Source organism: Arachis hypogaea, chromosome 5 (genome assembly GCF_003086295.3).
Source record: "Arachis hypogaea cultivar Tifrunner chromosome 5, arahy.Tifrunner.gnm2.J5K5, whole genome shotgun sequence".
In the NCBI taxonomy this organism is placed as follows: domain Eukaryota; kingdom Viridiplantae; phylum Streptophyta; class Magnoliopsida; order Fabales; family Fabaceae; genus Arachis; species Arachis hypogaea.
Genome location: NC_092040.1, coordinates 9,556,782 through 9,628,870, shown reverse-complemented (window position 1 = coordinate 9,628,870; position 72,089 = coordinate 9,556,782). Strand labels below are relative to the sequence as shown.

At 30.1% G+C, this 72,089-nt stretch overlaps 7 protein-coding genes across 7 annotated transcripts; 3 read left to right on the top strand and 4 right to left on the bottom strand.

Moving 5' to 3' along the window:
• The first annotated feature begins 8,489 nt into the window (after positions 1-8,489).
• On the top strand, positions 8,490-9,383 carry LOC112800652 (probable calcium-binding protein CML41). Its single transcript, XM_025843005.3, has one exon. The coding sequence runs from the start codon at positions 8,791-8,793 to the stop codon at positions 9,361-9,363; it is 573 nt and encodes a 190-aa protein (XP_025698790.1). The 5' UTR covers positions 8,490-8,790; the 3' UTR covers positions 9,364-9,383.
• A 1,146-nt stretch (positions 9,384-10,529) lies between these two features.
• Positions 10,530-12,533, top strand: LOC114927717 (probable pectate lyase 4). Its single transcript, XM_029298639.2, has 4 exons — positions 10,530-11,306; positions 11,391-11,746; positions 11,841-11,976; positions 12,057-12,533. The coding sequence occupies exons 1-4, from the start codon at positions 10,770-10,772 to the stop codon at positions 12,282-12,284; spliced, it is 1,257 nt and encodes a 418-aa protein (XP_029154472.2). The 5' UTR covers positions 10,530-10,769; the 3' UTR covers positions 12,285-12,533.
• A 24,128-nt stretch (positions 12,534-36,661) lies between these two features.
• Positions 36,662-39,070, top strand: LOC112800651 (lysM domain receptor-like kinase 4). Its single transcript, XM_025843004.3, has 2 exons — positions 36,662-38,013; positions 38,117-39,070. The coding sequence occupies exons 1-2, from the start codon at positions 36,800-36,802 to the stop codon at positions 38,814-38,816; spliced, it is 1,914 nt and encodes a 637-aa protein (XP_025698789.1). The 5' UTR covers positions 36,662-36,799; the 3' UTR covers positions 38,817-39,070.
• A 251-nt stretch (positions 39,071-39,321) lies between these two features.
• LOC112800650 (serine/threonine receptor-like kinase NFP) lies at positions 39,322-41,435 on the bottom strand. Its single transcript, XM_025843003.3, has one exon. It carries the CDS (start codon positions 41,215-41,217, stop codon positions 39,430-39,432), a length of 1,788 nt encoding a protein of 595 aa, XP_025698788.1. The 5' UTR covers positions 41,218-41,435; the 3' UTR covers positions 39,322-39,429.
• Positions 41,436-41,983: 548 nt separating this feature from the next.
• On the bottom strand, positions 41,984-44,521 carry LOC112800649 (pentatricopeptide repeat-containing protein At5g66631). The gene has a single exon (XM_025843002.3). It carries the CDS (start codon positions 44,312-44,314, stop codon positions 42,335-42,337), a length of 1,980 nt encoding a protein of 659 aa, XP_025698787.1. The 5' UTR covers positions 44,315-44,521; the 3' UTR covers positions 41,984-42,334.
• Positions 44,522-44,863: 342 nt separating this feature from the next.
• LOC112800648 (cytochrome P450 71D8) lies at positions 44,864-46,814 on the bottom strand. The gene is made up of 2 exons (XM_025843001.2): positions 45,691-46,814; positions 44,864-45,561 (listed from the first exon to the last, which is right to left on the bottom strand). Exons 1-2 carry the CDS (start codon positions 46,603-46,605, stop codon positions 44,950-44,952), a joined length of 1,527 nt encoding a protein of 508 aa, XP_025698786.1. The 5' UTR covers positions 46,606-46,814; the 3' UTR covers positions 44,864-44,949.
• Positions 46,815-50,326: 3,512 nt separating this feature from the next.
• On the bottom strand, positions 50,327-51,169 carry LOC112800647 (premnaspirodiene oxygenase-like; the record flags this gene model as incomplete). Its single annotated transcript, XM_025843000.3, has 1 exon — positions 50,327-51,169. A coding segment is annotated over one exon (642 nt), but the record flags the coding sequence as incomplete, so codon positions are not given.
• Between the last annotated feature and the right edge of the window lie 20,920 nt (positions 51,170-72,089).

Below are 72,089 nucleotides of genomic sequence, written 5' to 3'. Positions count from 1 at the left end.
CACGTGACATTAAATATTAACTACGAGAAACCAAAACCATACCTTCGTACGGAATCAAAATATTCAAAGCTCTGGAGAAGCTTTCTGACCGAACTATCGAAGAAGAAAACGTCCAGAATCGTCTGTGCCTCCTAAATCTTTCATTGGCCAAACTCAAAGAGTAGAGGAGTTACGTCACCGTCAACTTTCACCGATCAAAAATGGTGCCAACGTGTAGAAGAAGACGATACGAATACTTTTATCGGATTAGATTTTTTATTGGAGTTACGGATTGCAAGAAATCGAAGTCAAAAATTTGGTAGGGTTTAAGTTCCTTTTTTTCTCTCTCGGCTACGCTCTTCCTTTTCCTTTTTTTTTTATCGTTCTCTTACGATATTCACACAATATATATATATAGATATGTGTGTATGGCTTAAGGAAGCCTATAAGCCACCGCTTTGACTTTCTTTATTATTATATAAGCCTTATGATAGATATATATATATATATATAAAATCCAATATATAATGATAATAATAATATATATGTAACTTAATGCAAAATATAAATCGCCTTTTATTTTCATGCTTTATAATTAATAATAGTAATAATAATACTAGTAATAGTAGTGATAATCATGTAATAATAATAATAATAATAATAATAATAATAATAATAAACGTAATAATAGTAATAATAATAGTAACGTAGTAAATATAATAACAACAGTAAATTTATAATACTAGAGAGTAAAATCATATAAACTTATAATACATATAATACTTATAAAAATTATATCCAATGTTTATAATAATAATATAGATTTGATTAATTTTAAATTATTATAAAATTAGTTTAATTATTAATAATAAAAATAATTTTTTAAAAATAAAGAATTCTAATTTTATAAAATAAATTATAACTTATTTATATTTATATTTTTAAAATTAAGGATCACTACAAATTTTATCACAAAACATATCCCATTATTTCCTTTTTATTTTTTATTTTTTAACAAGCCAAAGAGAATTAAAGAAGGTGGTGTCATTGGGAATGGCAACCATAACTTCAATCCCAGAACCAGCAAGTGCACTCATGATTCTTCCATCTGCATCAAACAGTTTCACTTTCTCTATTCCATTGTCCTTCATCATCTGCACCACTATGTCTGCTCTCAATTGCTGTGTAGCTTGTGTTCCCCAATTCACTCTAACCCCTTCCACACACCAACTCATCATAATAATTATACTAATCACTTCAACAACTGCTTCTACCATAACCCATTTCTCAAACCATTTTCTCCCCCATTATAATAATAAAACAATAGGTATTTTGTAAATACAAGAAAAAATTAACTGTTTGATATAAGAAGTTAAAATAGGATGCCAAGTATTAAAAACTTTCCTTATATATGTTTAGATATGTAGAAAAAGAGGAAGAAGGAAAAAGAAAATAAAAGTAACCATTTTACTAATGGTATGCGAAACTTTAGCACACTTTACAACCCGACAATGAACTGAATGAGAATTAATAAGGAATTCGTCAAATATGAGTTAAGAATTAAAAAGAAAAGAACTTTTCTTTTGGTAATTTTAATTAATTACTTATTATTTGTTTACTCTATTGCCTATTTCTACTTAATAGCGACAAACGTGGAATGCTCAAGAGACTAATAATAATAATAATAATAATAATAATAATAATAATAATAATAATAACCCAGAAATAAAGATACAATCTTCTCATTTTATTTACTGTTAGTTATAATAGAACCTTATTTTTTGCAGTGGACTAAGGAATGAATGAAGAAGTAAAAGTAGAAATGAGACGATCTGATAAAAGCTGAAACTTATAACAACCAGCTATATATTAGTTTCGCATACAATAGTTTTTCTGTTTTCCAGTTGCTAATCTCAAAATATCAGCACTACAATATATATTTTATATATTTATTTCTATAAAGTACATAGAATGAAAATAAGCTAAAATTTAAAATCATAATAAAAGAATCAAAATAAAATGGTACTGCACAAAACTATGTATGTAAAAACAAGTTTAAGTTCAACTAGAAGATTTAAAATACACATGCAGCTCCATTAAACGCACACAGTGACAGTAGAGTTGCCTCAACACTAATGCACACAGTAACAAGTTTCATGTAACAAAAAATTAGGATTCAAAACACAAAAATAGAAAAGAAAAACAGAGGTAAAATCATGAGTACCTGCAGAACAATGATCAGCGGTGATGAATCCTAGTAGAAGAACGCTGACAAATTGAAAGAGATCATAGATGAACGGCAAGCAAAACTTAAAGACTTTATAGATTTGGTTACAAAATACACAAATATCACAAATATGAATGGCAAGCTCGAAACAGCAATATTATTACCAAAAACCCTATAATAACAACGTCAACATTATTAAAATTAGGATTCAAAATTAAAAAGAAAAAGGAATAGGCAGAATCATAGGTACCCGATGATGAACAAACGAGCAGAAATGATGGAAGCTCGAACTGCTAGCAAAGACGATCGAAGGTCAAACGCGAACAAAGTGGATTGAATCTCGAATGTGAGTAGAGAAGATTGAATTTCGAACTGCAAGCAGAGAGAATCAAATCTCAAACGCGTGTCAAGACCTCCATTACCATCCTCAAAGAGAAGAAGACGAAGATGAAGATGATTTAGAAACACGTCAATGTCTGAGGAAGATGAAGATGAGGATGAATTAGCAAAGAAGAACACACGTCAATGTCTTTTCTATTGCCATCATCGAAGAAAGGAAGATGAAGATAATTTTGTGCTTGTAATTTAAAAAATTAGGATTAGGGTTTTGTTTCAAATTTTCTTTCAGTAAAAGGAGAAGATGATGAATTGAAGGCCCGTGGAGGAAAAGGGTTTTGTTTTTCTTTTTTTAGTTAAAATGGAAAAAAAAATTTTGTTAAAATATTTGGAGAGAAGATTATAATTTTAAAAAAAATATGAATTTATTTTAGACAACATTTATAAGTTGATGTTTATTAAAAATTTTAAAGTAATTTTTATAAAATGTAATATATGAATACAATAAATGTTGTCTATTTAATTTATTAAAGCAATATTTTTGTTATATTTTTTAATTAATTAAAAAAGAACATTTATAACATGTTGATTTAAAAGAGTTGTAATAATCTTATTTTTTCAACAAATATTAAGAGTTATTTTTTATTATTTTAGACAACATTTTTTAAGTATTGTTTAGAATATATGTTACTATAAATCAAAATTGTTGTAGTGAATTATGGACATAATAGAAAAGAATGTAAATGAAGAATTTTTTGGATGTAATCGCACAAAATCTGAAATTTGATATGTAGTGTAATTAATCGAATCAATCATTATAATGAAAGAGAAAATGTATCAAGTTATTTTGGAATGTGATAGTACGCTTTTTTATGGGAGAGTATTATTTAAAATTTTAATTTTGATGTACTGATAATATAAAATATTATTTTATACAAAAATATAATATTTATTTTTTTGAATGATTATTTATACGGTTAATATAAAAAATAATTATTTTTATTTATATAACATTTTATAATTAGATATACGTGTAAAATTATTTTACATTTACAATACTTCCAAATTAAATTCATTATTTAAAATGCATTTTTTTTATTGTTGATGAGTTATTATTTACGTAACACACACTACTGGAAAAAAAAAACACACATTGTTACATGCAACATTTTTCAAGTAGGATTCACCTAACTTTGTTATTTTTTTCCTAATTCCTTTATCTCTCTTGTCAACTAATAGAAGAGTTACATTTAATTATTTTTTTAAAATCAATTATTAACTGAGCAAAAAAATTGAGAAAGTATTGAGAATCAATATTAATTGTGTATAATGTGTACAATGAATTATAAAAAAAAATTAAAATTATAATTAAAAATTAGATCATTAATTAATTATTTAATTTTAAATTTTAAAATTAAAAAATTAGAATTAGTATTTAAATCCATTCACACTACGTACAGTTATTTCTAATCTTACCGTAATCTCTAATATACGTTCAAAATTCACCGTCATCTTCTCCGGTCCTCACCTTGCGTCACTGAATTCCTCGCCGGCCACGCCGACGCTGCCGCATCCTCCCACCAATACCGTCCTCACTTCCGCCAGTCAGCCCAATACGCCTCGCCTTCCGACGCTCAGCCTAACGTTGTTGCTGCTTTTTCGCGCACCTCTCTTCCGAACCACTTCGCTTTCTTCCGTTCCTTCAAGCCTCTTCTCACCAATGATATCACCATACTGTTCTTCTTCTTCAGATCCAAACATGGTTAGCTTCTTTCAGATTTGAGCTCTATGCTTCACAACAGTATCACTTTCGTCATGCCTAGTCTTTCAAAACTATGTTCACCACAATAGTTGTTTCTTCTTTTTATTCATCTTCTTCTTTCATTTTAATGGTCAATTTAGGATGATCATTTTAGTAGGTATGCGGATGGTTATTTTAATTTTTATATAGATGATTATTTTGATTGGATTGAATTTAGTTATATATAATTAAAATATGTTAGATATTCAATTCATTAGATATACGGATGATTATTTTTATCATTAAGTGGATGGTTATTTTTACTAAGGGTGAGTGGCGTGTAACAAGCCAAATAACGATGGTGAAATAAGATGATTATCGATGAAGGTGGGGTGGCCGTCGGTTGAAAAAGAAGAGAGAATTGGAGTGAATGCTTTAGTAAATTAGGATTTCAAATGGTTATTCTTTTGAAATAACTAATTGAATTTTTAAAAATTTAAAATTTAAAATTTAATGTGAAATAATTGAACGAAAATTTTTTATTTTATTATTTATTTTTATTGAGTTAAATAACTAACACATTATACACATTGTCAACATTTCCCATCGTTCTCTAGCGAGATTCAAAAAAATTTGTTCCTTATAATTAGATTGTTACTGGTGCCGTCAGATTTTCCATGACCAAGAAGAGATCATCATGGTCATGCAAAGGAAAGAGAATATGGAAATGAATGATCCCCAATTCCCCATTACCATTGCATGTTGATATTTTACCAAACATGTGAGAATTCAATTGCATCAACTTCATTTTTAAAACACAATTTTGTTTGTCCCTATCTATCTTTTGAATTTTTTACTTTTTGTTGGAAGATGGAAAAAATATGAAAATGGGTACGGGATATGACAAGAAAGTGTCGATATTATAGTATCATTTTTACCTCACTGTTTTCGTCTATGTACGAGCCTAAACGACGATTTAGTGGCAATTCAATTTGGCATGGTGATTTTTGTTTGAAGTTTGAACAACAAATTATCCGTAGAAGCGCATTTTTCTTTCTTAGACACTGAAATTGATTTGATTATTGATATGTAGAAGTAGGGGAGTACCAATTAAATTCATAATATTTTTAAGTATTTAATTTGCAACAATATATTGGCATTTTATATAAATATATAATTGTGTATTGGGTTATATTAACAAAAATAATTAATTTTTAAATTTATTAATTAAAATATATCTAAATATATAAATATAATTAGATGATAGTATAAATATTAATATATTAACATTTAAGTATTTAACTCAGAGTTAAATTCTAAAATGGTTCTTGAGATTGGTGTTATGCACTAAAATCGTCATTGAGATTTTAATTGTATCAATTACGTCTCTGAAATTGACAAAAGTGCACCACATTAGTTCCTGATCCAATTTCCATTAACGACGTGATGACATGGCTTGATGACGTGGGCTGTTAGTGACATGTGTCACTCCATGATTTAGCCACATATAATAGTATGATGATGTGTTGACCAATGATACGTGGCATGCTGACGTGAATGGTTGTGTCATGTGTCACAGTACTATTTGGCCACGTGTCTGTTTGTGCCACATGTTGCAACAATATTCGTCCACGTATCATTCATTATGTCAGCATTGTAAATGCACCAAATTAGTTCCTCACTTTGCGTTAAGTGACTCATTTTAGTCCCTGAAATTGATTATTGTGCACCAAACTAGTTCCTTCACTATTTTTCTCCTTTTTTCTATAAATTCAAAATTCTCAGTATCTTTAAATCCATTAATTTTAATTCTATTTTTCACATATTATTTAAATATAAATACTTTTATAAAATATTTTTTCTCTTGCGGGTACTCTAACCGCCGTCTTGGAGTTGACATAAAGATATTTCAAGCACTTCCATTACCATCTCCAACCTCTTTCATCTAGACTAAAGAGGTCGGAGATGGTAGTGATGATACTTAAAGTGTCTTTAGTTTAACCTATTTACATACAACAAAAATGTGTATTTCATAAGAATCGAAAAAAAATGTATATTTTAATTCTTAATTTTTTGTTAAAAACATATTTTTTTATGAAAAATGTGTCTAATCAATCATATAATTTTTTTTATAATAACATACTTATATATTACAAAATTTATCAATGTTAAATTATTATAAAAAATTATATAATTAAAATTAAAATCTTAACATTTTTTATAAAAGCACTTGTATTTAAACGACATGTAAAAAAATAGAATTGAAACTAGTGCATCCAAGATATTGAAATTTTAAAAAAAATAAAAAAAACTGGTGAATGAACTAGTTTGGTGCACGACATTCAATTTCAGGAACTAAAATGAGTCACTTAATGCAAAGTGAGGGATTAATTTAGTGCATCTACAATGATAACATAATAGATGACATGTGGACGAATATTGTTGCGACACGTAGTACAAACAGACACGTGGCCAAATAGTATTATCACACGTGACATAACTATCTACATCAGCATGCCATATGTCATTGGTCAACACATTATACCATTATATGTGGCCAAATTATAAAGTGATACATATCACTAACAATCTACGTCATCAAATCATGTTATCACGTCGTTAATAAAAAATAGATCAGAAACTAACGTAGTGCATTCTTGTCAATCTCAGTAATATAATTAATATAATTAAAATCTCAAAATAATTTTAGTGTAGGATACCAATCTTAAAGACCATTTTGAATTTAACTGGTTTAACTCATCTAGCACAATTTTATTAAAACAGTTTTTTATTATTTTATTTCACATTATTGATAAACAGTGTGGCAATTCACATGCAGCAGCAACTCTCAATTCTCAAAGTGTCACCGTCCCAGGCCCATTGAGAACTGCTTCGAAACTTCAGCTTGAAATTTTTGGTTACTGACATAAATAAAAACCGTGGGCCAAATATACAGGAAATATATTCAAGATAAATGCTACGGTGTTTTCATATGTGCCTAAATTACTTAAAAAAAAATGGATAATATTTAATAAATTAAATAATTTAAACACCACAATAAAAATATTATAAAATTTATTTATATCCAAAAAAACTCTTAAAAAATATGACGTTTATCCTTTTTGTTTTTAAGAAGATTTATTATATTAAAATTTTTAAATTTTATAAAAATAAAATATAGAGATTCTTTTATAATATTTTTAAAATTTTATTTGTTTAAATAAAAATAATAAATTTGATTAAAATAAAATTTATTTATTTTATTTTTATAAAATGTAAAAATTTTAATATAATAAAAAATTTTTGAAACGAAAACATCCAAGACAAAATTCTTTAAAATTCTATTTGGACGTATACTCTATTTTTAGTATTGGAATTCACAGTAAAATTATTGTTCATCGGAATGACTCTTCCTAAATAAGAGACTATCTTTTTAACCCTTAAATAAAAATCTTGATTCACAGTGAACTAATTTTTAATTTAATCTTCTCATATTAGAAGATATTATAAAGGAAAAAAAGATTCCATGGGCAAACAATTTAAAATTAAAAGAAAAAGTTTTAACAATGGATGATATCATCATGAAACTATTTCAGTAAATTAAAATATTATCTTCCTTATTTTTTCGAAATCTGTTCCATCTCAACTCTTGTTTATCTTGTTCTATTATGTCTGGTAGAAACAAAAACAAAAATGTTGGCTTAAAACTATCAGCATGCAGTGGTAATTGGGTTAGACCAAATACGAAGACTAGTGTAGTATCCTTATCCACATTAAATCTTTTATATATACGTTAAAATTAATTACTAAAATTAATTATTCATATATAATATATATTAAAAAAATTTAATTATATATATTTATATATAAATATATAATAATTATTTTTTAAAATACAAATAACATTTTTAATAGTCAATTTTTATAATTATGATACAGTAATTTTAATGATATTTTAAAAGTATTATTAATATTAAAATAATATATTTTTATTATTAAATAATATTTTTTAAGAATATTATTTAAAAATCACTAAATTATATAAAAAATGACTTTAATTTTAGATAATTACCATAACATATAACATAATTATACTAAATTTCAGAAAATATCCATATATATAATATAAAAAAGATAAAAAATAATCAACTCAAACAATTTAAATTCATCTTATTTAATATTTATTTATTATAAAATATATTAAATAAAATAAAAGTATAAAATTTAATAATTTTTTATTGATATTGTTTTTTTTGTTACCCAACATTTTTCTATCCATATATATCCACCACTTATTTTAATTATTAGTGGGACCTCCGCACGAAGGAACCATGCAGTTTCCTTCGATCCCACTATGTAGCAAAGTTGCGTAATCTTTGTCGAGACATCTATTTTATCTATATATCTATATAGGGACAATTGCTTCTCTGGTCAGGAATGCAATTTGTAGCTAATAGTCTCCCCCAAAGTAAAGCTCTAGTTTAGTTTCTTTAATTCCAAGTTATATATGGCAACAGCCGAGAGTAGTAGAAAAATTCTGAAACCATCCAAGTGGTTCTCCAAGAAAAGTAGTAGTAGCCTCCACCGAACATCATTAACGGCGTTAAACCTAAGCACAACTCCAACTACTACTAGAGACATAGAAAATGAAGCCATGAGGGAGGTTTTCCGTCACTTTGATGCTGACGGAGATGGAAAAATCTCTGCCTTTGAGCTCAGGTCCTATTTCGGATCCATTGGAGACTACTTGTCTCCCGACGAAGCTCAAGGCCTCATCCAAGACCTGGACTCCGATGGCGACCATTTGCTGGACTTCGAGGATTTCATGAAGCTCATGAGCATGAACAACGATGATGATCTGAGGAAAGCTTTTGACATGTTCGTGTGGGAGAAGGAGAACACGGAAGCTTCATCGTCGTCATCGTCAGGTAGTATCACCCCGAAAGGTTTGCAACGAATGCTGCAGCGACTTGGTCTTGAAAGCTCATATGATGACTGCGTCGTTATGATTGCTGCCTTCGACACTGATCATAACGGTGTCCTTGATTTCAACGAGTTTCATCACATGATGATTTCCTAATTAATTACTTTTTCGTCTTACATCATCACTCTTCTGTTCTCATCGCCCTTTTATCGTTATATGTGTGTAAATACTAAATATGGAGGCCGGTGAATAATAATAGCTCAATATATATATATATATATATATATATATATATATATGCGTGTATATATGTCTCTATGTATTTATGTAAAAATTAAATAAACACCTATATATGTCCTTTATTTTGTACAATATAATAATAAATGGAGGCTAGTAGTGGCGTGGCTAATAATAGTTCAATATATATACACCATATGATTCCAATATAGTCAATATTACTGCAATCAAACTATATGTATATGTACGGTAAAACTGTTATAAAAATTAATTATCAAATATAAAATATATATTAAAATATAAATATATATTAAAAATAAAATAAATTATATATATATTTATACATAAATATATTAATAATTGATTTTAATAGATAATTTTAATTTAATGTATAAATAATATTTTTAATATTATTAATAATATATATATATGTAAAAAAGTCAACAAATAACTATATATCTTTTTGTATAATAATTATGATTTTTTGTTTATATATTGCGAGACCAATGCAAATACAAGTGTGGTAGTTATTTGAATTGTTTAATTAAACGTCATATTTTGAGTTTAATATTTAAACGGTCAAAATTTATATACATATAAAGTTAATAGTTAAAAATTATAAGATTATTTAATATATTTAATTATATAAATTATTATTTAATAAATTTTAATTATTAATTTTATATTAAAATAATTATATATAAAATTTTATTTATTTAAAAATAATGTGTATATCATAAATATAACTATGCTATATGTACAATAAAATTAATTATAAATATAAAATATATGTTAGAATATAAAATATATATTAAAAATAAGTTAAATAATACATATTTATATATATAAATATATGATGATTGATTTTAATATGTAAATAATATTTTTGTCATACATTTTATACCTCACTTTTACCTACCAAAAATAAACTCGGACAAATTAGAAATTAATGATTAAATAATTTATTTATTTTTCTGAATTAAAACGAAATGTTTCATAGAGTCTATATTTTCCATTCATATATAACGACAAAAATGTGAAAGTACTATACTACAACTTTCTTCTAGTTAGATAGAAGACCTTGGTCCTTTAATTCCATTAACATAGTTGGTTATTGCTCAAATTTAGCTAACAGTGGTAACTGAAGTTAAGCGTAGCTAATTTACACTATAATACCTAGTTAGGCGAGCCTGACCTTCCCCAATTACTATTCATGGCTCTGTCTCTCACATCCGACTTTCCTTTGGCCATTGCTTCGCACAACAGCTTCAACAAACTTGGAGCAATTCCTCACCACCCTAACTTATATATATAATTAATTCCTTATGCTACTATGCACTACTCCAAATAAAACTAGCAAACATTTTAAGATATTCCCTACTTCTCCTTCTCCTAAACATATTCATTATATCCAACACACAATCAACATGGCTACTATCCTTTTGGCCATTGTGATTGCCACCCTTTTCACTGCAAACCCTATTTCTTGCGCCAAGCAATCCAAAATAACTGGCATGAAAATGAACGTCATTGATCAATGTTGGAGATTGAATCCCCAATGGAGGAGCCATCGATCGCAACTCGCCAGCTGCTCCATTGGCTATGCGGGCAAGATGATGAACAACATTGGCAATGACCTCGTCTATTATGAAGTTACTGACCCTAGTGATGACCCCATTAACCCTAAGCCTGGTACCTTGCGGTATGGAGCTTCTATGATTCAACAAAAAGTTTGGATTACATTTAAAAGCGATATGAAAATCACATTGGCCAAACCCCTTCTCATTAGTAGCTTTACCGCCATTGATGGTCGTGGCACCAATGTCCACATTTCCAATAATGCATGCTTCATGATCTTTAAGGTAATTAACCAACCAAAGCCAGCCATTAATTTAATTGACATGCATTCATCGAGGCTTAATTAATTATTTGTTGTTTTTTCGAAGGCAACGAATGTAATAATCCACAGCATTCGAATCCATCATTGTAAGTCACAAGCTCCTGGGTTGGTGGTGGGTCCAAATGGGAAGGTAATTTCATTGGGTCAAGTTGATGGCGATGCAATCAGACTAGTCACTGCCTCAAAGATTTGGATTGATCATAATACACTTCATGATTGCGAAGATGGTCTTCTTGATGTTACACGAGGTTCCACTGATGTCACTATCTCTAACAACTGGTTCCGAAACCAAGATAAGGTTATGCTTCTTGGCCATGACGATGGATATATTAGAGACCGGAACATGAAAGTTACTGTTGTCTACAATCATTTCGGACCGAATTGCAACCAACGCATGCCAAGGTAATTAAGTACATAATTAATAAGATGAATAATATATATATATATATATATAATATATCAGACCATATCGATTAACTAATTTGTAATAAAATAGGATCCGTCATGGATATGCACATGTAGCAAACAATCTTTATCAGGGATGGATGCAATATGCTATTGGTGGAAGCAAAGAACCCAGCCTCAAAAGCCAATCTAACCTCTTCATAGCACCTAAATCCGGGAACAAGGAGGTAATAAATAATTAGTTCTAGTAAGTTCAATTCAATTTACAAGATAAGCAATAATAAATTACTATGTGTTGTATGCGCAGGTGACATGGAGAAAAGGCAGTAACGAAAATGGGGATAGATGGGAATTCCATTCAGTAGGGGATGTTTTTGAAAATGGAGCGTCTTTCACGGCAACTGAAGGAGGACGTGTGCCAAAACCTAATTATAGTGAGGAACAACGTTTTAAGGTTCTTGATGCTAAGTCTGTTAGATTTTTGACAAAATCCTCTGGCGTACTACGATGCACCAACAAAAAATCTATTTGCTAAATTACTCTCTGTAATTTACCTCACATTACCAACAACAAATGTATTTGCTGAATTCCTCTCTGAAATGTATTCAATGAGCCTTATGATGAATTGAGGACTAATTATAAGTACCTTATAATTTACATATAGTACGGAAGAAAAATGTACTCAATTACTTAATGCTATGAAGTGGTTAGACCCACTTTTTTAACTGATTATATTAAATATATTAAGGATCAATGACAATGCCTCATTGTTTTGGGGTCTGAATTGTGATTTCCTTTCCTTTTTTTTTTTTGGGTATACTTATTTCCTTTTCTTTTAACTAATTGACCAACTGCTATAAGAGAGCAAACCATGGACTGCCTGACAGGAAAATTAGCAATGGCAAATTCCTTTTTTTTTTTCTTGGACTTGGAGCAATGGCAAATTAAGGTGTTCTTGTGGCCTAACCCAAATAGTTTGTCAAGTTGGGCCATATACAGTAAGTCTTAGCTAGCTCCAGAAAGGCTTTAGAAATGTTTTTCTTGTTTATAATATTGCTTTAGGTATTTCATCCTAATATAGTCGTTGTAATTTGGCCATCACAACCTATAATTCGAAGATTAAGTTACAAAAAAAATATTAGAATTTTTATGATTCATAAATAACTACCACTAATATTATTACACGTAATTTGATCGTTATATTTATAATTCGTCGGTTATATTTTATAATTCAGAGAAATAGTTAAAATAGACTTTAGAACTTCTAGCACAATCACTGATTTTCATTACATATATATTTACTAATATCTATGTAATGAAAATCAGTGATTGTGACATATATATAATTTAAAAATCAACATTATATTTAGTACTTGTTATTGAAATTGTTACATATATATAATTTAAAAATTGAATTACACCATATAGTGATCATACCATCAGATGATAGTCTATATATAAGGTAAATAAAATAGAAAATAAAAGATATCCGAAAATTAAATACTCATTTAAGTCACTCTCACTTTTTTAAATTATTATTAACTTAGCATCGAAATACTTTTTATAAGTATCTACCCGTCTAATATTTATTAGAGTCTAGTGTATATTTCGTTTATGAAATAAGAACAACATCTCTCTCCTTAATACAATGAGATATACTTTAAATGTACTACAAGAACATGTATTTTGTAAAAGATATAGGAGTAGAAGTGTGTCGCTCTACTCGACAAAGGCTCGTGGTTCGACTCATTTTATTATATAGGTCATTTGAGTTTTTTGTAAAATTATTAGTTAAAAAAATTAAATTATAGTTTTAAAAAAAATCTACTAAGTTCATTAGACTGACTTGTCAAAATTTTTTTTTTTAAAATAAATTATTCTTATCTTAAACTTTCGACCATTAACTTAAACACAACAAAATTTAAAAAGTTAACAGTCAAGACTAATTAAAATTGTAATTTTTGTATTAAATTTTTTTTTATAAATTATAAATATATTTATTATATGTGACTAACAATTAATATATAAATAAATTATATTATAAATTTTAAAATATATTTAATATTAATTTAAAAATTTTAAATTTATTGTTTTAATTTCTAATTTACAAAACATGTTTTTAAATAGAGTCGTCAATTTATTGAACTTTAAACAAGTTGGATTTAAATTCGAAAAGAAAAACACATAAAAAATAATATAGTTAGACTTAAATTATGTATTTATAATATAGATTAAATTTGTTAAATCTAAAGTTCAGTTTAACCCAATTTATTTTTACTTTTAGCCAGGAGTAGGGACGGACATAGAGGGGGTGAGTAGTGACCTCGACTTCCCTCAAAACTTTTAGAAACTATATTTATATATGAGATATGTATTTAAAGAAATAAAAATTATATATAATTTAGTATTTTTATATGTATTATTTTTTATTATGTGATATATTTATATCTTAATTATTTAATTTACTAATATTTTTTACTTAACTAATTTAATATCATACTCTCAAGTCTTTGTAACCTTTAAATTAGCTTTTATATAATAATTTTTATATTTATTTAAAAAAATCATTTGTTTATTTTATATTAACATATTTAAAATTTATATTATTAATTAATAATAACTTACGTAGTTATATTTTGGTAATTACGTTATATACTTTAGATATTTTTTTCTTATAAAAAATACTTATTTTTCTTTTAAATTTATGTTGTTGAAAGAAAAACTTTTATAAAAATATCTTATATCTTGTATTCTATAAAAGTATTGTATCTTTTAAATAATTAATAATTTATCATTTATTTTTAAATTTTTAAAATTTTTTAAAAGAATTAATTTTAATTAATAAGATATGTGATCATTTTTAACTAAACACGCTATAAATTATTGATACTTTATAATTTTATAAACACGCTATAAATTATTGGTACTTTATAATTTTATAATGTACTATTGATATTATTATATTTTTCTATATAACTATTATATTAAAAATAAAATTATGAAAAAAATTTATAATTATATATATATTAATAATTTTTTTAAAAAACTAACTTTAATAACTATATGTTAATTATTTTTATAAAATAAAAAAAATTATCTAAAATTCGACTCTTCCATACTAAACTTTCTGGATCCGTCTGGTCCAGGAGAAGGCAATAAAAATAGTATTGCTTGACTCAATTATGAGAAGCAAATGCATAGATGTATCTTATTCTTTGTGTTTTGTTTGTAGTGTTTTATTTTATCTTATTTTAAAAACTAAATGCATAAATATGTGCGAATTGCATGCTATGCGAAAAAGCGAAAGTGGATGGAACGCGGAAAGCCATACTTGCAAGCTCCAAAGGTATATTATTGCGGTGTACTTATACATACGCGTCTCTTTGACAAATTGGATGGAAGGTTGTCGCCTTCTCTTACTTTTTTTAAGTGCTGTTATTGATTTTGACTATGAAGCCAAGAACCTACCGCTGTGAACTTTACTACATATCAATCATTCAAGTGTGAGCTAGCGTGAAAACGAGAGATTAAAATTTACGCATAGTTTGGTAAAAATTTATTTTTTAATAGTAATTTGTAAAAATTAATTTTTAAAAGATAATTTTTTAAGAATTATAGTATTTATATTTAATAAATTAAATTAAAAAAATTTAATAAACACAAATAACAATAATTATATTTGATAAAATAATTTTTAAAATCTAAAAATATTATAAGAGACATAAATTTAGACATTAAATTTAAAAATTAATTAATATACGAGGTTATATTAGATTTTTAAATTTTAAAAAATATAAACTAACTTTAAAAAGCTCCACTTTAAGTATTTATAAAAATATCTCAATCTTTTAAAAACTATAATTACAAACACATATTTTTTTTATTTATCAAATACAAAATGAGAAGCTTGTATTTTTAAAAAAGCACAAACATTATATTTATTTGAAAATTTTACTAAACCAAATCTTAATATTACGTTTGATAAAATTTTAATATTGAAATACAAAATTTTAATTCTTTTAATATTTTAAAAAATAAAAATATAAAAAATTAAAATTTTTTAAGATAAAAACTAAAATTTTAATAATATTTTTAAAAAAATATTTTTATTTAAATTTTTAAATTTTAATTTTACTTTTTTGTTTTTATATTTATTTTAAACAAAATATAATAAAATATATAAGTTAATTAAGTATATTTTACATTAAATATAATATAAAAATTTAATTTAATTTGTTTTATATCTTAGATTTAGTTTTTTTTTAAACACAAGTTAATTAACCACTTTGCAATGAAGTTGACCAGTTGACCGATTGACAAATAGATAATGTTGGTGTTGCCCTACCTCACTCATGATTTTTTCACTTTAAACATATATAAAAGAGATATTCTTCAAGTACAAGCGTTTTTTATACAAGTCATATAAATCATTTATATTTACGCGCTTTTATATTTTTTTGTGTCTCTTTTTCTTCTTCTTCTTTTTCTGTACCTTCTTTTTTTTTTCTTCTTCTTTTTCTTTGTGTCTCTTTTTCTTATTCGTAATTTTTCTCTCTCGTTATCGTCGTCATCAACACCACCTATTCCTCCTTCTCTTTTCATTGAAATTTTTTCTTCTCTTTTCTTTTTCTCTTTTTCTTCATCATCAGTTATCTCGTTGTTGAAGATAATAAATAAGGAGACCACTCAGATAAAGACGCCTAAAACGTCTTTTTTTAAAGATGTTTTTATATTGTGTTTTAATTAGTTTTTGTATAATTTATTCGGTGTTCTTCATCACATATTATTAAATTTCTCAAAAGATTTTCTTTCCAAAAACAATAAGAAAAACATTTAATTTAGACTAAAACAAAAAAGGTAATAGATTAACTATTAGATTTTTTTTAAAAAATTATTTACATAAAAAAATATATCACATTCATCTATCTATCTATATATATATATATATATATATATATATATATATATACACACGCTCAAGCCTCTTAAAATTTTTATAAATAAAAAAATAATTAATTTATATTCGTATAATATATAAAATAATTACGATATTATTATTATTATATTATAAATTAAGATTCACTAATTTTAATTTTTTTATTTTTAATATAAGCATTAGAAATAAATAAAATTTTTATAACTAAATATAGTGTAACGAAATATATATAATATTAATTAGTTCTTAAAAAATTCTAAAAAAAATTATTTCTTTCATTTTAGTAAAATAACTATTTATTAAAGTAGACAAATTAATTATTTTCTTCTCATATACAGTTCTTTTAAGACATAAAAGTAATTAATTAGGACATTGGTTAAGATAATTAAAGTCACTATTTCATTAAAATTTTAATTTAAAGAAAAATCCTAGTTAATTTTGGTATAGAAATTTCGAATTTGAAAACATTATTAATAAAAATTATGTTGAATTTTGATTTATTTGATTCTCATTTAAATTAATCACTACATAAGTTAAAGTTCTGTTTTGAAGTTATATTCGAGCTTTAATCTGATTTTTAAAGTTTCAATTTACTTAGTTTGATTTTTTAACTTAGGTATCCATGACTCATATTAGGGTTTTAAATGTTTAGTTGAAAAAAAAGGTAAAAAAATTTCAATTGTCACATCAAATAGTCGTTAGAATGTATAATGTAGCAGTCGTTAGTCCATCTCAACATGTCGTTAACGATTTTGTGAGACAGTGACAAAAATAAGATTAGGAACTAATGTGAGTCATAACTATTAAGTTAGGAGACTAAATTGAGTAAATCGAAATTTTTGAAATTAGATTAAAACATAGTTGTTAGAATCGAACCAGTGATCGAACCGGTCAAACTACTGGTTCACTGGTTTATTGGTTCAATCGATAAATCACTGGTTGAACCGATAAAATCGGTCTCACGTAAATATAAAATATAAAATAGTTAAAAACTTAAAATTAAAATTTGAAATACATATCTTCACTAACATTTTACGAAGAATCAAGTCTCAACTTCTAAAAATAACTAATATAAAAAACATAAAATTTTGATACTACAATAGTATCTTATTTTGATACAATAAAAAAATAATTAATTCACAAAACCTATCATCTAACTATAATATCAGTAGATTTTAACACTAACATCAAAACAAATAACCTTAATCACAATACTAGCAATAAAATAGATCAAGTAAATTAATAAATTTTTAGTGAAATTTATATTTATATTAATAATGGTATATAATTAAAATATAATTAATTTAAAAATAGAAAAAAACAAAAATTAAATTAAATTAGATATTTATGTATATTATATAATTAGTATTTATCAAATATAGTACTTAGAAGTGCAATGGCTAAATGGCAAGTAGAGGTTGCTTTTGCTTCAAGGTTCTTGGTTTGAGACCTTATGGAGATATTTTAAAAAATTTTTCAAGCAGACCAGTTCGGTTAGACCGGTTCTTATCGGTTCACATCGGTTTTATTCCTTAAACGGTCCAAGGAATAAATCGAACCGATTCTAGTCCGGTTCACTAGTTTTTCGGTCGAATCAGCCAATCCAGTTCGGTTTTTACAACTATGGATTGAAATATGAACATAATTTCAGAGACCAATAAGTATTATCTCTTTGTTGACAATTAAGTTGTTTTAATGGTAATTAAGATCTAATAATGATTTATAATAAAAGAAGCATTCTTTTGCAACAATGAACCTATAGTAGTAGTTAGGGGTGTTCATAGATTAGATTATATCCATATAAATCCATAGTATTTATCCGTATCTGATCTGTAATTTGAGGATATGATCTGATCTGTAAGATGATCGGATTGGATCGAATCGGATCCACACTCTAATCAGATAGAAGTAAATATATTTAAAAAAGTAAATAAAAAAATTATTGACTTTTTTTATAAAAATAAATTTTTTTAATATTTTTTATTTTATGGATATATTTGATATTTGATCCAAACATAAAAAGTGCGAATATCGAATTTGATCTAATGAGTTTAGTGCGAATTGGATCGAAATTTCAGCCATATCACATTTGTAAACACCCCTAGCAATAATAACTAAAAAATTATAATGATTATATTTTTAACTAAGAGAAAGTGCAAAAAAAGTACTAAATACAAGAATATTTAATAAAATATTAAAAAAAAATTACTTTAAAATAGTTGGTGTATATATATATATATATATATATATATATATATATATATATATATATATATATATATATATATATATATATATATATAATGTAAGAATAATAATAATATGATAATTGTTTTATATATCACACAAATATAAACTTTTTTTTTCTATGATCTTAAGAAAGATTTTGTAAGTCCCTAACCCTGTTATCGATTTTTGTAGTGTTAGCCCTCATATTATCGATTTGATTCATATATAATTCGGATGATAAATTATTTGGTGACGTGCTTCCTTTTTTACTGTGATATACTTGTTTATTATTATTATTATTATTATTATTATTATTATTATTATTATTATTATTATTATTATTATTATTATTATTATTATTATGTACATTACAAAATAACAGGCCAAATTATTGCCATAACATAATAGAAGTATGGAAGTTTATCATTCTTCTCTAATGGAGGAAACAAAATTCTTTTCAATAGTTTATTTAACGTTTAGTAGAATAAAAATAAATTTTATTAGAATAAATTTTAGTACGAATTTAATATTTTTATTCATCATAAAATATTTATACAATTACTCGTAGATAAATTTTGGAAAAAAGAAAAAACCATGATTTTTAATTTTATTTTTTAAATAAACTTTATTTTTAATTTTAAAATAAATTTTAATTTTATTTTTTAATAATATTAATTTTTTACCATATATAATTATTCAATTATTTTTAATCATATATAAATAAATTACTCTTAATAAGATTTTTTTGTGTTATTCAATTATCTTTTTTTAAACATAATTAATTATTAAAATAATTAAAATTTTCACAACAAAAATAATAAAAAAATTATGAACAAAAAAAATTAACCAACCTGATAATTTTTGTATTTTTATTTATATTTTAATTATAAATATAAATATAATTTAATTATATTATTTATGAAATGTGATTATAGATGTAGATAAAATTTAGTTATATTACTTATATATAGTTTCATTGTATTGTATTATTTATAAAATTAGATTATAATTATGACAATAGAATTGTTCTTGTATTTTTATATGTGTGACTAATTGGTGGTGTTAAAACATTACTCTTAATTATAAATAAGGTTTATAATTTAAAAAATCAAAGATTTAACAAAAAAACGAAAAAAATGATGTTAAAATATTCTAACTCTTTAAAATAAAAATTTTCGAAATTCAATTAAAAATTATTTAAAATTTAAACTCAATAAAAATTTATATTCAATGTGTTTTTTATTAAATATATTTAATAACCTATTATATCATATTGGTTGAAATTAGTTTTTATAATGTTAATTTTTTAATAACACTTTATTAGAAAAAACCATCTTTTCAAATTTTTTTAAAAACTAATTAATATTATATATATTTTGTTACATTACATCTTGTTATAAAAAAATTATTTATTTCTAATGCTTATATTAAAAATAAAAACAAAATTTAAATTAGTAAATTTTAATCTATAATATAATAATAATATAGTAATTATTTTATATATTATACGAATAAAAATTAATTATTTTTTTATTTATAAAAATTTTAAGAACTTGTTATATATATATATATATATATATATATATATATATATATATATATATATATTTATTGATGAATGTGATATATTTTTTATGTAAATAATCTTTTAAAAAAATCTAATAGTTAATCTATTACCTTTTTTGTTTTAGTCCAAATTAAATATTTTTTATTGTTTTTGGAAAGAAAATTTTTTGAGGAATTTAATAATATGTGGTGAGGAACATCGAATGAATTATACAGAAACCAATTAAAACACAACATGGAAACATCTTTAAAAAAAGACGTTTTAAGCGTCTTTATTTGAGTGGCCTCCAATAAGTAATTCAGGTTCAGATTGTTAATCGAATCAGAACGAAATTAATTATTGTTTTGAATCCAATCAAATGGCTAAGGTGTGGTTCAATTTAAAAGAAAAAAATATAGCATTAGAGGAAACATTTTTCTGCAGCAAATTTGGGTGTAGTACGAAGATATTTGAGTGTAACACGAAGATATTTGGGTGTATTTTAAGATTTTTTGGGTGTATTTTTATTCTGATAAGTTGCATAATTCAAAACTCTTCCTCTTCTTCCTTCTCATCTTCTACTATTTCTTCTTTTTTTTTTAATCATCATCACCATCTTTTTCTTTTTTTTTTCTTATTCATCTTTTCCTTTTTAATTACCTTCTCAAGTTTCTTCTTGTTTTATTCTCTTAACAAGAATAAAAACAAAAAAATCAAACAAATAAGAATAAGAAACACATAATACTGCAAAATTACTTAGAAGAGGATGAACTTACATTCATTTAACTAAAAGAAAGAAAGAAATAAGAAAAAAGAAGAAGAAGAAAACAACGCAGCATTAGAGAATATTTTTCTGTATTTGCAGCAAATTTGGGTGTAACACGAAGATATTTGGGTGTATTTTAAGAAATTTTTAGTGTATTTTTATTCTTATAAGTTCTACATAATTCAAAACTCTTTCTCTTCCTCCTCTTCATCTTCTACTGCTTCTTCTTCCTCATTTTTTTATTTCGTTTTCTTATAATTGTTTTGGGAGAAAAATCAAACAAAGAATAAAAAATATACATAATATTGCAAAATCAATAGAAAGAGGAAGAGAAAAAAATGCAGCAACAATAACAGTAATAAAAAAATAATGATGAAGATGAAACATGCGAAAAAAAGAAAGAGAAACATAAAAAAAAGAGAAGAAAAAGAAGAAAGAAGAGAAGAAGAAGGAGAAACGTGAAGAAGAAGTAGTGTCTTAACTTTCATAATGATGAGTAAAAGTACACTTTAAAAATGGTTGAGTGACGCGTGCGCTCTAGTAAATAAATATAATTTTTGTTAAATTTAATCCAACTTATAAAACTTATAAACTAAAAAAAAATTATATGGGTAGCATAACTCTATATAAAATCATGCTCACAGAGAATTTGCTTCGAAGTTGCACAAATATTAATAAATAGCTAGGATGATTCATTAACATATTAGATTAGTTTGAATTTTAATATGGAATAAAAGTGTTGCAGAACTATTATATGTTCTTTACAAGATATCACCAATAAAATAACATATAAACCATATAGTGATGAGAAATTCTTTTCGGCAGTGTTTGTTTCTACCGAGCCAAATTCAGGCTAAAAGACAGGCTAAACAACTGAGATTTAAGTATTATATTTTTTAAAATATAAAATTTTAATTTTTTCAATATTTTTAAAAGATAAAAATATAATAAATTAAAATTTTTAAAAACAAAAATTAAAATTTTAATAATATTTTTTAATAATTAAAAATAATTTAATAAATATTTTTATTTGATTTTTATATTTATTTTGAATTAGATAAAATATTAAAATATAACTTAATTTTATATATTTTATAATAAATATAATACAAAAAATTAATTTAATCTAAATTTTTTAATATTTATCTCTCATTTTCTATCTCTTTTTTAAATAGAAATATACATATTTGTTTCTTTTTTTACATGGATATACTAAAAACATTCCTCTAAATTTCGACATAAATTAATTAATGAATGAAAGTAAAAATAATGTTGTTCAATTATATTGTTGTATAGCGTGTAATTCACAAATGTGGAACGGCAAGACTTAGTAATTAACAAAACATAGGTTACGTTTTAACTGTAACAGAAATTGTGAAAGCTGCATGCAAGCTGCAAAACGTAACTTATATTTGGGAGAGAAAGAGCTTTAAGTTTCGAAACGTGTCCCTATGTCCCCTGCATGCAGACAAAAATTACTTTTGTTGACGGTCTGAAATTTTCAAAATAGAAATTATGTTTGGCAGCTGTCAGAGGCAAAACGCAAACTGTATTTGGTAGACTCTCTGACTACATGAACACCACATGTTGGAGAAGAGCGGTGATGGAGTCTTTAAAACGCAAAATAAACGTAAAACGCAAAAAAAAAAGGAAGAGTTGAAAGGCTTGTTGAGAGAGAGCTTACGGTGAAGGATTTTAACTTGTAAAGTTGTGCTGAGAGCTTGTGGGAGGAAGAAGAAGAATAGAAAATTTAGGGTAGATATTATAAAACGAACAATAGTTCGTGATTTTACTAAACTTGAAGAATACATTATTGAATGATTGGATCATTCTTAATGGATAAGTAATTTTTTTTAATATTTAATGATATATATATATATATATTGGATTTTATTTATTTATGTTATAATTGGTAATTTTATTATTATTATTATTATTATTATTATTATTATTATTATTATTATTATTATTATTATTATTATTATTTATAATACTAGTTATGATAATGAAAATAATTTATTATTATTTTTTATGATAATAATAATACTATTTAATAAATTATCGATATCTTGTTCTTATTTTGATCCTTTTTAACATAATTAATTACCAAAAAATTTAAAATTATTATATATGTGCAAGAAAGAATAATAGAAGAAATAGAATAAAATGAAGGATTTGAATGAATCATGTTTTGTATTTATAAGTAAAATTCTTGATTAAAATATTTTTTTTAAAACAAAACGTAACCTGCTTTTTAAGCTTTCGAACTTCAAAAAAAAAGCTAACACAGACAAAAACACAAGCTGTATTTTGTTATTTTTAAAAAAATTAAAATATTGCCCCTTCATTAAACACAACCTGCGTTTAGGCTAAAATAAAATTAAAAGAAAATTGAAAACCTTCAAAAAATTAAAATGCAGGCTGTGTTTATTTAAGTTGCTGAAAAAAAATAAAACGCAGGTTACCAGAAAATAATTTGTAAATGGATTAGAAAATGATAAATTGATAAACAATGGATGTATAATGTGTTATGCATGAATGTGGAGTTGGCATTTGTCAGAGAGCACAAAATGTAAGTAATGTTTTGGCAGAGACAAAAAACAAGGAAGAAAAGCACGCTGCAAAACGCAGCCTATGTTTGGCAGGCCCAGGCAATCAAAGAACAAAACGTGACTCTGTCTCCCCTGCATAAAAACAGCTTCACTTTTGACCAGTTTTGGAGAAAGCAAAACGCAGGTTGCGTTTGTCAGCCTACCAAAGCAAATCAGAAGTTACGTTTGGCAGCCACCTTAGCTGCATGTGTGACACGCGTCATGGAAGATGGTAAATCTATTCTATTATATAAAAATCAGATTTCTGCACTTAATGATGGAGTTGACGTGGCATGCTTCTAAGAATGTTTCCCGATTTATTTCTTTTAACTCATTAAATACAAGTTATTACGATAAATTAAATATATCAACTAATTGATTTGATTAGATATTTAAATATCATATAATTTATTATAATTTATATCAATTTAATTTGATAATATTTCCTAATTCATTTATTTTAATATTCTGTTAGTATTTTTTAATTTAATTCTTTTAATTTATTAAACCAAATTTATTGTGTGTACTAATTAATTAATTTGATTAATTTATTATTCATTAAATAATAAATTTATGAATAAAATAGACAACTGAGATATTTTTAACTAATAATTAAATTAAATCAAATCAAATAATATATATTAAGCTAAATTTAAATCATGTGAATTAAAGACTAAATTAAAATAAGATAATTTCTTACTTATTCAAATTGAGTGCAATAAATACAAATTAATTTTATTAGATAATCATAGTTGTCTGGTCTGCTATATATAGATGACCACACAAAATTATAAGAATCATAATTTTTATTATTCTTGCTATTTCAACTCTTCTTTTGTCATTTTTTTTCTTTATGTATAATTTCTTTTATGTATAAATGTACCCAAAATGAGAAAGTACGGATGAGTATTTATTGATTGTTTGTTTGATGAATATATCTCAATTTAGACATTCTACTAATGTGGATGGAAGTTGACCTGTAGCAATTTAAAGTGGCCAATGTATTTTTTTTATAATATTAGATAGAAGAATATTTGTTAAAATGAATACACCCATTGTAATAAAAAAAATTTCAATTGTTATATTTTTATATTAGTCGTGTAAATTCTTTGAAGGTACAAGATAATAAAATAGGTTGACTTTAATATCATTAGAAGCTAAATTTAATGGTTCAAATAAGCACCACTAATTATGTTTAAAAAGTATTTTGTAATAATAATGTGATTTACATATTAATTTTTTGAGTAAATTTATTTCAAAATGTAAAAATTAGACTCAATTATGCTAAAATTTTAAAGGTAATATAAAATTTGACAATAAATTTAACACTCAATAAGGAAATAAATTTATTTATGGCTATTTCCTAAATATAAATAATAACAAGACTTATGAAAAAATATTAATATCATTATTCTTATTAATTAAATCATAATATTAGGTAGTTGATAGTTTTATAGGCAAAAATTATTAAGTAATTACGTAAAAATTAACAACGAACAAGCAATAAGGATTTAGAAAAAATATATTATATAATACCAATTTCATAATTAAAATATGTCTCATATCATATTCTCATATATTTTATTTATTATCTATTTTATTATATAAAATCAGGTTTCTTCACTTAATGATAGAGTTGAAGTGACATGCATGCTTATGAGAGTGTTTAGCGATTTGTTTCTTTTAACTCATTAAATACAATTTATTATGATAAATCAACTATATCAACTAATTGATTTGATTAGATATTTAAATATCATATAATTTATTATCATTTATATCAAATTAATTTGGTAGTATTTTTTTAATTTATTTCTTTTAATGTTTTGTTAGTATTTTTTAATTCATTAAATCAAATTAATTATATTAATTATCTGTATTAATTAATTAATTATATTAATATAATTAATCATTAAAATAATAAATCTATGCATAAATTAGGTTCTCAATATATTTTTCACTAATAATTAAATTAAAATTTTCACTAATAATTAAATCAAATCAAATCATATATATTGATCTAAATTTAAATCATGTGAATTAAGGACTAAAATAAAATAAGATGATTTTTTACTTATTCAAATTAAATGCAATAAATAAAATTAATTTTGTTAGATAATCATAGTCTTCTGGTCTTCTATATATAGATAGCCACACAAAATGATAAAAATCATCATTTTTATTACTTTTGCTATTTCAACTATTTTTTTTATGTATAAATATACTCAAAATGAGAAGGTATGGATGATTGTTTCATTAATTGTTTGTTTGACAAATATTATAATCCGAAAATATCTCAATTTAGGCATTTTATCACTGTCGATGGAAGTTGAACCTGTAGTAATTCAGGGTGACCATGATATTTTTTATAGTATTATATAAAAAAATATTTTTTTAAAATGAATATACCCATTGTAATTAATTTTCTTTGTCAATCTGTTATCTTTTAAGTTTTACCTAACAAACAATATCCATGTTGAATCTATTATTTTCATCAGAAGCCATACATACTTGATTGATAATTCTATATATAAAAATACTCATGTGGTAACTAAATACCATATTATTATCTCACTAAAGTTAATTCTCCTATGATTATGTAAATATGATTCTCCTATGATTATGCGAATGTATAGCACTATCAGATGAAAATTGATTGGATTACATTTATGTCCAACAAGGTAGGTGATCTTTTAAACCTAATCATGATCAAAGTTGAGAAAGGTTTGAAAAATGCTAACAATACAAATATTTTTTATTTTTAATACCCAATAATAAATATATAAATTAAAATTAATATTATTCCGTACAAAATCATAAAATATATAGCATACTCAAAATATATCCAATCCGTATTAACTGTCATTGTTTATCAGTTACATTATGACAAATCTGATTATTAAAAAAAGATTAAAATTAACTTAAACGTACACAATATTATTTTATGCTTTTCATTTTTATTTTATTATCATAAAAAATCATATATATTATAAGAGAACCTCATCTTTTTACTAACGGTTCTTTCGTTCAATGGTTTCTATTAAAAAAAGAGACATAATAATATTGTGGTTGGCAAGAATATATAGATTTTTGAAAAGTTGAAACATAGGTTTAGTCCTTAACATATTCGTAGATGAAGTGTAGAGTAAATAAAAAATAGCTAATAAAAAGAATAAATTACTATTTGTATCCATGAAAGATACGAACGCTGACAATCCTAACGGACCAATTGTGTAACCAACATCTGGGTACTCTTGGCACACGGAAGCCATCTTTCGTAGTTATAATTGTCGTTTTATACTTATATGGTACATTTGTCAGCATCTATATCTTTTATAGGTACAAATGATAATTTATTCAATAAAAAAATAAATGGTTAGAGCTTTCTCAATACTAACCGTCGTAGTGTATTGTTATATAAATTAACCTAATATGTGGTATTAGTTATTGTTATATATATATGAAAAATGTGACTCATTTATGTATTGTTTTGATTAAAAGAATTTTAGAAAAATAAAATGCTGAAGAAGAAAATAGATGAAAAAATCAATTTTTTATTGTTTGAATTAACAAAAAATTGAATGAAAAACATAAAAATGTATGTGGAGCTCATTTAAATTTTTTTCTTTAAAGTTGTGAAGAAAACTTATGCAGAAGTGCAAATATGGGTTAAAATACAGAGTTATCATTTAAATTATAATTTATATATAATATATAAAAACATTAATATAATTTACTATATTATAATTTTTTCTCCTCTTACTTTTTCTTCCATCCAAGCAAAAGAAATATTTTCCTCTATTTTCTTTTCATTAATTTTTTCTTCATCTAAACACACATACAAAAATATACTTTTCTTTCCATTTTGTTTCCTCTCATTTTCTTTCTTTCTATTTTTTTCCTCTTATTTTTTTATCTTATATTCAAACAATAGCTTAGTGTTTATCTATTTATCTTCTATTAATATTGTTATAATAAGAATACATGTGATTGTATAAAAATAATATAACCTAAACTTTGATTATCTGAGAATTTATTGAGTGGTTAGAATAGCTCCACGTCACAAACCAATGAATGCTAGCAATATGGATGATCACAAAAACAGTCAAAAAAAAATATTTACAGAGATTACTTGCATTTTGGGGCTAGATAGGGACTCGTGAAATCCTCACAACCTACCACCCGAAAATGGATGGGACTTGGAGTGGCAAATGAGCTAAAATCCATCGGGCTGACCCGTATAACCCGACAAAAAAAGAGGGTTGGGGTGAAAATTTGAAACTGCCAAACTTAAAAAGTTTGCCTACCCCGCACCGCCTAATCCATGAGTTTTGGCAGGCTTCGGTGGGACGGTGCAGGTTTTTTCGCTGGGCCAAGCTTTTATTTTGTCAAGACCATTTTTTTACAAATTTCTATGACGTTATTAATCTATAAGAGGATGAAGATGATAATTGAAGATATTCTAAGTTATATTTTGGATTATATTTTTATGTTTGATTGATTATAAACTTGAAGATGTTTAATTATATATTTTGGACAATATTTATTTTGCTTTAGACAATATTAATTTTATTATTTTATTTCAAAAAATTTGGTTTATAATTATGTTTATTACATATTTATAATTATATTTTTTTATATTTTTAGAAATTATAAATTTATTGAAATTATTGTGAAATTATATATATTGTTTAATATTTAATGATTTATATAAAAAAAAAGAGCCCGCCAACCCGCTAGTCTACCATTAGGCGGGGCGGAGCAGGCTAGCCCACCAAATCGCGGACTTTTGGTAAGACAAGGCGGGCTTTCCTGTTTGTCACCCCTAATGGGGACACAGACATAAGTACCCGCCCCATGAAATAAAATTATTGATTTATCCTAATTTATATATACATAAATTCATTTCTTAATTTTAGTAACCCTAATTTTTGCCTCCTATTTGAATTCTTCTTTTTTCTTTCAGACTCATTCTTAGCCTCGATCCCCTCTCTTTCTAACTTACTTTCTCTGTCTCTTAAATCTGTCACTACGTCGCTCAGTATCGTCTAAAAAAATTATGTTATGTTATTATGTTGGAATATGTTTTTATGTTTTCTCTTTTTGAAATGTTATTTTTCATAACGAATATGTTATAAATTGTGTTGAATTATATTGAACTGAGTATTTTATTATTATTATATTATATTTTTTGTGTTAATTTTTTTCAAAAGTTTACCAAGGAGATCTGCATTCCCTAAGGGAGTAATTAAACAAGAACTTGCAATGACAGAGAAGGAACGAGAGCATTTTTTTTTAAATAGGAGTGAGGGATGGGAAGGTGGCTTCTCACGCTTCTCTGAGTACTCATTACCATATCTAACTAGCAACGAAGATCCAATCTGAGTCGATTTAAGAGTGTGGACTTCATCTGCATTGGGCCTTTAAGGTAATGAACCTAAGTCGAATTTCGGATCCTAACAATGAATTTTAGTTGATCTTGCTTGCATTGAGGTCTTACTAGGCCCAAATATATCTTGAATTAATATTTTGAGTCATTGTTATAGTAAATACTATACTATTTAATAGTATAACACTTAGTATATGTAAAAGTTGAATATATTTACAAGATATTTTTTTAATTTAAATTAAAAAATAATTATTTTTTTTAGTTTTAAATATTATTTTTTAATATAACAAAAAAATAAAAATAACAATAATAACTCACATAAATAGATAATTTTAATATATACATGACACTATATATATCAAGGATTATTATATATGATATATAATTTTTTTCTGTAATGACTATTTATATAATTTATTAAACTATTTTTTCATCTTAATATTTAATAAATTAACATACAAAATATTATTTAACATACAAAATAAGTAACTTAAGTCATCATCTAGGATAATAAATATAATAGTACAAATATTTATTTATTTATTAGTAGTGAAAAATATGTAAATAGTATAAATTAATATTTTTTAGTATAAAAGTAATAATAAAAATTATTAACTAAGTTAATTAGTTAATTAAAAAATTATAAAAATTTGTTTAAATAATAATAACAAATAAGATCACTATTTTTATATATTACAAAGTTTATGAAAAAAATTGGATAATAAATCAATTCTCAATAGATTATACATTAATTCTGTCAAAAAAAAATAAATAATTAATACATTGAATATTATTATTTATGTACTAATATAATATATATTATCGATTATTAAGTTTATAATTAATTTTTAATCCAATTTTTTATAATTAAAATTTAAATAATTGAAATGATTAAATACTAAATATTTTACATCTAACCAATTTATTTTTTATTAAAATTAAAAAGAATGAGTCATTAATCAATTCTAAATTTTATCTCACTAACCATAATTAATTTTAAGACAAGAAATTATTTTGCACATCATATATATATTGTGGGATAGTATGATCATTTGTTATTTTTTAATGGTAAATATTGTCAAATAAAATGTTATAAGAAATTAAAAGAAAATGTATTTATAAATTTAGAAAATATTAATTTATTTTTCAATAGAATAAATTATATATTGAATAACAAAAGTTATTATTGGTTTCTCTTCACACTAACTAATACTCAACATGATATTTTAGTACACCATGTTATCAAGAAATATTAATCGATCTAATAACTTTTGTAATGACATAAGTTTGTGAATTTGAAAATTTAAAAATCATTTCATAAAATGTGAAGTTTTAACAAGTAACAATGTTGATCATATTATTTTGACTTTAAGAATGAATACGATACCAACAAATAAAATTGTCCTAAGTAAATTTTAACAAAGACAAAAGTCCATAAGTATTGCTATTAATAAAAAATTAATCTATTTCAAAGATAAATACAATTTTTTTCTACGGATTTTCTAACTCGGTAAGTCGAAGATTAATCCACCACATATTAATGCTCTATTTATTAAGGGTGAGATTTGAACTCCAAATACTTGCTTAAGTAGACAAATGAGATAACCATTCAACCAATCCAAATTGAATAAAATAAATATTATTTATTTTTAATATTTTTAAATTGTAAAATATTTATAATAATAATAATAATTACTATATATATTTTTTATTTAAATTTTAATAAAATTTTTTTATATAATTTTATATATTACCCCGTGCAAGGCATGGGAACATACACTAGTTTGTTTATAAAAACAAAAACCAAACGCAGATAGGGGTAACTGGAGTGAAAGAGAGTAAAAGGAAAAAGTTGAAGAAGTGAAAGTGAAGAAGTGTGGGAGATGTGGGGGAGAAGAAGAAGTTTACGATAAAGGATTAAATAATGGTTCGTAATTTTACCAAACTGGAGAAACACATTATTGAATATCTTGATCATCCTCAATGGATAAATATTTTTTTTATTCTGATAGTGTTATTGTTAATTTTAATATTATTATTATTGTTATTATTATTATTGTGATTACTGTAACTGTAGTTGTTATTATTATTAATGTTGTTATTGTTATTGTTATTATTATTATTATTATTATTATTATTATTATTATTATTATTATTATTATTATTATTTAGTAATAAAAAATACTGTATAATAAATTTTTTATTATCTTTAATAAATTTGTTATTATTTTTTAATTATTTATTTATATTTTTTATCATACAACTAGTGGTACTATCTAATAAATTAAAAAAATAAATTAAAAGTTTGTTATTATTTTTAAATAATTTATTATTAATTATTATGATACGGTTGTGTAAATATATTATTAATATTTTCTAATAATAAATAAATAATACTGTGTAATAATAGTAATAAATTGTAATTGTTTTTTAATGGAAAGTAAATAATGTTTAATAATTATTTATTATTTATTAATAATTTATGATTATTTTTTAAGATAATAATAATAATAATAATACATACTGTTTAGTTACTTATTATTATTATTATTATTATTATTATTATTATTATTATTATTATTATTATTGTATAAATAGTAGTTGTGTTTTATCACACTGATATTATTATTATTATTATCATGTCTTCTATAATAGGAATAATAATTATGTTTTGGTGTACCGATAGTCATAAAATAGTTATTATTATTATTATTATTATTATTATTATTATAATAATGTTGTTACTGTTATTATAATAATTATTTCTTAAGATAATAATAGTAGTAACAATACTGTTTAGTTACTGTGTTATTATTATTATTACTGAGTAACAGTTATCATTATTTTTTAATAATAAATAATAAATAAATACTTATAATTTTTTAATAATTTATTATCGCTAATTTTTTTTTGAATAAATTATTAACTGATATTATGTAGAATTTAATAATTATCATTTTTCTATTTGCAGGCTACTAGAAATTTGTTGCCAAGAAAACTGGATCCGCCAGATACCTTTCACGAGGTAGCTGCAGCGACATTGGCATCGACTAGGTTTCAACACGTTTCGCGAGTAGGCGAAATGAGAGGTCATTCTGCACTACTGAGTGTTTTAGTGGAACGCTGGAGGTCGAAGACTCACACATTTCATCTTCCAGTCGGTGAAGTGACGGTGACGCTGGAAGATGTCAGCTATATTCTTGGTCTCCCGATTAATGGAGAGCCCGTTACGGGTAGAACAGACAGCAGTCACCAGTTCTTGGTGGAGAATTGCATTGCGTGTTTTGGTCGAGAGCCCGGTCTACAAGATCACGTGTTGGGAAAGGTCAATATTGCTTGGGTCCGGCAGTGTAGAGACACCGAGCCGTGTGATACTCAGGAATCTCTTGAGTGGTACGTCCGGACGCACATTTTCTGCGTGCTCGGAACAGTTGTGTTTCCGGATAAGTCGACGGCTTCATTGAACTCGAAGTTTCTACCGCTACTTCGTGATTTCCACCGGATTTCAGCATACAGTTGGAGATACCTGTATTCACCACAAGTTTATGCAAATATGGAGCCTTGAACCTCCTTAAGAAGTTGGACCCAATGTGCCTGATGCAATACATGTGCCACGCTCTTGGTGGTGACCATACACCGTTACTGCAAGCTATTGCAGCGTCGATGGAGGTATGGCGGTCAGAAATAATACCCACACCATCAATGGCAACAACATATCTCCACAAATTGGTTAGGAAAAACTCCCATGCGTCTGCTGTCTCGCCTTCGACAATCGCAAATGCAATAGGCACAATATTTTTATTCCCATCTTGTGCAACCGCTACCAGAAGTGCTCCTTTATATTTTCCGTACAGGTGCGTGCCATCAACCTGCACCAGTGGCTTATAGTGTTTGAATGCTACAATACACGGATAGAAGCTCCAAAAAACGCGGTGCAGAACTCTTACACCTTGAATCTCCTCACTCTCACGGTAAACGGGGAGCGTTTTAATTTGAACACGAGACCTTGACATCTTCACTGTCATTGCTTTCAACGATACTGGCAGCGTCTGCTAAGAAACTTCCCAATCACTGAAAATTTTTGCGACATCTTTCTGCTTTGCCAACCAAGCCTTGCGGTAACTCACAATATAGTTGAACTTGCCTTGAACTTCTGCGATAACAGACTTCACCTTTATCGAGGGGTCTGCTTCGACCAACGGCCTAATGGCATCTGCGATTGTGTCTGAGTCCAACTTGGCATGATCTTGTGAAATCGTTCCCATGGTGCACGTGTGCTTGCCATTGTATCTCTTGATCTCCCAACAAGCTTTTTTTCGAATCAAGCTAGCTTGGATAAGCCAGTCGCATCCTGCACCATACCCCTTGCATTTCGCATAGAATGTCTGTGGCTCAGACTCATACACAGTGTAATCAACTCCTCTAGAGATGGTGTAGCTTTTGATTGCAGATATCACCGACTCTCTCGAACCAAATTCCATTCCGACACTAAACTCGTCATCTTCCGCCGCAACGTTGCCTTCACCTACGACATGCGCACCGCCATCAGTCAGACAAGGCAAATAAAATAAGCACTATAGAAAACTTCAGTTAATAATGATGACATACCTGTATTCGCATACTCAGAAAATTCCGGAGGATACATGGCTTCGAGATCTAGAGTCCGCATAAAGGACGGAACACCAAACGGGTGCTGGCTTACAATCGCATTTGCTTCATCTTGCACCGCCGGATTACCTACCAAGTCTCCGTCATCGTTTTTGTCATCGACTTCATAGTTAGCTTCGAATTCATCTTCACTGTCATTATTATCTTCTTCCCAATTTATATCCCCGAGCTCATCAACATTGATCTCGTCGCTGACCATACTCATCCCCGACTGCTGTTCAAACTCAACGTACAGCTCTATCATCGGCACGTGAGATCGGATTTGTTGATAAATATACAACATCTGTTGCATACTGGCATCGTCAATGATGGGTATTATTTGAAACTGTATTAACCCACCAAATACTTGCACAGGACTTCTGTATAAAAGATTGCTCACCCTTTTCAAAATGTGGCTTTGAATGTTATTACAAAGACCATTTTGTAACTCGACAAAACCCATGGTACATGGAATGGCAAATGACAACGGATATTCACAAACAAAAGTCACTCCTTCATGTGTGTTTGTTATAATCTTACTGTTATAATATACTCGCAAGTTTGCAACACCTTCCATAACTTCAGCCTTAACTAACTCTATTTTTTGACACAGTTATCTGCAAAAAAAAATACCCCACTAAGGACTTTATGCAAGAAAGAACAAGAGAAAAAGTGAAGATGAAGATGAACATCACCAGACTTCATATTTATAGGCAAACTTGTGGATTTAAATATTATTTTGTGTATAAAACGCAACCTGCGTTTTGGGGCTTCCAAAAAAAATTTTCTAACACTAACAAAACACAACTTGTATTTTGTAGATTTCAAAAATTTTTTTTTTCTAACTTAGTAAAACACAACTTGCGTTTAGTATTAAACTAAAAAAAACCTAAAATTGGTGTATTTTAAAATTCAAAAAAAAATAAACAAATACAAAACGTAAGTTATATTTTGTCTGTAACCCATAACAATACAATATTTTGCTATGCCTCCATTTCATGGTGTTACACCATAAGCTTCTCCATTTCTTAAAAAATGAGCCCGCAGGTTACATTTTAGAGTGACACTATAATAACAAAAAATTTTTGTCTGTATCCATTTTATTGCACTATACTAATATTTTTTTCATAAAAAATAGCCAAATTCCGATGTAGCGTGTTGACTTGGATTCCTTTTAGTATTGTTTTCTAGAGTAGTTATGAAATGAAGTGATTATATTATTATATTTGTTTGATGAAAAGTATGTAACTGAAATGTGACCTCCGCTTTGGTTAATGAAATAAAATTTCGATATGGACGTCTCAATAACAAAATTCGTTTGAAGTATCATGAGGTACACTCGTTTGAGTTGTGCAGTAATTAATAATTAATGTCCATTGCTATAGTTATTTATTGAACTATAGTTACTAATCAAGCTCCAGCACTTAGTTGTTTACTGCACCGCCAATCAATTACACATTTTTTTTTATACAACAATGTTAGGAACCAACTTTATATAAGCCAAGAATCAACCAATTGATAACCGAATGTTACTATTAATAGGCACATGGATGTTTCTTTTTCTTGTAATGGTTTTGGATATGATTTCTATGTTTCATGTGTTATGCATTAATAAAACATAATTAATTATATAGAATCAACTAATGAATGATCAAAGCATCTGTTCCGTGATTCTTTCCTAACTCTAACGTGGTCAACAATAATTTAACAAACAAATTAAATTATAAATTAATAAAACTAATTATAATTAATTATGTTGTTCCATTCTTGGCTAATTATTAGTTAGTTCTATATACTTTTCTTTTTTATATGATAAATAATGATCATCTTAAACAACATGAATAACTACTAATTAAATAAAAATATATTTATTTTAATTTAATGCTACTAATTAAATTTAAGATTAATTTATTTTTTTAACTCTATTAATTCACATTATTTACACATTGTTTAAAAATATTGTTAGTTATCTATAATTTTTCCTTTTTTTCATATGATATATACAATGTTGCATCATTGTAAATATGAATAAGATTAAATTATTTGAACCTTGACCTATATCACAAAAGACATTTCGTGTAGTATAACACAGTGTTTATTTAGTTTGAATAGAATAATAATCCTTAATCCTACAAAGTGATAAGGCATAGAGTCAAGTAAACGAGAAGACTTGCAATGCAAGCATGCGTTGAGAATTTGAGATACATATGTATCCGAATGACGATATTTGGTCATAAACAATGCCTAAATTCAACCAGATGCAGAATATTTTAACCTCTTATTCAACCTCAAGAAGCTATCACTAGACTAAATGTATCTTCTCCGAAGTTGTGTTCCTTTTAAACTATGACCATTATTGAATCAAATAATTAAAATATTTTTTTTGTTAGAAATATAATCATTTATGTTATCTCTTTTTATTTGTTTAAGTTGTTAGAACGAGTAATTTCATAATATAGTATCAAAACTTTAAGTCTAAAAAATTTAGAGTTCAATTATTGATGAATTTTAAAGTAAAAAAATAATATAAAATAAATATAAAAATTATACAAAAATCAAATAAATTAAAAAAAGATTTTACTTAAAGAAGAGTATTAAATATATATATATATATATATATATATATATATATTAATTATGGTGAAAATTCAGGTACAATTAGCTTCACGTAAAATTAATAGTTAAGAACCGTCAAATAATTTGACTAAATTTTTATTTAATAATTCTTAATTGTTATTAATTTTACGTGAAGTTGACTGCACTTTAGTTTTTACTGTATATTATCTTTTTTCATCTGTATCAATTTTCGAGATGAGTGGCTCCATCATATTTGAAGAAGAAAAACAGTAACCAGACACTACTCAATTTAATCCTCTCCTCTCCGGTCTCTGCAACTATCTATATCCTCAATTTGTGTCCTTCCTTCAATTCAAGTCCTCTGCAATAATGCGGCTCTTTTTCCTCTTCATCATCATCATCACCATCACCAACTTGTCTCTGATCAAGGGACAGCAACCTTACATTGGTTTAGGGACAGTAGCATGTCCTCGAAGGGGTAACGCAAAATCAATCCGAGGCTACACTTGCAACGGTTTAAACCACAGTTGCCAAGCTTACCTCACATTCAGATCCCAACCACTCTACAGTTCTGTCTCTACAATCTCTTCTCTGTTAAACTCTGACCCTTCACAACTCGCTCTCATCAACTCCGTTTCTTTAAACGACACCTTCGAACCAAACACGCTTGTCATTGTTCCCGTTAACTGCTCCTGTGCCTCCGAGTATTACCAATCAAACACATCCTATGTTTACCACAATGCTGAAACCTACTTCTTAATTGCCAACAACACCTTCCAAGGACTCACCACGTGTCAAGCTATGATGCACCAGAATGCTAACCTTTCTAACCTATACCCTGGAAGACAACTTGCTGTTCCTCTTAGATGTGCTTGTCCCACAAAGAATCAAACTCTCAAAGGTGTTAGGTACCTCTTGAGTTACCTTGTTGATTGGGGTGATTCTGTTTCTTTCATTAGTCAAATGTTCAATATCACTACTCAGATCACTCTTGATGCTAATTCCCTTACTATGAGTTCTTTCATCTATCCCTTTACCACTATTCTAGTCCCTCTTCATGATAAGCCCCTCAAACTTCGAACTTCTTCGCCATCATCTCAATCACCTTCTTCTTCTGATTCTAGTTCAACAGATAAAAGCTCAAAGAAAACATGGGTTTATGTTGTTGTTGGAGTTGTTGGTGCCTTTGCCTTAATATTTGTTACTTGTGCTGTCATTTTCTTCACACACACTCGCAAAACTAAAAGGAAACAAGAGGTTGTTGCAGTTTCTAAGAGTTTTGAGGCAATTGAGAAACCACAAGGGAAGATAATGGAGCAAGAATCTGGAAAATTGTCAGAGATCATAGCTAGCATAGCTCAATCTTTTAAGGTGTATGATTTTGAGGAACTGCAGCGTGCAACGGATAACTTTAGCACAAGTTGCTTGATCAAAGGATCGGTTTATCGCGGAGTTATCAATGGTGATCTTGCTGCAATCAAGAAGGTAGAAGGAGATATCTCAAAGGAGATTCAAGTTCTGAATAAAGTCAACCATTCCAATGTTATACGCCTCTCCGGTGTCAGCTTCTACCAAGGCCAATGGTAACTTGTCTCTTAAGCATACTACTTTTTATGGATAAAATTGCTGCAATTATATATCGTATCATAATCTAATGCATGTGCCTGTTCCGGTGCAACAACACAGGTATCTTGTTTATGAGTATGCTGCTAATGGAGCCTTGAGTGAATGGATCTACATGGACAACGTTGATGGCAAGTTTCTAAGTTGCAGGCAGAGGATTCAGATTGCTTTGGATGTGGCTACAGGACTTGACTATCTTCACAGCTTCACTTCTCCTTCATATATTCACAAGGATCTCAAGTGTAGCAACATTCTTTTGGACAGTGAGTTAAGGGCAAAGGTTGCAAACTTTAGCCTTGCAAGGTCTGTGGAAGGAGAGAATGGTCAATTTCCAATGACAAGGCATATTGTAGGGACAAGGGGTTACATGGCTCCTGAGTATTTGGAGAATGGTGTTGTATCCACAAAGATTGATGTGTATGCATTTGGAGTTCTGGTGCTAGAAATCCTCACTGGAAAAGAGGTTGCTGAAATCTTGAATGAAGATGACAATAACAATAAGGGTTTTTCAAATGCTTTGAGTATTATTCTTAGTGAGGAAAGTGGCAAGGAGAGGGTGAAGGAGTTTATGTATGCTTCTCTTCATGGGAATTATCCATCAGAACTTGCTATGGTTGTGATTGGAATGATTCATAATTGTGTAGAGAAAGAGCCAGAAAATAGACCACAGATGCAGGAGATTGTTGCATCTCTGTCCAGAATATTGAACTCTTCATTGAACTGGGAAACCTCAGTGAGCATCTCAGCATCCCAAAGCTTTTGATGTGTTAATAATGGCCTCTATGTCATTTATCAATGTGCTATATAGACTTTTTAGTTCGTCAGTGCGTGTGTTTAGCAAGGTTTCTTTAGATATAAGCATGTATGTTATATAGATGGATGAAATGCTTGAATAAGAATTTATTTCATATATCTGTCTTCAAGGAAATGTAAGACATGTCTTAAACATGTTCAATGTTGAGCATGTGGCATTGTATTACAATGACTTGAAATGGATTCTTGACATTCAGTAACAAATTTACATCGTTCTAACTTTCTAATAGTGTTTAATTATGTGAACCAAACAATGTAATCAAAGCTAAAAATTACTAGTTCAAAAAACACAGATAGTTGTTATTAACGTGGCTAGCCGCTAGCTATTGATTACGAGAAAAGAAATTCAAAATATTCTTTTTGTTATATATATCATATATGTCAACTTGAGAGAAATAAGCAGTCATTCCTCGACTACAAACAGATAAAGAATATAAGGGATGAAACAAAGAAACTTTAAAGCGACAATAAACTTGGACACTTATTAACAAAGCTTATAGGCAATAGTCATGTGAAGAAAACACTCTCTTGAACCTGAGAAACTGAATTACTTTCGTCACCAATTAACGTGCTGCTATGGGAGTAGCCACATGAGTAACCTCTGCTTCCAACGCAGAAGAAGTCAATGATCTCTCTAGTGCAGCTTGAGATGGTTGAGTGAGAAGGGAGAGGCCAAGAACAACTTCTGCCATGGTTGGTCTAGACAATGATACATCGGCCGTGCAATTCGCGGCCAACGTGACCAAGCTGAGAGCATAATCCACAGGGTAAAGGCACTCTAGCTTAGGATCCATCCATCTTCTCAGACACTCCTCCTTTTCCTTTTCGTCTTCCACTTCAAACATCTTCCTAATATCCTTCCACAGCATTACTACCTCGCCATCTGCCTTTGTTGTCATGGCTTTCTTGCCTGTCAGCAACTCAATGAGAACAACCCCGAAAGCAAAGACATCGATCTTGGAAATCATGGGATTCGTAGTAGTTCTGACCATGGAGAAGTTCCCTATCTTGGCCTTGAAGTTGGAGTCAAGAAGGATGTTACTTGTTGTGATGTCCCTATGGACTATTCTTGGATAAGTGTGCTCATGCAAGTATTGCAGACCCATGGCAACATCCAATGCTATGTTAATCCTCTGATACCATGTAAGCGAGGCCTTCAAAGACAACTTGGAGAAGAGCCACTCATCAAGGGACCCGTTATCAGCATACTCATAAACCAGGAAATGGTTTCCATCACTGTCTGAAGATACACCCATCAGTTTCACCAGGTTTCCATGATTCACCTTCTGCAGAATATTCAGCTCCTCAGAAACTACTTGATTCACTTTTTTCACTGCCAAGACCTGCCCTTCTATTTTGGCCTTGTAAACTGTGCCCCCAAGCTTGCACTGTTCGCTGAGATTCATGGTGGCTTTGATAACCTCATTGGCTTCATACACGGTTGGCTTACTCACGTAGCCTGAAACTCCAGAGAGTAGCTTATCTGCTGTCCCAGCAGATAAGTCTCTCCTATTCAAAGTCCTCTTTCTCTGATAAAGATAAGCATAAACCATTGATATTACTATAACAGCAACAACAAGGGTGAACCCCAGGCTAATACTAATTATAACAGGGATTTGAATGCTTCTCTTTCTTCCATGTGAAGCCTCGGGTTGAGTAAGAACTGGCAACTTCGTCACAGGAATTAAAACCGGAAGATAGGTTGCAGCTGTGAAGTTTCCACCGTAGTTGTTTTCGGACAATATGTCCACCGGCGATGCACCAAACTTGGCTGCTACAGAGGAAACATTGTCATTGTTCTGCCACACATAGGTGATCATATATTCTATCCCTTTCTGTAACTGTTTCTTAGAAGGGCACCTGCAGAATAAAGGGAACAATACTTTCACACCTATTGGCAGCAGAACTGGATTCAAATCTGGGTTTGAATTGTTGACAGCACGCCAATTTGTGAGATTCTCATATGTTGTTTTTGAGACAATGTCGTACACATCACCCTGCCTTAGCTCATAGGTAATATTGGCGAAAGATTGGTTTTGAGTGCAACCACAAGTGACAGGTATCAGTAAGACTTGGCCTGGAACCAGCTTGTCACCCTCATTCTTTATGTTACTTGCTCTTGCAATGGATAAAGGGCTGGTGTCAAATATGTCAGATATGTTAGAAAGGCTCAAGAAGTTTGGAGATTTAGCAATGTATGTCACATATGTTCCACAGGATGAAGGTGAATCCACTGGGCATGAAAAGTCTGTTCCATTAACCTGTTGTGATTGAGTTGGGATGCTGGTGACGGAGAACAACATGAATGCAAGAAAAATACTACTTGAGAGAGAGGGTAGAAAGAAAGCCATTTTTCTGAAGTTGAGTAGGAGGGAAAGAACATAAAGGAAACTTTTATTATCAGAAGTCAAAGACACTCATGATTTTTGGTGATATGGAGGATTCTTTGTCAATAAAATAGCCTTTGGTTTAACAGAAGAGTTATTGGTATATTGTTTTACCATATCTATTCCTAATTATTTATGCAGTGATATCAAATTCCCAAGTAAGTCTAAGATTATATGTTAAGGAAAACATTGACTTTACATATATCAATAGTATGCTATTCATGCGCACAGCAGAGTATAATAAAATGCCAATGAAGATTCCAGGATGGTCATTTTTAACTTTTCTGCAAAGAATCTCCAATTTGAGATATCATAAGAGAAAATTCTGATGCCAATTCCATGTCTATCTATCACTAGACCACGCCTTAAAATGTAGTGTCTCCACAAGATTTATACGTGCTAAAAGGATTGGGGTCAAATGAATTTTATAAGAATTACTACCTACACTGCATACAATTTTTCATAAGCATTATTTTACACTTGCATTTTTTTCCTGGTTTCATATTTTTTGAAATAGCTTCTTGAATATTTGAGTGCGGCTTTCATGCTTCACGGTGTCGGTTCATATACGTGATTCCATCTATCTAATCGAAAACAATAGAATAAGAGATTTTGTAATCTACCTACTACTGTTTAGAGAAAGATAAGCAAAAGAAACTTGCAACATGATAATCAACGTCAATAAAAATTGCAACAAATAATGTACTACAAATTTAAAAGTCAGCAACCATGTTTGAATGTGGTTCTCCACATATCAACTAGTCATTCATTAATGATGATTAAGCAAAGTTAATTTCAGGCACTTGACTAATAAGTAATTACATACAAAGAAACCTACACTAGCCAGTACAACAAGGGCTCACTTTTGAATATTAACTGATGCTCTGGTCAAAACAAGTTTGCAGAACACAAATATTTACTGAAAACTGAAATTTTAAACAATATTTTGCATCCCTTACCACCTCCTCCCTTCAAATCCCAAGTTAAGGGATTCTGTATGTTTCATACCTGTTAGAGTGTGTGCTGAAGTTTGATAAACGAAGAAACCAAAAATCTATCATATCAGACCCCGTCTATAACTCTAGCCACCATTTGAAGGAAAACAATCGGAATAAAGATTATAAACTTTTGAGAGATCAGCAGAGCTGACAGTCCATTCATGACCACGCAATGCATGCGGAAGTACCACATTTACTTCCTCACAACTCTCTTCAATAGCTGCAGCTTCTCTTCGTCTCCCTTCTTTCCAGAGGCTTTTCACTAGCAATTCTTTTGTGGCAGAATCAGGCATCAGACCTGAATTCCTCATATCTTCAAATAGCCTCCATGCTAGTGCAGCTCTTTTTGACTTGCAGTAACCTTGGATAAGCACCTTATAGAGATAAGCATCTGGCTCCACACCACACTGCCTAACCATTGCAAAGAGTCTCTGCACTGTTTTTATATCCCCAAGGTTCGAAAAATAGTGCATTAGTCCTGAAAAAGTTTGCATATCAGGGCAAATATCATTCAAGATCATCTGATCGAGTATATCCAGGGCATCGGAATTCCTTCCACATTTGGTTAATGTTCTTAAGAGAGAAGAATACAAAAGCATCAGATTAGATTTTGATATGGGCCCACAAAGTATTCGAACATCATTGAAAACCTTTAGAGCAGCATCAGCATTTTTTGAAATCCCATAAAAGTCGATGATTAGCCTGATGGTGCTGAATGGCAGTCTCATTTCCTCCATTCTGATTTTGGAGATGAGCCTATCAACCAATTCAGTACGACCATGGCGTGCTAGAAGGGTCATAATTCTTTGTACTGTGTATATATCATGCGTGAAACCTGGTTGACAAGCAACCCAACAGAAGAAATTCCATGCGGTTTCTGGTGACTTGAAACTTCTAAGTATCTTGCAGACCAACCTGGTTGTCCACACAAAGTTTGCACCCTCAAGTGCCGATACCTCATCAGGACTCCAATTCTGTAAGGCACTAGCCAAAGCATGTGGATCCATCCATGGTTTTAACTGAACCTCATCAGTATGATCACATTGACTAGCATGGCTTACATTTTCATCTTCATCCTCTTCCTCATCATCAACATATCTTTCTACAGAATATATCACATTCTTTATTCTTTCATCTTGCAGAGTTTCCCTGAACAATAAGACACTCTCTTTGAGAAATCCTTCCTCCTGCATCTTCTGAAGCAACAAACACATTGCTCGACTTGGCAGTATACCATCAATTTGCATTTCATCAAGCAAGGTTTTCACTTCATCAAACCGTTTGCAGGCAATGAAACAGTCAATCAGAACAGTGTACTGTTTCAAAGTGCGTTTGATCCTCATTGAAGGCAGCATTTTAAAAACCTCCAATGCTTCCAATACTTTTCCAGATTTTACAAGGTGCTCAATTACTATACTATAGCTTCTGCAATTAGGAAGCAATCCTTCATCAATCATCCTATAGAATGATCTTACAACTTCATAGTCCTTCCCCATTTGCGCAGAAAGAGCCATGACAATGTTATAAGACTCAGTGCAGACACGGTTGTTGGCAAGCCTATACTCATCCCAAACAGCAAGAACAGAATCAAGGTCCCCAGCAGCAGCATGCCAGTTCATGAGATTCATGAAGCTGATCTTAACATTGCCGAACTGTTTGGCACGAATAGCATCAATGAGGGAGTTGAGCTCAGAGGTTCGACCAGACTTGGCAAGAACAGTAGCAAGAGCATGAAGGGTGCGTTGGGTATGCGAAAAACGGGGACTTTCCTGAAGGGCATTGAGAAAAGAGAAAGCAGAGTCGGCGGAAGGAGCAGAACGCAGGGCCTGAGTGATAACGAAGGAATCAAGAAGACGATCGTTCAGGAGAGTGGAGAGTGAGTTGGGGTTGTTCGAGCGCAGAGAGAGTCGAATGGAGTCAATGAGCTTGGCACGGTAGAGGTAGTGAGAGACTCTGTTGGGAAAGGGATTGCGGGCATAGGAACGAACTTGTTGCAATTGCAGGGTTAACCTGTTGGCGAGGTTAACCTTGCAGAAGAACAAGATCCTGAACCGCATGGTCATTAACTGGGTGAGGCAAAGAATCAAACACCTGGTGTGCGCGCATCTGGAACAAGACACTGAGTGTGTTTTTTTTTTTTTTTTTTTTTTTTTTGTGGACTTGGAACAAAACACTGGGTGTGTCTCTGTGATAGGATTGGATTAATTTAGAACCATTTTACCTTTTTTTTAAAAATTTTGTTAGCCTTGACTTTACTACCGGGCCACATCAAAGTCCAACAAATAAAGAACAAAAGAAGTTCAATAATAAGTTAATAACCACGATGGTTGGATTGGTCTAGTAGTTAACTCACTAATCTGTTTAAGAGTTTGAATTGTGCCTTATGCATGCAGCAACCCATTAGCTAGCAGTAAATTCTTAAATGGAGTTCAATACCGCGGCGAATTAATCCTTAACTTGTCTAGTTGGGAGATACGGTAGAAAACAAAAAAAAAGTTCAATAATAAATATTTGAGTATATTCAACAAAAAATATTTTATTAAATATTTTAAAAAATATTGAGTATACTATCAGAATAATTCTAAAAATTTATTGAAAACCAGAACTATCGATTTAGAATCTCCGAAGGCTGATGGTTTATGACTTTATTCTAAATATTTTATTTCTTGACCACGGATATAAACTTGGTTCTTATTTATTACATAACAAGAGAAGGAATCAAGCACAAGTCATTTTTCCTTTCCATTGCTAATCCAAAGTGTTCAGTCATGTCCAAATCCTCAGGTTTGATGGCACCAGGGAGTTCCCAGTTGAAGTGATAGAGTAAGAGAGCCAAAGGGAACATAATGGTGGCTAAACCAAATGCTATGCCAGGGCATATTCTCCTTCCAGCACCAAATGGTAAATACTCAAAGCTAGTCCCTCTGAAACCAATAGAACAATTGCCATCAAACCTCTCTGGGATAAACTTCTCTGCATCATGCCAATACTCTGGGTCTCTTCCCATGGCCCACGCGTTCACCATTACTCTTGTCCCCACACCTATTTCATACCCTCCAATCGTGTTTCTCTCTGTGCATTCTCTAGGGATCAACAAAGGTGTAGGTGGATGTAACCTCAGTGTTTCTTTCATCACTGACTTTAAGTAACTTAGTTTATCCACATCACTTTCATGGATTCTTTGCTTTCCTCTAAATGCTTCTCTTACCTCCGCTTGTGACTTCGCCATCACTCTTGGATTCCTAACCATTTCAGACATAGCCCATTCTAACGTTGATGCTGAAGTATCAGTTCCAGCAGCAAATATGTCCTGAACAATAAACAAACCATTTTTATGTACCTAATTAGATCTTTAACACAGAATCGAAAGGAAAAAAGTATTAAGATCTAATTGTAAACTTGACGAAATTACAGGATAATTAAACCTTTACTAACTAACCATAATCACAGCTTTGATGGTGTTGGTTGTTATGTGAAACTGGTGAGTAGTACTGCTATTTTTGTGGAGTCTCAAAAGAACATCAACAAGATCTTCCTCCTCCTTTGGATTATCACTACCAACGTTCACTTGCTTGTGCTGATGCTCCGTAATTATGTTGTCGAAGATCTTCTCAAGCTTCTTCTTCATCCTCCCCAGTTTGAACTTCATCCCAGTCACATAATACAGAGGCTTGACGGAAGGAAACAAATCACCCAAATAAAACCCACTCCCCATTTCTATGGCCTTCCTTATCAGACTTATAAACTCGTCAATCTCATTCTTGTCTTCGGGTATCTTTCCAAATGCAGATCTGAAAACAGAAGCACTTATCAACGAAAAAATCATGGTTTTGAGATTCACTGCTGAACCTGAGGACTCCCGAATCGATTCGATGAATTTCGCTGACTCTTCTTCTCTGACACGAGAGAGAGACCGAACCCTTTCAACACTTAGAAGCTCCAACGTACATATCTTTCTCAGTTGTCTCCACATTTCACCGCACGGAGCGAAAGCAATATCTGAAGAACCAAAGCTGAAACTCTCAGCAGCAAGAATACGTGGGCGCTTCAGAAAACACGAGTCATGGGTTTTGAGTATCTCCATGGCAAGCTCCGGGGAGGATATAACCACCGTAGGGTTTTCACCGAGCTTGAGGTGCATGATGGGTCCATATTTTTTGGCTAGTTCTCTGAAAGAACGGTGTGGAAGTGAACCTGCTGCTGCAAGCTGGTGAAGGTTCCCAATGATGGGTAACTTTCTTGGGCCAGGTGGCAGTTTCTGGGTGAGGTTATAATTAAGAACATGCATGATGAGCATTAACAGTAAGAATATAATGATAATAAGCACTAATAAGAAGTAGGATTCAGATTCCATGTTACTTTAGATAGTTGGATCTCATGTGTTCGTTTCTATATAGATGAAGGGTCTTATTTATGGAATAAATCCTGAACATAACCAGATAATTCAACTGCTGTGTTGAAGTTAAGATTATTATTAATAATTTTTTTTAATTTTTTAATTTTTTTTAATTGAAAACATTAATATGTGTTGCAGATGACATGTTAGTTGATGCAATATGCAATGATTTCTCGTAAGTGAACAAAGGGTATTAGCAAAAAATCAGCCAAATATTTTTGGATGAATCCAAAATTTCTACGAGTTAATATATATGGATATTTCTTCTGTTAAGTATCAGAATGTTTCTTTTTCATATTAAATGAATATTTTTTTATATATTTTTCGAATTTTTTTGAATTGCAAATATAAATGTCTCTATTTTTTAAAATTTTATATTTTTTTAAATTTTATAGATATTTAATTATTTTTGCTAAAATATAATTAAATGTTTCTTTTGTTAAGTATTAAGCTATTTTTTTATGTTTTTTTTATATTTTTATAATTGTTTAAAGACTCCTTTTAGCTAAGATCACGTGTATAGTTTATCAAAATGGCACTTAATGTCCTAAAACAATGTGTACACTTTAAGATTACAAGCTATAGCTTTACAAGTACACTTTGGAAAGGCTTTGTACTTGAGCTTTTTTGGTGGTTTGTGCTAGTAGGTAGAGTTAACATCAAGGAGAGGTTGACTAAACTCGGAGTTAACATTCAGAGTGATAGCAATTGTGTGTTGTGTACCAAGGTAATCGAATCGGCTGAACATCTATTTCTTCGATGTGAGGTAACTTGGCAGGTGTGGTGTAATTGGGTGCGGTTGTTTCGGCGGGAGTGGATCATTCCTGAAACCATTAAAGAGATGTTTGAGAGTTGGCGTGGTATGCAAAATAGACAACAAGGGCAGAAGGTGTGGATGACAGCATTCTTTGCAATGATATGGAACATATGATTGAAACGTAATGCACGGATCTTCAATAATACCAGGACAAGCATTGAGGTAATTCAAACAAGGACGATGTTAAGTTTCACAGAGTGGTGTGGGGAGGGATCCGGTGTGAGGCTGTTGGCAGTCCTGGATTGTCAGGAGAGTAGTGTACTTTGGGTGTTGCTATGTATGTCTATGCTCTTTTTTATGTATGCTCTACTTTAATGTGTTGAGCTTCCTTTATTTCAAAAAAAAATAATTGTGTACAAGATAAAATCTCTTCATACAATATGATGAAAACTCAAAAAAGAGCGTGTCCAAACACAAAAGGGACACGTTCTATGGAAGGAATTAGATCATAGTCAAGAAATTTCCAGAAGAATATAAAAAACCAAAAAAATATGAATACAACTTTTCACATCACTATTACTGTGAAAAGAAAAATTTTTTTATAAATTTTAATTAGATTTAGTTAATCAATTTTAAATTTTTTAAATTTTAAATTTAAAAATTTTTAAATTAATTAATTATTAATATAAATTAATATAATTTTATTTAGTTTTTAGCTGTTGATTCCTTATACTTTTTCTTGTTTCATTTTTCATTAAGAACCATTATTAAATCTATATGACTATATCAGACGGTATACTTTTCAAACGGATTTGACTATCAATTTTTCTGGTATTGCTAAGTTTAGCAGTGGGGTCTTTTTTCTTCCTTTTCCATTTATACCATAAGGATATATTAGGACTTTGGAGAAGAAAAATAGGTGAAAATTCAAAAGGTTATATTTACAATAGCTACTAGTAGATGGCTATGGGGGCTATAGCTATATATTGACTAGCCAAGAAGAAAGTAACACGTATAGGAATAACGATTTAATTAGAAAGTTTGATTTGTAGTAAATTAAGTTTAAAGCTTAAAGCAATGATAATAATTTTATATTTTTCATCTTAAAGATATATCATGTAGTTTTTCATTTGAATAATATTAAATCAATTTGTAATAAGAGTACAACAAAAATTTGTTCATCACCTTCTTTTGGTTAGGAGAGAGACTATAATTTGTGAGAATTATTCACGTAAAGACGCTTAAAATATTTTTTTTAAATATTTTTTAATAATTAAAATTTCACCTATATAATCTATCAAGTTGTATTATTTTTGTTAAAATTAGACTAAACAAACCTATTTGACTAAAAAATTAATAAATCAAATTTTAAACTGATCTAAATTAATATTTATTTTTATAATAAATGACTATAATATTCTTATTATAAAAAATGACTAAAATACTTTTATTATAGTTATTAATTTTAAAAATCCTAAATTCTATCTATGACGGCATAAAGAGAAGAGAAGAGTTATGATTTAGAGTTTTTAAAATATATATATATATATAGACATATTTTAAGTATTTTTTATAATAAGGATATTATAATCATTTTTATAAAAAAATATTAATTTAGATTAATTCAAGATTTTGTTTATCAATTTTCCGGTCAAATCGATTTATTTGGTCTAATTTTGAATAAAATAACATAATTTAATCAATTATATAGATTAAATTTTAATTATTAAAAAAATATTTTTAAAAAAAGACGTTTTAAACGTCTTTGTGTGAGTGACTCCCATAATTTGTTCTTATGGTTTTGGTGAAGACAAGTGTAGAAAAAGAAATTGTTCAAGAATTAATTAGTTGAGCAAGAAAAACAAGATTAATTAACTGTTAGCTTAGAGAGGTTATGTTTCTGTTTTAGGAAAGGGTAGTCAGTTGAGTTCAGCCAATATATATAATGTGCTAAGGGTGTGAACTTAGATTAGTTAGAATTCTGATATGAATACTTTGTGCATCACCTCCTTTGAGTAATGCAAGTTTCTGTTTTTCATTCAATCACAAAACTCCGACTGCTAATTTTCCGATCTTGTTCGAGCTCTCTGTGTTTCTTGAAGCTCAAGTCACTGTGTCAAAATCTCTTCAATGCCAAACTCTCTTCCCTGCCCGCGGAGGCTTTATAAAACTTCTTCGGGCCCGGAGGTCGGCAGTCTAGCTTTGTAATGTACATTTTCATGCAAACATAACCATGAGAAGGGTAACAACTTGCTAGTTGCTAGTACTAGAGCCTCTCTTATATTCCATTACAAAGAAGCCAAAACACAAATAACAAAAATTTAATTATTTAACATATAGTCCATAAAACATAAATATTAATCATTATTATTATTAATAAATCTTTATTCTCTTTCGTATATAAATTTTTTTAATTAATAACCTTAACAAGTTTTGTATGTTAAACACTAAGTACTTATTATTATTATTGGACTACAATATCATGATGTAAATGAGACTAAATTTTTAAAGTGGTCTTTTAAATTTATAATTTGTATCGATTTAGTCCTTTAAATTTAAAATTTATTATACTAATCTTTAAGATTTAACTCTAAGCATTATATTGATCATATTTTTGCCTTAATTAAGTACCAAAATAAAATATCATCATTTACTCCTATATCTAGTGTGACAAGGTAGAGCTTATTTAGTATTCTATTCATTAACTCAATGCCAAAAAGAATACATAGACTAATATGATATATGAAGTTAGATCTCGAACACTAATATAATCAATTTTAAATTTAAAAGACTAAAATAATAAAAACTGTGAATCTCATGGACCATTATTACAGAGATTTAGCCTATAAATGGTGGTCCTGGAGAAAACCAAAAACTAGTTGAGAATATGATGATGAAATTATGGATCATAAAGAGTGGGAATGACGCATAATTTCTTAGTGTAGTTTACACTTCTCTGCATAATTTCTGTTGAAGAGTATTGTTCATACAAGACTCTTCAAGATACATATTTAGCTGAGTTCTTATTATTATATTACATATTTAACTAGAATACCATGGTATTCAATTATGAATGTGGGTAACTGGAACAAAAAACAAGATGAGAATATGACGATGAAGAAGTTATGGTTGATAAGGAGTGGCAATGACGCACAAGGGATGTTTTCTTGCAATGGCCAAGCCAGGGACTTCAGTCATGTCGAGATCTTCAGGCTTCATGCCATCGGGGAGTTGCCAATTGAAATGGTAAAGTAAGAGAGCCAAAGGAAGTGTAATGCTGGCCACACCAAAATTCATACCAGGACAGATTCTTCTTCCTCCCCCAAATGGTAAATACTCAAAGTTATTCCCTTTGTAATCCAATGAACTATCTTCAAATCTTTCAGGTATGAAACTCTCAGCATCATGCCAGTATTGGGGATCTCTTCCAATTGCCCACACGTTCACCATCACTCTCGTCTTCACTGGTATATCATACCCCTGAATGTTGGTTGCTTCAGTGCATTCTCTAGGGATCAACAATGGAGTTGGACAGTGTAACCTTAGTGTCTCCTTCACCACTAGCTTCAAGTAACTTAGTTCTTCAATATCACTTTCATGAATTGTTTTCTTTCCTTTAAGTGCTTCCCTTAATTCGGCTTGTAACTTTGCCATCACTCTTGGATTCTTCATCATTTCTGACATGGCCCATTCTAATGTTGCTCCTGAGGTATCCATTCCAGCAGCAAATATGTCCTGTAAACAGTTGATTTTCTTTTCTTTAGTTTTTTAGTTTTGAAAAATAAAAAACACCAAAAAATACTAAAAAATGAAAGAAAGAAAGAAGCAATTAGTAAAATACTAAAAAATTGAGAGGATTCATTTTCGAAAAAATTTATTGTATTATACACATGAAAGACGGTGTCTTATTCACGACAAGCTAACAAAATTAGATGATAATTTTTTTATTTTATATAAATTTGTTATATATTTGAATTATTATTAATTAATTTTTTATTTTTATATTAAAAAAGTTGACATTCTAATAATGTTTTTATAAATTTTCCGTACTTCAATTTCTTTCTATAAATTGTATAGAGATTTCAGTTTAGCATCTTTTAAAATTTTTATTTAGTTTTTTTTACAAAATTAATTCTTATCCATGTTCTAATTCTGCCGTTAGTTATATATCTCATCGGTGTTGTGTATGTCTTTCTATATATATATATATATATTAATATTAAAACTAATTAATAAAAAATAAATAGATAAAAGTTTTTCTTTTATATTATAAAATATAAAATATTACAAATATTGTTTTTTTATTTTTTTTATTTTTCACAGTATCCCCCAACCCGACAGGTCAAGGATTAATCTGTCGCTGAGCTTCATTTAAGGGTCCATCACTGACCAATGGGTTGCTGTATGCATAAGGTGGGATTCGAACCCCGACACTTGCTTAAACGGACGAATGAGCTGATTACTCGACCAACCCAAATTGGTTACAAATATTGTTTTTCTAATGGAATACGTAACCAAAATTAAAAAAAACATGTTGTCTTAACAATAGTTTTCTGATAATTAAATAGGGATACTAGGAGAATCTAAACTCTAAAGTATAAGAGAAGCCGAACCTTTTCTTTTTTGTCAAGACTGAAGAATCTCTATTGTTATAGAACATATTAGATAACCCATATTTTTTTATTGTTTTTATTTATTTTTATTTTTTATTTAAGTTAGTAATCATTCATTTTTTTTTTTGACACTCAAAATGTTGACTCTTAAAAAACTTCATTGTAATACTTATACCATACATACACGAAACAAAACAAGTCAACAACTGCTTATAGCAGGTGGCGTCATGCATTAGAAAGGCTTGGCCCCAAGTCAAGTTATCCAAAATGTATGGTATGTTTGAGTTTCAGTTGAAAACGTCAGAATTAGTGCAATTAGTCAATTACATAATTTGTTTCTAACCACTAATTTTTTAAAAAAATTATGACTAATTTAAAAAAATTTCATAAAAACAGTATTTAACACAAGTTAATTAAATATATTTATCATGTATTATTATTGGATTAATTTTAAATTTTTTAAAATTTAATTATTAAAAATATATTTAAAACAAATAAAAAATTTTTAGAATAAAAATAAAATAAAATAAAACTTAATATTATTTTAAAAAATTTTAATAAATTTTAAGGGCAAAAATATGTTTTACCCAAAACAAATTAAGAGGCTAAATACAAAAGACAATGAATGCTATTTGGATATGATCTGTTTGTAATAATTTGAGGCATAACAAAAACGATTATTTTGATTTTGGGAGTGCCTGTTTGTAAATACCTTTTATCATCTTATTGCATTGGCCGAGTATTGCTTCACCAAAAAAGCTAAGGTCTTACTAATTTCAACTGTTTTTATCAGTCATTATTTCTGCCACGAATACAATATCATCGTTAACCTTAATTAGAACATAATCTATATTGAAATGTAAATATATAAATAACAAGCTAAGGTAAATTTGTATTTTTTATCTCTCTGTTGTATTAAATATCTTAATTATCAAATGCAACACTTCAAATGTCTACATTCAATTTTTATAAACACAAACTCACTAGACATCCCCGAATAATTTTTTGGGGGATCTAGGATCTTACTCTTGTTTTTTCCAAAACTTTTTTTTGTCTATATATTCTGGATATTAATAGCTAAAATAATTTCAAATAGGTATATATATTATCACTCAGTGTCAGACAAAATTAAACAGCCTTGGGATTAGTTTGCCAAAGGATTAAAATATGCAAGCCTATATGTCTAGGCTTGATAGAATGAATATGAATATCACCTTATCCTTATCCTCCAACATTTGTTTACAGACAATGGCTCAAATTAATTATATAAATATTCGTCTAAAATGTCTTTATTTCCCCGTTTTGGACTTGCCTTTCATAAGCCAATTCATGCATGGTTGACAGCTGAAAGACTAGAGTATATTTTGTAATGCCATAATGAAAGTGATCCATAGAAAATAATAATTTAGTTGGTTGCATTATGGATAAATATTCAAGGGGTTGAGTTTTGAGGATGTTGACGGACTAATATATGGTATAGAAAATATTGAGTGAATATATAATATTGTTATTTTAAGTCTGAAAAATATTGTTATAAATATGATTTATACTGATAGTAGTATTTCTAAGCAGTTTTTAAAGCAATTAAAATTTTTTCAATTATAACGGCCAACAAAACAATGGATGAATAAAAATTAAGAAGAGAAAAAAAATAATAGTGGATGTTTCAAATTCTTTTATATTTTTAAATTGAAAAAAAAGTACAGGTAGATAATGAAAATATTAAACAATGTAAACAATTGATATATTGGATATTCAATTCATCACTAGGTGTGTAGATGATTATCCTAATATTAATATTTAGGTAGATAATTTAAGGGTGTAGTATATTTTTACTTTATTAGGTCAATTTTAAAACTTATTATTCATAAAGTCATTGTCTACCTAGTAAAATCTAATTGAAAATGACATTACGAATGCGGTTGCACTAGAAAATTAACTAATAGTAGCCAACTAAAGCCAACTAGTTAAAAAATAGAAGGTTTATTATAAAAAAGCAAAAATAACTCTTCACTATTTTAATTTTTTGAATTTTAAAACTAAAAATACAAAGAATTAATTTGAGTTGGCTTATGTTGTAGTTGACTTTCTATACTTTTTCTTAAAAATATGGACACGAAGTGATAGTATCTACCTCTAATAAACAAAATAAAAAGAAAATATTGGAAAAGCTATCCAAAAACAAAAGGATAAATGAAAATTGAAAAATAAACGTTGATAGCTAGATAATGAAATGTGTGCAATATTTTCTTAATAATTCCTTTAATTTTATGTAAATTTATTTTAAACAATGAGATTGGACTTTATTTAAAATATGTTCTAACAAATTATGTTATACGATATGTTGATATAGTATTAATAAAACCGAAAAATGCCATCACTGTTTGGACAATGGAATATGGGTAGCCAACAAAATTCCCCAGAGGTGAGGGGTCCGAAGGGTACGAAAGGCGCAGAGTTTGGAACATTTTTCATTATTGGCTTTGCCGGATCCAAGAATGAATTAAATAAAATTTAAAAATAATAAATTTTAATAATTTTTAACTAATATTTTTGTTATTACATATTTTCGATATTGAAACAGGGATAATGGGTCTTGACTGGTGTAAGAGGTTTATGATTTTTGGTTGAAAAAGTGGTTCAATATTTTTTTCGTTTCTTGAATTTATTGTGAATCTGAATTTTATTTAAAAATTTATCGTTAATCAATAAATTATTGTATATATAAGATAAAATTAAATTTGTGATATTTATATAAGTAGACTAGTAAATTAATTATTAGAACAATCTAAATTGGTTTAAAGTGACTCAATATTAATATTAGAAAAAGATGAAAAACTAACTTATTTTTTCAATACTTTTTCACTTTTATTTTTCGTCTCTTTTAATAATTGTGTATCTATTCTGTATGGCTGATTGTTAATTAAAAAATAGTTAACTATCCAACAAAACCATTAATATTATGAGGAAATTGTTTACAGCTGTAACAAGCCTGTGGTGGTACGGTTATAAATAATAAAAAACAAAACTAGTCAGAATGGCCATGCAATGAATGTTGTACATAGGTCCAACACTTTAGTTTATAAAATAAACCAATGCAATGAGATGAATTAAACTTGTGCATAGTGCATACAGTAGAAATTTCCAGTTATATATGTGCATTTCATATTTAGCTTTGTAAGTGATCTGATCTTATGAGTCTCCAAACAGCATCAATATAACAATAAGATGACTTTTTGTTTTGTATGTATTCATCACTTTTAAGTGTGGTTTCTGTTCCATCTTATGCTAATATCGTTCTGACTTCTAAATAAATATTGCACATTCAAAATGAGGCACATCCACATTTCTCGCGTGCACACATAATTACTCATACGAAACTATTTAACATAGAACTTTGCTAGGTAGATAATGACTTTTATGAATAATGTGAATAATGAGCTTTAAAATTAGTTCAATAAAATAAAAAATTACCTACCTAAATCTTAATATTAGAATAATCATCCGTACATTTAGTCAACATCAGATATATCCATTGTTCACATTATTTAGTATTTTTATTGTGTACCTATACTTTTCTTTTTAACATAATATATGTTAACATCTTAACTATAAATTTCATACAAAGACATTTTGATATGAGTATCGGTCTCATTTGTTTTGTAACGTCGTTGAGGTCTGTACTTGGTTGATGACATAACAATGGCAAATGTGATGAGTCAGCATGGAGTGCAAAGATTATGGCTTTTATGGCTGAATAGGTTGTTTATATGGGCCATGATTATTCTGCTATATATGACTGATCGAGAATGGGGGATGAGTGAGTGAGGTCACACGGAGTTTGGTAAATCACACATTAGGTTGTCACTAATTAATATGACAAGTTTAGTAACTAGATAATGTAGCTGTTGCGATGTGATTCGCCATGCCAAATCCAATTTAATTTGAAATAGACTAATGCTACCTAATATCTTTGGCCCCTTCACATTTTAAGACTTGGAATTTTTACAGCATCGTCAAATTTAGGAGTTTAAAAACAGTTAACATTGTTCAAACTTACTGTCACATTGAAACATTCATATTTAATTAGGTCTACATAAGAGTTATCCATGCAGTACAACATTCTTATTTAATGTGATTCTTATATCAAACAGAGATGCAAGTATGAGCAATAAGCAAAGGATCAATCTTAGAGACAGCCATTAGTGAGTTTACATATTTGGAGATTAATTCTAGTTGAAATTGACCTAGAAGCAACATGCATTTGCATAACCGGAAATGTGGGGGAGAAAAAACAGTGTCATTCTAGTTGAAGTTAATTAAAGGAGTCCAATCCAATCCTCTGTAACGAAAACAGAGCATTCTAGTGGCATTATAATATATTCAAAGTAGTTGATATTTAGGCTGCGTTTGGTTACGAGAATATAATAAGATAAGACACTGAAAACAATATATAAAAGATAAAGATATAAAAATTAGTGTTCTTTTATTATATTTAGTAATAAATTAGAATAAATTATAAATGTTCAATTTATTCTCATTTTTTTATTCAAAAAATTTAAAAAAATATAATAATAAAAAATACAATTATAAAAATTAATAAAATTAATAAAAGAAAAATAAAAAAACCTTATTTCTTATTTGTATTTCTATGTTATTTATGTTAGGATAGATACAAAATATATTAATTTATATGTCTTTAGAGTCTAGACACTAACCTTAAACTCTGTCAATATATTTTCTGTGAAACATGATTTTATGTCTTTGTATCTCTATCTCAATGTCAGTGTCCGTGTCTATAAATAAATACAGCCTTACATACAAAAAGTACCAACAAACTCTCGTTCACTAAATTGTGTTGAGTATATGGATGTTAATTATTAGGTTAATTATTAGGTGAATTATGTGTGTGGTTATGAAATTTTGATAATATTTAAAAGTATAGCAAAAACTGATATTATATTTAAATTCTTTGACAATATTTTTAATTTAATCATATTTTTAATTTTAATTTTTCTACAATTAAAAAATGTACAACCTTAATTTTAAGTAATTTTAAGTCTTGTCAAAGATTTGTAATTATCTTCGCACATAGACATCATTCAATGTACCAAATTATTATTGTATGTTATCATGAATCACTAGTAAATGATATACAATATGTAAAGTTGATTAACTTTTATGTTGCAGAGGCAGTACAGAATTGAAGTTGAAGGTTGTAGGGGAGCTTAAAGAAAGAAACTGAAGTACAAATAATTGGAATGCATGATTGGTTAACAAGGTTTGAATGCGAAGGAAAGCCAGCTAATAGAGTCCGAAAGGTGCAGATGGAAGTGGTCAAAAACATGGGATGGGTCATGGTAGTAGACTAGTAGGTGAGGGGCAAGTAGCGGTTTCGATGTGGGGCTGGCTCATGTTCATCATCAAAGTTCAACCTCCTCGATTGACACTAAACAAGTTGCATTATAAGTTTATAACATTACAAGTACACCAACAAGAACCTGCTATACATCTATCTATCTTGTTGGACATGTCAAACCCTTCAACTTATTTGGTATTGCTTCTTCATCAGCATGGGTTAACCTAATTATGAGATGGCTCCATTGACCTGTCTCGTACAATGTAAATGCCTCCTAATTAGTTCATAATGCGGTAAAAAAAAATTTAAAATAAATACTCAAATTAGTTTTTCAAAAAATTATAGATCAGATACTTGAATTTCTGATAAAAATTTGAATCTTTTAAAGTTTGAATTTCACTTTAAAGAATAAAGTGTAATTTCTCGCAATTAATTTTATAAGTGAGACCAATAATAACTATGAAAGAAAAACTATTCGAGAGTAAAAGATCACATTTTACTCTCTAAAATGAAATTCAAATTTTAGAGGATCCAAATCCCTCTAGTAAAAGTTTATTCTTTAAAAGTTTTGAAAATTATTGTTATTATATAGATCAGTTCCTATATTATTTTAAAAAATGACAAATTTGTCTTATAATTATTCATATTCTGATCCAAAATAAAATCAGTCCATTAAGGATAAAATTCTATCAAGAGCGACATCTTCCACCCAATCTTTTAAGAAGTCAGACGCGAAACAGAAATTCATCCATATTTATCAGATTAAATAACTATCTTTTCTAAATTTCTTCTACTATCTCTACCTCATTCATAAGGTTAGATTTCAACAAATTTCAAGAAACAATTTTCCACCTATAAAGATGAAACTATGGTTATCTTCTTTATTATGAATATACTGACATCCTTCAAATATGTTTAAGTCCTAATTTACTAAAAACCTACTCAAAATCCTTGCTAACTTAAACATCGAAGTCTCTTGCAGGAACTATACCTACTTTTTTACGAAGAATTCAAACAACGGCACCTAAACTCCACTACAAGTCGGACGCTGCTCCTACAGAAACTTAGACTTCACGTACAGACTCAAAAAATAATCTAATTTCAAGTAACCCTCAAAATAATAATAATAATTGTTAGAATTTAATTGTCTTATAATAAAATTTATTAAAAATTTGATTAAAAATATCTGAGAGACTAATCTGTAGTGCGTCCCATCTAAAATTCTTTGCAGATTAATTTAGATATTTATTCACATTTTTATTTTATTTTAGTTTAGGATAGGATGGGATCCTTTATTTATATTTGTGGGAGCCTTAGTGGATTTTTACTTTATGAATTTTTGTTGGGCTGGACCAAGTTGGAATGTACTTGGGCCTTCTCGTACTCTCCTCAAATGATGCAATTTCTTGACAAAAATACTGACTCAATTTGAATTTATTGTGGTGGTTGCCATCAATTTGTATAGATAAGAAAAAAAAGTGTTAGATTCATTGCTTCTTTTTCTTTCATTTTCACTTTTAACTCTAGCAATATAAACTCACTTCTTTTAATTATATTTTGGAACTTTACACTTAAAAAGGGTTAAATACTATTTCTGAAAAGAAAAATAGTTGCATAGTGTTTGTTTTCTTTTGTTCTTTCTCCATTTACCCAAAAGAAAAAGAGAGAAAAAAAAATGTCGTGATAACAATGTGGATGACTATGATTTGGGCGGCCAACCTTCTCAAGACTGAAGGAATCAATTTTCAAGAGAAATTACATTTAATAATGTTTGACAATGTAACCTTATTATGTATATAAATAGAGGTTTTGCCTCTAACAAAACACACAAGCAATAACAAAACATTCTTATTTTTCTCTTTTTTTCATGCACTATAATATTATTTTCTTCTCTCTCTGGGTGTTAGTATATAAGTATTAATATATAATATTAGTACATTTCTATTAGTGTAAGATATTGAAGTGGTGATTATTATTATTAAAATTATCTATTTACATATCTTTATTTTATATTTAGTACATCTTTTATTTATTTTACAACACGTTATCAGCATGAAGCTCTAACGAAGTTTTGGGAAGACTTCAGGTAATAAATTTTTATTATGTCGAAACTCTTTCATCTTGAATACAATGCTCTTGATATATCTGAAAATAATTATTTATCATGAATACTAGATGTTAAAATTCATATTGATTCAATGGATCTTGGAGATACCATTAAAGCTAAAAATAATGCATCCCAGAAGGATAAAGTCAAGGCCATGATTTTTCTTCATCATCATCTTGACTATGATTGAAAAATGAATATCCCACATTAAAAGATCCTGCAGATCTGTGGAAAGACCTTAAAGAAAGGTACAATCATGTGATACTTCCTCAAACCTGATATGTTAGGAAAAACTTTTTCGACCTTCCATGTCTCGAATGTGCTCCTGCAGTAGCAATCGAGAAAAAGGATTAAAAAATTTTTTTTGAGTTACTTTCTTGCCTTCTTATTGCTGAGCGCAACAATGAGTTACCCTTAAAAGAATTATGAAGTGCGCCCAACTAACGCCGCCCCATTTCCTGAAACAAATGCGGCAAATTATAACCCCAGAAGAGGTAAATGGCAAGATTTTGATAATAAGAAAAATTATGGAAGGAAAAGAAATTATGTTCACAAGAAAAGATCTCACCAGAAGTGGGATAAAGAAAGAAACAATGGGCAAAGTATATCAATTGAGGATAAATATTTCCGTTGTGGTGGAAAGGGCCATTGGTCACGTACCTGTCGTACCCCAAGGCACCTAGTTTATCTTTATCAAGCATCCTTAAAAAAAGATGACAAAGGAAAGGAAACAAATTTTGTTTCAAATGATGAAAATTCCACCACTCATTAATATGTATCGAATTTCTTTAAGGATTTTGAAGGAAATATTGGCTATTTGATCAATAATGGAATAGTTTGATATATGTATGTGTTTGTTAAGTATTCATGTGAATAATTTTACTGTGCATGTACTTCTACTCATTTTATTATTATTATTATTATTATCATCTGTTTTTGAAGAAAAATGGCAAGGACATATTCTGAAAATATTTGCCTTGCGGATAGTGCAAGTTCGCACACTATTCTTAAAAATAATATATATTTTATCCATCTTGTGCCAAAAGAAGAATGTGTTAATACTATTATTGGCTCAGACAATGTGATAGAAGGCTCCGGAAGAGCTATAATTTTGTTTCCTGGAGGAACAAAATTCATAATAAATAATGCACTATTGTCTACCAAGTCTCGAAGAAACTTATTGAGCTTTAAAGATATCTGCCGAAATAGATATCATATTGAAAATATGAATGAGGGAAATCATGAGTACTTATGTATCACAACTCATGATTCATATAAGAAATTTATATTAGAAAAATTATCCTCACTTTCATCTGCGTTATATTATACCAAGATTAGAACAATTGAATCACATGCCATTGTAAACCAGAAGTTTACTATTCCTAATGATTTCATAACTTGGCAAGACCGATTGGGTCATCCGGGAACAACCATGATGAGGAGAATTATTGAAAACTCACATGGACATTCACTAAGAACCAGAAGATTCTTAAAACTAGTGAATTTTGTTGTGCTGTATGTTCTCAAGGAAAGTTAATTTTAAGACCATCACCAGTAAATGTTGGATTTGAGTCCCCTGAATTCCTAGAAAGGATTCAAGGTGATATATATGGACCTATTCATCCACCATGTGGATCTTTTAGATATTTTATGATCCTGATAGACGCATCTTTAAGATGGTCACATGTGTGCTTATTGTCTTTTCGCAACCTGGCGTTTGCGAGATTACTGGCTCAAATTATTTGATTAAAAGCACAATTTTCAGAAAATCCAATCAAAGCAATTCGCCTTAATAATGCTGGTGAATTTACTTCCCAAGCTTTTGATGCTTATTGTATGGCTAATGGAATAAGTGTTGAACATCCAGTAGCTTATGTTCACACACAAAATGGGTTAGCATAATCACTTATTAAGTGCCTCCAATTAATTGCTAGACCCTTGCTTATGAGAACAAATCTCCCAACCTCGGTTTGGGGGCATGCTATTTTACATGTCGCAGCACTTATTCGTTTGAGGCCAACGAGTTACCATCAATTCTCTCCTATGCAACTAGCTTTTGGCCAGGAGCCGAATGTTTCCCATTTAAGAATATTTAGGTGTGCGATATATGTTCCCATTGCACCACCTAATCGCACCAAAATAGAACCTCAAAGAAAATTGAGGATATATGTTGGATATGATTCTCCCTCTATAGTGAGGTATCTTGAAATACAAACTGGAGATGTATTTAAAGCCCAGTTTGTATATTGTCATTTTGATGAATCAAAATTTTCAACATTAGGGGGAGAGAATAAGCTTCCTGAAAAGGAACTTAATTGGAATGCATCATCGTTGATGCATTTAGATCCTCGATCACGGCAATGTGAACTAAAAGTTCAAAAGATTATACATTTGCAAAGAATAGCAAATGAATTGTCTGATGCATTTTCCGATACAAAATGGATAACCAAATCTTATATACCAGCGGAAAATGTCCCAATTCGAATTGATGTCCCAGTAGGACAAGTAGCCACTGAAGCAAATTCACGCCAGAAGCGTGGCAGGGCGGAAAATGCCCCAATTCGAATTGATGTCCCAGTAGGACAAATAGCCACTGAAGCAAATACACGCCAAAAGCGTGGCAGGCCTGTTGGTTCTAAAGATAAAAATTCTCGAAAGAGAAAAGAGGTAAATACTATTTCTATTGAAAAAGACACAGTAAAGACACCTGCAGTTGTCCAAAATTCTGATATAATTTTAACGCCAGAAGACGTTCAGGTACCTGAAAATTGTGAAAATGATGAGATCTCGATAAATTATGTCTTTACAGGAGAGAAATGGGACCGAAATAAGATAATTGTCAATGAAATATTTGCATATAATGTAGCATTAAATATCATGCATGAAAGTAAGGATCTTGAGCCAAGATCAGTTGAAGAATGTCGACAAAGGAATGATTGGCCAAAATGGAAAGAAGTCATGAAGGCTGAACTAGACTCACTTGTAAAACGTGAAGTCTTTGGACCTGTAGTCCGTACACCAGAAGATGTAAAACTTGTTGGATACTGGTGGGTATTTGTGAGAAAACGAAATGAGAAAAATGAAGTTGTGCACTACAAAGCCCAACTTGCGGCACAAGGTTTTTTCACGAAGACCCGGTATAGATTATAAAGAAACATATTCCCCTATAGTGGATGCGATAACATTATGTTATTTGGTCAGTTTATCTGCATATGCATTTAATAGATGTGATAACAGCCTATTTGTATGGCTCATTATATCGTGATATCTATATGAAAGTCCTTGAAGGACTAAAGATATCTAAATCATCCAATGAATATTCACAAAGGTTATACTCAGTCAAATTACAAAGATTTTTATATGGTCTGAAGCAATCTGGACAAATGTGGTATAATCGTCTTACTGAGTATTTGGCCAAAAATGAATTCAAGAATGATGATATCTGTCCATGTGTTTTCATAAAGAAATATGCATCTGGATTCATTATAATTGCTGTGTACGTTGATGATTTAAATATCATTGGGACTCTTGAAGAGATTCCAACAATTATAAAAACTCTGAAAGAAGAGTTTGAGATGAAAGATCTTGGAAGGACTAAATTTTGTCTCGACCTGCAGATCGAGCATACAAAAAAAAGGATCTTTATTCATCAAGCGACATACACAGAGAATATCTTGAAAATATTTTATATAGATAAGTCACATCCCTTGAGTACCCCAATGATCGTAAGGTCTTTGGATGTGGAAAAGGATCAATACCGTCCTAAAGAAGAGAATGAAGATATCCTTGGTTCTGAAGTACCATATCTTAGTGCTATTGGCGCACTAATGTATCTTGCTAATAATACACGACCCGATATATCATTTGTTGTGAATTTACTAGCAAGATATAGTTCCTCTCCGACCAGAAGATATTGGAGTGGAATCAAATAGATTTTTCGATATCTTCATGGAACGGTTGATATGGGATTGTTTTATCCCTATGGATCCAAGTCACAATTAGTTGGCAATGCAGATGCTGGATATTTGTCTAATCCACATAAAGGGAGATCTCAAACAGGATACCTATTCACATATGGTGGTACAGCTATATCATGGAGGTCCACAAAACAGACGATTGCAGCAGCATCCTCTAATCATGCTGAAATACTAGCGATACATGAAGCTAGTCACGAGTGTTTTTGGCTGAGGAGTGTGATCCAATATATTCTGTCATCATGTGGACTGATTAATTAGAAGATAACTCCAACTGTCCTGTTTGAAGATAATACAGCATGTATTACTCAACTTAAAGGCAGATATATCAAAGGTGATAGAACAAAGCATATTTCTCCCAAATTCTTCTTCACTCATGATCTTCAAAATCAAGGGACAATTGATGTCCGACAGATCCGCTCAAGTGATAATCTGACAGATTTATTCACAAAGTCACTCCCAAAATCTTCTTTTGAAAGATTGGTACATCATATTGAGATATGTCGATTTCGAGATGTTAAATGATGTCGACAAGAGGGGGAGACTGTACTCTTTTTTCCTTGGTAAGGTTTTTTTTATTGGATTTTTCTTGACAAGGTTTTTAATGAGGCAGTCCCCATCACCAAAGAATTTTGTACTCTTTTTTCTTCACTAAGGTTTTTCCCCACTGGATTTTTCTTTAGTAAGGTTTTATCGAGGCATAATCCTAAATGGTCATCCAAGAAGGAATGTTGTGATAACAATGTGGATGACCATGACTTGGGCGGCCAACCTTCTCAAGACTGAAGGAATCAGTTTTCAAGATAAATTAAATTTAATAAGGTCTGACAATGTAACCTTATATATGTATATAAATAGAGGCTTTGCCTCTAACGAAACACACAAACAATAACAAAATATTTTTATTTCTCTCTTTTTTCATGCACTATAATATTATTTTTTTCTCTCTCTGAGTGTTAGTATATAAATATTAATATATAATATTAATACATTTCTATTAGTGCGAGATATTAAAGTGGTAATTATTATTATTAAAGTTATCTATTTATAGATCTTTATTTTATATTTAGTAATTTTTTATTTATTTTACAACAAAAAGAACCATTTGGTTGTTTTTCTCCTTGTACAACACTTTTTTTATTTATTTTAAGCATGCGAATATATCATTTTAATTGAAGTCAATGTTAGTATTATGTATGAATAGTCAAAAGAAAAAAAGAAATATATTATGCTTTGAATTTTGTGAGGTAGCTAGTAATGACTAATGAGCATTGAGTATTGAGTATTGAGTATCGCCAACCCGTCAAACAGATAAAAAATACTAAATAAATAAACAAAAAAAAAGAATGAGTAATAATGGCAAAGCTTTGCGGCCTTCACCGCATAAACCGTCCATCATTTGGTGAGTCAATATCTGGGAAGGTTCCGTTTCAACTTTAATTTCAAGTTTCAATAGCTTATAGGGGAGTCCTATACCTACTTTCACACCACTGAAACTGAAAGTTTCATTTCTCAAAATTTCCCTTCAACCCCATTCATTCAACTCGTATGTATATAACAAACAAGAGCCGTTTTGACGAAATTCAAGCCATTACTTAATCTATACAAACACGTTTGTAAAAGAGTCATTTCTGTGAATAAATTTTAAATTGAATTTTGTATAAAATTTTACAAAAATTTAATAATTATATAATTTTCAAATATACTTCCTTCACTTTTTTATTATTTTATTTTACATTCTCATATATATACTCAATCTGACTTATTTTTAAATAAAGATAATTCTATTAACGAATATTATTATAAACAATTCTATTAAAATTGAAAAATAAAAAAATTACATTATAATTTAATTATTTTTTATTTATATATTAATTTTTTAATTATTATTTTTAGATTTATTTTAATTAGTCTTATCAATTTAAAAAAAAATTAGGACTCGCCATAAAATAAAGTAGGCTAACATTTTAAATCTACTTTACTTTAATAGAACAGGATATCAAGATGATGCACATGCTTTGCCATCTTTATTAATACTTAAAATGAATAGATCGTCTAAGATGATTCAAATATAATATATTAGCTAGAGTAAAGTTTATTACAAAATTATTTCTGAGATGCTAATTAATTTATAAAATGTACTTTATCGTGAATAAAGTTATTAGTGATCACCAAAATATTTTCATTAAGAAAAGATTGATTAACGATAATATTTGATACTCATGAGTGTGTTATTTCCTTAAAATTAAGAAATTTGGAGAATGGGACCTTACACTGATGAATTTGGATTCTCTAAAGTTTGAATTTTATTTTAAAGAGTAAAGTGTGATTTCTCACCATTGATTTTATAGGTAGGACCAAAAATAAATATGAAAGAGAAACTATTCACGGGTAGAAAATCACACTTTACTCTCCAAAGTGAAATTCAAACTTTAGAGGATCCAAATTCTATGCTGATAGTGGACATGAACAAAGGCTATAATAAAGTAGAGTAGAGTTATTTATGGGAGTTGACGCAGCAAATAGGATTTTGCAATAGATGGATTAAATGGTTAAAGAAATGCATAACTGTGTAACTAATATATTCCTTCCTGCTGTTGTTGTTGTTGTTTTTTTTTTTTTTTTTTTTACGGTAAAGGATTACTGATTCATTCAATTGGATTTAAAATGTCTAGCATAGCTAGATTTTGTACATAAAGGAGTGTATCTTTCATCCACACTAAATTTGGATTGGTAAGAATTTATTGTGCTAGTTCAGGAGCTGCTCTGCTCCCTCTCCTTTTAACATGACTAGAGGAAATCAAATTAAGGTTGCCTATTAGAGTTAAAGAGTTAGTGATGAACGAAATGAAACAAATATCATTGGCTCTACCTTGTTTTAGAGTTTTCACCACCTCAGCATTATTACTCTCTAAAATAATTCTGGTAAAACAACATTTCTTTGCTAGATTAATTCCCATGAATGTAGTATATGTCTCTGCTTCGTGGGCTTCAGATAAAAAGGTATGGCCCAAGTTGTTGCTGGCACAATGCAGTCCAATTCGTCTTAGGCCGTAGCTCCAACGGCTCCATAATTGTGGTAGGTGATAGTTAATGCGTAAATGTCATTAGTATCTTTTTTATATGATTTATATAGTATTTTGTTGATTTATTAAAGAATTTTAGTGGATTATATTCCATTAAATATTATTTTGAGTTTTTGTGGATGTTTATTGATTTCAGGTAGCATTCGAATAAAAATTTGATAAAAAAATGCATAAAGAAGCAAATGAGTCTCATGTGTATGTACACAATACACAACAGCAAGAGTTTAATAAGATAATTTTTTTTGGGCAGTTGGTCTCGACGTTTAACGTCGAGAGCTTCGTAAAAGTTGTCAGAGTTTTTGGACCTTGGACGCTAAATACTTAGTCATCAATATTTAGCATCGAGACCCTTATTTTGCCTGTGACTATTCTGGATGGCTGGCGCTAAACACCTAGTCACCGGTATTTTGGCATTGATAGTGAGGATTAAGATGAAGACCGCACGTACATATTGAATTAAAGGAAGCAAATATGATTTGATTTCAAATCAAATAACTAATTAAAAAAATTTTATTAGGTTTTAATTTAAGTTTTAAATCACTTTTAATTAAGACTATAAATATGATTGATATTCACTCTTGCGGTGACTTCTCTTCTCCTAATTTTAATTCCACAATTTTTCACTTTTTTCTGTTAGGATTTTTTTTCGTATGAGCAACTAAATCTTCATTGTTAAGGTTCGGAATTATGTTTACTTTGATAGATTAATAATTAGTTGTTCTTATACTCTTGATTAATACATTTATTTATGTTTAAGAATCGGTTTTATTCTTTATCTTACGAATTAGTGATTATTAGAAAATAACTCTAATCTAATTTAAATTCTCTTAAATCTTAGAAAAGTTATATCACTAGAATTACGGCTTGAAACCACTTTCTCACTATTTTAATTTTAATTAGTATTTTTTTCTAAAATTAATTAATTAATTAATTAAATCACTTAGTTAAAACGCTTTTAATTTATGACATAATTACAATAAATTAAGCACCTTATAGCATGAATTAGATTTTAATTGTTTTTGTGAGACACATTGGCAGTAGTGTACATTCGTAAATAATTGATTATTTTATTATATGAAAAATTTTAGGTTTGATTATATTTATAGGATAATTTAAAGTTGTTTATGTTGGTTGTTGGAGGACAATTTCTGTTGATTATAGCCTTTTCATTCTATTTACTAGTTACTAATTGTTCGTTGGTCGGGTTCCGAACAGATCGGGTGGACAGATGCAGGGGTGAGGACGCCTTGGTTTGGGTCGCACTGCTTACGAGTAGTCGAGTAGCTGAGCACTTGTCTTGGAGAAATGATGAGGGGGGGTGCCACCTGCAAAGACACTCCGACGCTCAAGTCAGCAATGTGCAGGCGAGCAGAATAAAGGGTCGAAAGGATGTGACGTACCTCGTGGGAAGAGCCAATCTTCCCTTTATATACATGTCAGTAGTGGGCCCCTCATGGGACAGGCCCATATTCCCAAGGACGCTATCCTGCAGCCGTGTGAACCGTACAGGACGCGTGTCCGGGTCGATTGGAGGACGCGTGTCCGGGTCGGGTATTGCTTGGGTCGGGTCGACCCGTGCAGATTTTGGGCCGGGCCGTAACAGTGCCCCCACGCGCCAATGGTAGTCGTGGGAGTTACCAATGGCGTGTCGTCTCGCATCTCGTCTGGCCGGCCGCTCGTGGGAAGGGTATGCCCCCAACGCGCGTGTCCCTTGGTTGCCCAAGCAACCGTTTCATCGCTTCGTTTCCTGCGCCGAGCATTGAATGCTCATAATGGGGTGAAGAAACCCCGTTTGAAAAGACTATTCTGCCCCCAGGTGTTTTCGCGCTTTGGGGAAGCAGTTTTTAAACGACCGGTTTCGATGCTTCTATACTTTTTCACACTCCCCTTTCTTCCTCTCTGCTACAAGATTTCAAGGTGTTGCTGTGGTGCCTCTGTTCGTCCTTCTTGCATTTTCCCAGACTCGCAACTTCATCCTCTTTTCATCAACTTAGGTAATTTTCGAATCATTCCCCTTTTTATGCATTATCCTTGTATGCTTGTTATTTGGTTTTTTGATGTTACTGTGTAGCCTTTTAGTTGCGAGTAGACGCGTTAGGGGGGGGAGTACCATTCCAGGGTAGGTTTTTTCTTGATCTTTTTGCCACCTTAGTCGTGATTAGCCTTGGTCGGGGGGTCGTGGGGTTAGTGTTTGTATTCGGTCTGAGCAACCGATCTCTTAGACTGACTGGATGGTCCCCCCATGTAGGTATGGCTCGCACGGTTTCCCGGGCTTCCGTTAACCCCGCGGCGTACGATCAATATGCTTGGGTCGTTTCCGATATAAGGGAATCACCCAATCAAATGGGCGAGGAGGAGCTCACCGAGTTCCGACAAGCCGGGTACTTGTGTGGTGGGACTGACGAGGAGGCCAATTACGATATTTTCGTCCCGGCTCCTCACGAGCGATTGTACGAAATCAACTTCCAACCCCGCCAGGTCGCCGACTGGATTTGGTTCTACAAAGCCATGTTCACTCAAGTCGGGGTTCGTATTCCGTTTTCAGCCTTTCAAATGGGGCTCTTAAATCGAATTTCCGTGTCACCGTCGCAGTTGCATCCGAATAGTTGGGCCTCAATCCGCTGTTTCGAGATGGTCTGTGAATATCTCGAACTGCCGGTGTCTGTGGATGTTTTCCTCTTCTTCTTCACCCTCACAAACCCTTCCAAGGAGGGGAAACACAAAAAAGGGTTCATGTCCTTCCGGGCCGCCCAGGGTCGGAAGATTTTTAGTTTGTTTGAAGATTCTTATCATGGGTTTAAGGACAAATATTTTAAGGTCCGCCCTGCCAAAGGTCGTCACCCCTTTTGGTTGTCTTTGGAGGGGGTACGGCTCATCCCGACTTATTGGAGTTTCGGGGCAGGGGCCAATAGTTTTATTAAGGTAACTTATAATGGCATGTCGGCAGTGGATAAGCAAATTGCCGAGGTGCTGATGGCAGTTTTTGGGAAGAACCCAGTAAATCCCCACCTCCTGATGGGTGACCGGGAGTCCGGCCGTAATTATATTTGTGAGAAGCTTTTTACTTTTCCCTTTACCTTTTTTCCTTTTATTGATATTGTGTGACGACTAACCGACCTTTTTGTTTTCTTGCAGTGGATATGTCTGCGTCGGTGACAGGTCTTCCCGACTTGTTTCAAACCTTTCTTGGTGGTGGTGATGACGAGGAGGGTGACGAGCAACCTGTCCCCAAGGGGCCTGATGCTCCTCCGGAGGACCAGGATGTTCCCGAGCAGAAGGCCGCAACCGACGGGATCGGCAGCTCGGCTCAGGGTGCCGCGGTTGAAGGTGGCAAGGCGGTCCATGTCTCCCCTCTCCGCGAGGTGATCGGAACTGGGGTTTCCGAGTCTAACCCGGATGTTGAGGTGGAAGAGGTTCCCAACCCGAAGAAGAGAAAGAAGGCCTCCACGGCGTTGTCTAGCCCTGAGGGAGTCCTTACCGTCATGGAGAGGAATTTCGATGCCGGGCAATTCATAGACTCCCAGCTGATCCCCGGTACCGAAGAGTACTTCCACGAGTCGTCTCTTGCCGGGCAGGCGAGGTGGATGTATCGCACTCTCCTGCGCGGCGCAGTCATAGCTCGGAAGGCCGAGTTCGAACTGTCCGGTATGGAGTCTCTCCGCCGGAGGTTGGATTCTGCCGGGAAGGCCAATAACAAGCTAAAAAGTGAAGTTGAGACTCTCCGGGAGCAGTTGACTCAATCTTCGGAAAAGTTGGATGCTGCCGAGAAGAAAGCCACCACTGCCGAGCAGAAAGCTACCGCCGCCGAACAAAAGGTAACAGCTGCCGAGAAGAAACAGAAAGAGTCGGACGCGACGATTGAACGCTTGGTCGAGCGTGAAATGGCTCTGGAAGGTCAAGTCGGCGCGGCGCAAAAGCGTGTGGCCGAAGTTGAGGAAGAGAAGCGGGCCGTGGAGGCCGAATTGTCGACATGGAAGGCGAAGTATAAGGACGTCATCAAACAGGGCAAGGGTGCGATCCTGGCTACCGAGGACGCCCTCAAAGCTCAAATTAAAATTGTTGCCCCCGAATTCGACACGTCGGCGATTGGTGTCCGCAAGGTTATTCAGGATGGCAAGGTTGTCGATGTCCCCAAGAAATAAGTCCTCTTTTTATAGTTTTAGCCGTTTTGTTTTGACTTGTAAACTATTTTAGTTTCGGCCGTTTTTGGCTTTCGAACAATTTGACGTTTAGCCGTTTTATCTTGGTTTGTGACTAACGACCGTTTTTAATCGTTTACTCATGTTGTCGTGATGAATTTCTCCTCATTCGTTTGGTTGTATTTCCGTTTCTTTTAACCGTTTTTGGTTTATTGTCGTCACTTACGTCAATGGCCCATGGCCTTTTGCGTAGTCGTTTGACGGGTTCCCGGGGTGATCAGTCCCGGGGACGCGCGTCGTCGTTGGACGCGGTGATTTATCTGGAAAATTAAGTGACAAAATAGGAGAGAAAATTTGCACAAGTATATCTTATTCGGTAATTGTATAAAGGACTCGTAAGTCGCTATGAGAAGTTCAAAAGATAAATTTGCGAATTGACTACTTAGCTAGCCTGGTCGGTTTGTCGGGCCTTCATCTAGGAGTAGAATCTTCTTAGGTTGTCCGCATTCCATGTTCTCGGGACTTCCTTGCCGTCAAGTCTTTCTAGCTTGAATGCTCCTTTTCCCATCACTTTCTTGATTCTATATGGGCCTTCCCAGTTGGCCGCTAGCTTTCCTTCTCCAGGGGTCGGCAGGCCGATATCATTTCGTCTCAGGACGAGATCGTTTGGCTCGAATTCCCTCTTGAGTACTTTGGTGTTGTAGCGCAGAGCCACTCTTTGTTTAAGCGCCGTTTCTGTCAAATGGGCCATTTCCCTGGCTTCATCTATTAGGTCCTTTTCTACGGTTTCCTCCACTCCCTTTAGGAGCAATCGCGGGCTTGGTTCCCCGATCTCCACGGGTATTACCGCGTCCACACCGTACGTTAGTCGGAAAGGAGTTTCTTTAGTAGACGACTGCTCGGTCGTTCGGTAGGACCAGAGAACCGCTGCTAGTTCATCGGCCCAAGCACCCTTTTTATTGTCCAACTTCTTTTTCAGCCCTGAAAGGATAACCTTGTTGGCGGACTCTACTTGTCCGTTCATCTGAGGATGTTCTACCGAAGAGAACCTTTGCCTTACACCCAGGCTGCTGAGAAATTCCGTGAACTTCTTGTCGGTAAATTGTGTGCCGTTGTCCGAGATGACGACTTCCAGTATCCCGAACCGTGTTATCACCTGCCTCCACATGAATTTTCTGCAATTGGCCGAGGATATGCTAGCTAGTGGCTCAGCTTCTATCCACTTGGTATAGTAATCAATTGCTACTATGAGATACTTGACCTGCCCAGGGCCGACCGGGAAGGGCCCTAAGAGGTCAACTCCCCACTGAGCGAATGGCCGTGAGGTCGTTAGCAGGCTTAACTCGGAGGCCGGTGCCCTGGCAAAGTTGGCGTTCTGTTGGCACTTTACGCATTTTTTGACAAACT

What these genes read in the sequence shown, in the direction of transcription:
- LOC112800652 (XM_025843005.3), top strand. Translation starts at nt 8,791, where the DNA reads ATGGCAACAGCCGAGAGTAGTAGAAAAATTCTGAAACCATCCAAGTGG.
- LOC114927717 (XM_029298639.2), top strand. Translation starts at nt 10,770, where the DNA reads ATGCTACTATGCACTACTCCAAATAAAACTAGCAAACATTTTAAGATA. An exon ending in CATGCTTCATGATCTTTAAG is followed by an intron (nt 11,307 to 11,390) that starts GTAATTAACCAA and finishes GTTTTTTCGAAG; the next exon opens with GCAACGAATGTAATAATCCA. An exon ending in TGCAACCAACGCATGCCAAG is followed by an intron (nt 11,747 to 11,840) that starts GTAATTAAGTAC and finishes GTAATAAAATAG; the next exon opens with GATCCGTCATGGATATGCAC.
- LOC112800651 (XM_025843004.3), top strand. Translation starts at nt 36,800, where the DNA reads ATGCGGCTCTTTTTCCTCTTCATCATCATCATCACCATCACCAACTTG. An exon ending in AGCTTCTACCAAGGCCAATG is followed by an intron (nt 38,014 to 38,116) that starts GTAACTTGTCTC and finishes GCAACAACACAG; the next exon opens with GTATCTTGTTTATGAGTATG.
- LOC112800650 (XM_025843003.3), bottom strand. Translation starts at nt 41,217, where the DNA reads ATGGCTTTCTTTCTACCCTCTCTCTCAAGTAGTATTTTTCTTGCATTC.
- LOC112800649 (XM_025843002.3), bottom strand. Translation starts at nt 44,314, where the DNA reads ATGACCATGCGGTTCAGGATCTTGTTCTTCTGCAAGGTTAACCTCGCC.
- LOC112800648 (XM_025843001.2), bottom strand. Translation starts at nt 46,605, where the DNA reads ATGGAATCTGAATCCTACTTCTTATTAGTGCTTATTATCATTATATTC. An exon ending in CCATCAAAGCTGTGATTATG is followed by an intron (nt 45,562 to 45,690) that starts GTTAGTTAGTAA and finishes TTTATTGTTCAG; the next exon opens with GACATATTTGCTGCTGGAAC.